Consider the following 52,302-nt stretch of genomic DNA (forward strand, 5'->3'; position numbering starts at 1 on the left):
AAACCTAACCTCTTTCTTGGTTAATGCTGCAGTTTACACACCAGTGCCATTGCTGGTGAAACGGTACAGTTTGGACACACTTGCATATACCATATGCATGTAATATTTGTTCTAAGTTCCATGTTCCATCAGACAACCCTTTTTGTTATTCTTGTAATATAAGCAAAAAGCAGTGATAATTGCAGTATCTGAAAAAAGGTAATTTAAAGAACATCACTACTGCCTGATGCATTATAAGAGAAACCAAGAAGAAATACACATACACAATTGTTTATTCAAAGTCATTTTATATATACATCAAGCAATGATTGTTTTTTGTTTAATAGAGTGCATTGTGAGTATTGTGAAACATGGATAAATGATTAAAACAAAACATATCTGTCTATCAAACTGACATGCATGTTTATTAATGTATTTTTGTTGGTTTAAAAAAAAAAAAAATCTTTTTTTTTTCTTCTAATGAATTTGTGTGATACACTGTTGCCTAGTTGAGAAAAAAAAAGTTTGTTACATTCTATTACGTAATCCCCAAAACTATGATATTTTCCCACCACATGCAGTGCCTTCATGAACAATTAATAAATATGTATATTACACATTGCCTAATAACATCTTCACACCAAGTTTTCAAATAGTTAGTGTATGATTTAAAAGTATAAAAAATAAATAAATATAATTAGACCTATTAAATTGTTATAATATTGTGTCTGTAGCGATATGACTGCTTTACATACATTGTCACAGACAGTAATTTTTTTATTTATGTAATTTTTTTTACATGGACCCTGTTGGGTTTTTTTTTTTTTTTGGTATTTCAGTTTTTTAGTTAGGTGAATACATGCCAGAAACATAATATAGAAAAATAAAAAATACTAAATGGATTAATTGTCCCATGTCCTTCACTTCCTTCTTCTTAGTAAATGTGTTCAGCTGATATCAGGCTCTTTTAAATGCAGAAACGTGTGAGAAAGAGAGCAATATCCAACCTTATGATAATACATGCAGACCGACATGCAAAGATACAAACCTACCTCTGCACTTTACAGAACTGCAGATGAATGATTGTGAGAGAGGACTGTTAGTTTACGTTTTGTCCATATGAAATGAAATTTCATTGGGACTATATCAATGCTCGATTACATTTTCTTTTATCAAACCACACTTTCATTTAAAAATATTCAAATGTAATAATATTATTATATAGTATGCATAGTAGTAAGGTTTCCCTTTCAATTCTACAGTAATTTTAGTTCATTATTAGTAAAATGTGACAATTTTAGAACATATAATTTGTGTAACAGTGATGTTAAATGCACAGCACATTTTCTGCTTTGGAATGCAGTCATAAATGAAATTGGATCAATATGACAGAAGCTCAGGGGTCAGTTCTCTGTGTTCTCCTTGACCTGACTGATAAACGCAGATGAAAACAACCTTGATGACTTGATGGCATTTTTGTGTAATTGGATGAATGCCTTGACAAGATGGCGAGTGATGTACACTGCTGCTTAAAGTAACCTTTTACCTCACGGACATACCGCTGATTTCTTCTTTCAAGTCTTTGTCTCTCAAACAAATAAACGCATCGGTTTAAGATTAAATCAAGATTGTGGTGCAGTGTTTGTTCTTTTACTCTAACATAGCAGAGCTTGCTAAATTGTCATATATAAATGTGCTTGAAAGGGCAAGCACAGGCCCATCCACTTAGAATTTCTAGTAAAAATACATTTTAATTTCAATAATTAATGATAAAAATATCCTAACACAAAAATAACCATGGGAGCTGGCATGGTTCTAAATAAAATCTTACTTTTTTTTTTTATTTTCTTCAAAACAATACTTTTAAAACAAAACCAAAGGTGTGTATCCAGGAATTGTTTAAAATTTGATCGTATTCCTTTTCCTGTATATACTGTAATATATTGCAGTTTTATGTTTTGAAGTTGTCCGGGATTCATTTTAGACTTTCTCGTTATACAGTACTTACATCTGACTCTGTATGAATAATTGCGTCACGGATCTGAGTTCAGTTCAGTTCAGTTCAGCTGATTTCATGATGTGGAATGAGTGACATGGCATGTACAACTGACAGCAGGGCGCTACCTTCTGGACTTAACCACCTTTATCAGAGTTCAGAAACCCATTTCTACACAGTGCTGATAAATTCTTAACACCTACAACAAAAGAGGACAAGAGAAAGGGACTGGACAAAAACAAATGAACGTATACATTTGTTTTTTTCAGTTAAGTGAAAGCTAGTCAAAGATATTTATGGTGGTCTTGCCTGACAAAACTTTTTGTGTGTGTGTGTAGAGCCTGCGCACAATCATGAAGATCTTTGTAATGTTTATTGCAGATTTCACTGGTTCTGGTTTTAATGAAAATTGGAGGGTGCTCTGAAATCAGAAAATGTTATGTTTTAAATCAGTTAATATATTTTAATGATGAATTCATTAAGTTGTCATGCCAGCATCCAGCAAGGATCTGGTGAAAAATGCATTCTGGAATAATGTGTCTCAGGCAACGCTCACAGCTGAGAACACTTTGCAGATAATCTGGGTCAAGAAATCAAGCATGTAATAAATAAAATGATAATCTGATAATCCGACTAGAATACAGATCATAAAACAATGAAAAACACAAACTTCCATCTCCATTTCTTGCCAGTCACAGGATCTCCAAAAGCACAAGTGTCATCAACACGTATCAACTGGCTGTTCAAGGGCAAGTAACTCCTCTGACTCGAGACCTGCTACCCAAGAGGCAGATCCGTTGAGGAGCTGAAGGCCAAGCTGGAGAGATGTTTGATGTAGATGTGTCCTCAAACCAAGGAGCTGAAGCAGTAACTTGACCAGCACTTTTTGGAGTTTCAGATGAGCATGTCTCCATTAGCCCAAAGCTTTCCGAGTAAGCTGGCCCAGAGAAGTCAAGAGCTTCAGAAGCATCTGGCTCCCTATTTAGAGGAGCTGAGTAAACTGGATCCATACGTTCAGGACCCGAAGGCCCAGTTAACAGCTCTTCTCTCAGGGGTGCTTCTGTTACCACTGGTTGTTCCACCTAGTATATTTCTTTGTTGCTCATGAATGTTTTTCAAGAAATTGCTAAATAAAATAGCACAAACACACATTTGATATCCACAATTTTTGTCACATTTTTAATGCAGTGGTCAATACGCAATATTTGAATTGCTGAAAAGAACTTGATTTTCAACTTATATTTCTTTGTTGCTTAAGAATGTTTTTTTTTTATGCTAAGTATATTGCAAACACTGTTTAATATCTACAATTATTATTATAATTTTTTTAGCTTATCTCTAATTCCTAATGATGTTGTCATATGCTAGATTTGATTGCAGATATGTGTGTGAGTCTTCTGAACTTTTCTTCAATTCTGGTATTACTTAAAGCTGGAATACACTTCACGACTCTTAAAATTGGAACAGAGGTGTAAAAACAAACTTTGTAAATGTTATAGAGAAAAACTAGGCATCATACACAACAAATTTACATATAAACGTTCGCCTTTTTGCTAAAAGACACATGATAAATGAAAACAAATAAGTCTGTTGCCATCATATAGTTTCTGTGAACTCTTGTCAGCTCCGACTGCCCAAAATCTGTAGACTGGCTCTGATTTTCCATATATATGCATTGTCATATATATATTTCAACTGAGGCCTATTTAACAGATACACTTTTTGTTTTTTTACAAAACAGCCTATTTATTATGTGTGGTACAGCCAAAATGGGTTTTTCATTTTTCTCTTACACAAAGCCTTCATGCAAAAAATGATTCTCTCTTATGTGAGATGATAGCAGTTTGTTGACGTATCTCACCCTGTTTTAGTTTAGAACACAATGGCATTTTCCTGAAATTGATTAGTATCTTTAAAACAGATGTACTTAAAAATCAAGAAACATGGATACATATGTCAAAAGTGTTCTGACTGAACATAAAGTTACAGCTCCATATTAAGCATTACAGTGCTCCTTCCAAATGGGGTGAATGTAAAGTACAGTGATAAAATGCTAACTAGCGTAGAGATAAATCATAAGCTTTGATCCTTTAATCATGAAAGCCAGATGCTTTTTAGTAGCATAAGTCTTTTTACATAATAATGAAATATAAAAAATGTTTGACATAAACCTCCCTGTCTCACTTTTTATGATTCGATTTTGGTATTAACATAATTCAATTGTGTTCAATAAAAATATGTCTTGATATCCAAATACAACATTGGGTCTGTGCTTTTACTATACCTCTGACTAAACCAACGAGCCACATTCATTTTCAACAAACCAGTTTTTAAATTATAACCCATCTTGTCCTTTTTGGAACCTTGATCGTGCAACGTGGAATCAATGAAAGACTGCTACAATCAACTATCTGAAGAGAAGAACTTTGGACACAGGCTTCCAATTCACCTGTGGTCACATTATGGCTATCAACATGACTGTGATCCAAGTCATATAAATACCAGCTGCTTCCAAACTCCCGTTACAGAACACATTGGAAAATCTGTCTGGTGTACTGTCCAAAAACAATCATGAAGTTTGTGGCTGTAATCCTTGCTCTTGCTATTATTTCAGGTAAGAGATCTTCACAAATTCAAAAGATTTTGCCACAGAGGCTGAATGTCTGATTCTTATTAAAACTTGTGACCATGACAGTACAGATGATATGTCTACAATAACACTCTACATTACCAAATATTTGACCTTTTATAGAGTATTTGTTCTCCATTCTGACTTGCAGGCTGCCAGGGGCGCTTCCTGCTTCAGGATGACCCAAAAAGCCGCTGGGAAAAGGCAGTGGATCAGTTCTGGAACCATGTGTCAAAGGTTGAGGAGATGAGGGACAACATCAAAGCCACCCAGCTCAGCAGAGAATTAGAGTGAGTAAATGCTACAAAACACTGCAGCAAAGCAAATATTTGAAAAACTGAATCTGTAAAGATGCACAAAAGACAAGACTGAGCAGAAATTGAAGTCCAGAGTCAAAAAAAGCTGCTTTATGATATTGAAATACATTTCTTTGCAGCACACTGATCAGTGACACCATGATGGAGCTGCAAATGTACAACGATGACCTGCACTCCAAACTGGGCCCTTATGCGCAGGATACTGCCAAGAGATTCAATGAAGATCTGCAGCTGCTGGCTAGTAAGCTCCGCACACACATGGAGGATGCTAGGGATCGTGTCAGTGAATACACAGCGGAGCTTCAAACCGTTGTGGAACAGAACGCTGACGAGGTCAAGAACAGGGTCAACACCTATGCCAAAAAACTAAGGAAACGTTTTAACAAGGACATCCAAGAGATCAACAAGTGAGTGACGGCAGTAATCTCAATTACATGACCTCTTTCCTATCTTTGCTCCATCTTTATAAAAGGCATACTAACATTTAAAAGTTTGGGGTAAGATTTAAAAGAAAGGTGGTGTGGGGTTACATGCAATACACTGATCTGAAGTGACAGTAAAGACATTTAAAAAGTTATAAAAGATTTGTATTTAAAATAAATGCTGTTCTCTTGAACCTTCTATTAATCAAAGGATGAAAAAAAAAAGCTTTTTAAAATTAATATTAAGAAGAAATGTTTCTTGAGCAAATTCCAATGAGTTCTTAAGGATCTTGTGACAAAAAAATATATATGATTAACGATTGCTGAAAATTCAGCTTTGCCTTCAGAGGAATAAATTAAATTTAATTAATAAATTACATTTCAAAATGCATGAAAACAGTTATTTTAAAATGTATTAATATTTTACAGTGTTACAATGTTACTAATTTATTGTATGTTTGATCAAGTAAATGGTGTGGCCATATATATATAAAGTTACAAGAAAAATCTTTATCTAATATTTATCAATTTTGAGCAATTTCTTTGTCTCTTCTCTGATCTAAAGGAAAATGACAAGCTACTTTGAAGAGGTTCGCTCTCGTGCTGCTCAGAGTATGGAGGATGTGAAGGATCGTCTCGAGCCTTACTTCACCTCAATGCATCAGCGTGCTGAAGAGAAGCTGACAACTCTGGCAGATCTATTAAGAAGCCAGGGTGAAGGAATTAAAGAGAAACTGGAATCACAAATGCAGGACCTCAAAGAAAAAGTTGAGAAGAGCACAGAGAATATGCGTAACACAATTCAGGAAAAGGCAGAGGAGATACAAAATTGGTTTGAGCCCTATGTGTCTCAGGTCCAGAAGCAACTGGAGACAGTCATGGAGGGTTTGTAATACCAGTGTATATGGATGAGGTCTCATATAAATTAGAGGATGAACTTTTTCATTAAACTTTGCTTACATAAATGAAGGTATTGGAAATGTAAAAGTGGAATATACCATTAGTACTAGTGTGAATTCAGGTAAAGTGGGCCACTTTTTGTAAAACGTGTAATTTAGATACCTAGATGTTTTTCTTTTTTTTTCTTTTCTTTATTTCGTTAACTTTATGGTCCAGCTATAATATTTTAATTTGAATACAGTTCATTATGTGTTATTTGCAAGCTATATACCAGTAAACATTTTGAGATCATGCACTCCAGAAATTTCTTTTCAGGTCAAGTGGACCATTCCTTATTTATCAAAAATGTAACAAATCAAAAATTATATAACCTATTGGTTGAGTAAAATAAGTCATGTGTAAGTTCTTGTCTCAATTCATGCGTGAAATTCCAAACAACTGAAAGAACATGTTGTGTTGACCTTAAATTTGATGGAATCTGAATATCAGAATATTCAGAAATCAGGGCATTACTCTACTCTATATATATATATACGAGTATCATTAAAAATAGCAACCATATGTAAAATAAAAACTGTTTGTCTATGTTCTCTAAACACTTTAAATGAACTTTAAAATTGTGTTCATAATTTAAGCTTTATATTCTGCAGCTACATTTTGCACCTCTCATCCTTTCTTCACTCCACAGATTTACCTTCATGTCTTGACTTTCTTTCTATTTTTTCCTGTCTTCCATCTCTGACTTGAATTTCCTGACTGCAGTCTCATCTCTGTTTTCTAAAAACGTGAACTATACATGTTAGATACAAAATAACCAGTAAATGTCAATTTATTTAATGAATCTGAGTATAATTGTTGAAGGTTAAAGGTGAGCCCACTTTATAAAAACACATTCAGCCAAAGTGGGCCTGCAATATTTAAACAAGAAATGTATATATTATTTAGCATTTTATTCTGTTAACTCAAACAAAGCATAACTATATAAGATAGTTCTCCTTTTATGTGTGGCCACACCCATAGTGCATCACTATTTTATTATTTAGAGAATATGTCCGTTTAATAAAGAATCATTGTTATGCTCTGAAAGTGTAAATCCATTGAGCTCAGTACTTCATTATTATTGTTCTTGAAAATACACTTTGCTTTGTTCAAAAATACTAATACAAATTGATACTTTGTAACGTTTTACAAACCAGCATATAGCATTTTCAATTTAAAATCTAATTTCTAACAATTGAACAATTTAGAACGTTTTTTACCTACATTTCTCCTTTTTTATTTTATCAGACATCCTTATTTGTCAGTGACCCATATAAGACATTACGATATATTTTGTGGGTGGTTTCAATAAATAGAACAATATTAAACCTTTATGCACTCACCGTACAACACAGTAATAAGATCCAGATAAGTGTCCCACATCACACATACCTCTCGGTCTTCCGGTCTATTACGGATGTTGTGTTTGGATACACCAGGACCCCACAACAGACCACCACGAGGAGCATAATCAGATGTATTAAATATGATAAATAATGAAACGACACTTATATTCACAGAGTAGCAACGCTCTGAGATTAATGGACACTCGTATAAGCTAATAATAAATGACCGTGCGCGAGCCAGGGATTAAGCGCGCAGCCCACATCGGTGAGTGCACGAGCCCACTGTTTTCTCCCAGAGGCTTGATGATATTTTTTTGTAGTTTTTTTTTAATTGCTCTACGCGAACTGCTTTATGGTGTTCATGGAGCAGATGACGACTTGGGCTGTACCAGGGAATCAATTTAATCGTGTTTCAAGTAAATTTGTGTGAATAATGTAACGTTTAGTTTGCGAATTAGCACACAGCTAAGGTTCAGGTTCGACCAACTAACAAACTCAGGCAAATAAAACCTTTGAATTACTATTTCAATACTATTTGTGCACTAGTAGTAACGTTAAACGCTTTTGAGGAAAATATTATTGTGGAGTGCACAAAAAACTCGGACTGATTCCTCCCCCTGCATTTTTTTGCAAGTAATTAAGTAACGTTAACGTTCATAAACATTCATCCTACCCCTGTGCTTTTAAAATCTGAAGCGAACAAAATAATCATTTAGGGAGTTGTTAGTCTGAGTTGATTTAGGTTAGAAAAAAATATGAGCATATACAAGATGAGCGTATACAAGTTGCAGTTAACAAGTCCATAATTACAAGAATCATAATTGTATATTATTATACAATATTAATTAATAATGAATTTATCTAATTTAACTTAATCTAAACTATTTTGCACTCTCACAGGCAATTCATAAGAGCATTTTAACTCAAATAAATCATTTGGGTACCATGGATGGCGAGTTACCACCATGGAATAAACATGGAAGTCATAACAGCAGGATTCCCTTTAATACTGCAGGGGAACATCAGCAGGTAGGTTACAGTAAGTCTATTTCTGTAAATTCTGATAAAGTACCTGGCTCCAAACCCAGTCAAAGGCAGGTGACATAGGAAATGTAAGGCTGAATACCAACAATATTAGGTTGCATCCAGTTCCTCACTTCTAAACTCAAATATCCCTTCTTTATTTTTAGGGGCATGACATGATAGGAGACAGCTTTGCTGCTGGAGAACAAATGACGTCACTGTCATCCTGTATGAGTGGTGCATTTAAGGCTTTTTGTTACCAGATTACCATGGAACTTCTTCAGCAATGTCAGCAAACTCTGATCAATTTTCCTATTCTCCTGATAATCATTGTCTCATCAAACATGGCATTGCAGTGGATAGTGATTTTTTGAAAGACCCTTTGGATGACGCATCAACTAGTGTCACACATGTGCTTCCTCTCAGGTGTGCCCAATATGTGAGACATGAAAAGGTTTGTAACTTCTGCACTCCATAAGCAAAATAAATGTTATTTCTCCATTGTCATTTAATATTTGTCTTTTCTCAGAACCAAGAATTGGACCAGGGAAATGGCAACTGGACATCAGTGATTAAAGATGCTTTAGAGACGAGTAATGGAATGGAAATGGAACAGACTTTATCCATGGATGAATGTGGCCCCCTAATGGACAATAATCCTATATATAAAGGACCTGAAACTGAGGCATATTTTAAATCACAGGACCATGTCAATCTTCAGATTGCAGGATCTAAACTAAATGAGAAGCAGGATGGGCTAGGAGTAAAAAAAGAACCAGATTCCTTTATTTCAGTGTTGTCAGAAGATATCAGTAAAAATAAAGATGTTCTGGAAATGGTAGGTGCTGATTTTAAAGATCTTTTGAATGTAGATTTTGTAAAACAGAATGTAAATTAAGCCACCAAAGAACAAATAATTAATTTATTGTCATATATTTCAATGTTTTCAGGGGAAACATGAGGAGGCAAGCATCTTAGATGTTGGATCGTCTCTGGGAAAAGAGGAACTTGGAATTAACGGAATTGGAGAACATGAGCCAGGATTTACCAGGAGTTCATACACTCCTTTTTCTTCATCAGAAAGTCTTAGAAAAAGTCAACCGTGTCCAGGTACGCCTTTGGACAACCAGTCTGTTGATCACACCCTCCGGGTAACAAGACATTGTGGGCTGTTGTGCAAAAATGTCAGTCCTAGAAAAACTGCCAGTACAAATACTGGCTTCAAACATGCAAAAATAAATGATGAAACTGTTCCTGAAAGTTACACTGTATATGGGCTTCATCATCCTGATCTTCAAAAGGGCAGTCTCCAAGCAGAGATTAAAGATGAAAAAACTTCAGTTAATTCTCAAGATTATTTCTCACTGCGTAATGTGCAAGACGAGAGGGTTAAGACAAGCAAACCGCATGTCTCTGTAAGTACAATAATAAAACAAAATGCTGCATATCTGCCCAACACTAAATACTTTGGAAGTAAACCAAAAACGCAAGTTAATGATCTTGTACCCACTCCTGCCTCAGTGGGCAGTCAAAACACAGCTGTGGTTAAATGTGAAAACGTAGAACTGTGGATCCCGACAGAAGAAGGGATCTCTGAGAGCATTGTATCTGTGCCAGGAAAAAATGAAACCAATGATTTTCAGGAGACATCTATTAGCACAAAACATGCTAAACTCAGTCTTAAGGTGAAAACCAAACTTGCCCCTGAAATTCAGAACTCCTCTTCAGGATCAGAGTCAGTTCTGAATCTACCTGTTTTACCCAACATGATTTACACTGATTATAAATGTAAAGACGCCCAGACTGAACTATCCAAAAGCGGTAAATTAAATGAGCTTTGTTTTCAAGAGAACAATTCAGAAAACATAACACTCACACTTCCCTCAACTTCTGCGTTTATTGAAAGAACTAAAAATGAATGTGATATTCACGTCCAACAGAAACAAACCCCAACAAGCGGTTCTTCTGCCTTCTAATGAAAATGTAAAAAACTCTGAAAGAAGTGAAAAGGTATTTCTCAACATTATTTCAGAATACAGTATTCATCCGTCTACTGAGAATGTTCAGGAAGCTCCACCTTCTCCAACATCAATGACTGACAGCTCCTCTCAGCATAACCTACAGAAAGCATCACAAAGGTATAAGAAAGCAAGAAAAAGAAAAAAAAACTGAGCTTGAAGCATTAAGTGGACCGATTGGATCAGAAATATTAGAGAGTGTTGACAAACTAGACATATCAAGATACGAGGATACGAAGATACGAACAAATCAAAATGTTTCATTGGCTGATAATGACAGCACTCCACCGAAAGAGGAGGACTTAATTACAAATGGTGATATAAATCCACCAGCACTTAGGAAAAAATGCAGAATGACAGCCACAGCAGAGACCCCACAAAAACCAGATCATAGCTGCCCTGAAGCCTCACAGGAAGAAGTACCATCAAACTCTAGGATCAACAGAAAGGCTATTTCTAGAAAGAAACTGAAGAAAAAAACAAGGTTAAAGGCAAAAAGCTCTGCTACCCTTAGTTTGTCTCAAAGCACAATCTTGTCCCCAGAGGAAAGTACAACATCACTTTTTCAGGTCAGTGACACAACTCCAGTGAAAGGAGTCAATAAACCAACAGAAACCCAACATGCCATCTCTAGTTTACAGTCCAGTCCAGAAAAATTACAAAAATCCAGAAAAAAAGGCTACAAAGCAAATGCTACAAAGCAAAGATGATCTGCATCAAGATGTTCCCACAACATTTTCAGAACTCGAGGAAGGAAAAAATAAGAATGCAACTACTCTGCAGAATAGACAGTCCTCACTAGAGGGTCAAACTGAATCTGTTTCAACCTCTGTGACTGAATCTTCAAACATTGTAAGCCCTCCAAACAGCCCAAATAAATCAAAGCAGAAGAAAAGAGCATATATCCACAAAGCAGCAAAAATGCCCAATGTGTGCCCACAAGAGCATATGGAAAACATGACGACTTCCAAAACAGAAATTGTGAAAACAAAAAGTCCTCTGAAAAAGGCAGCTAGAAATGATAACAATGCAACTACTCTTTTGGAAACTCATTCTTCTCCAGCCTCTGTCAGGCAAGCGGATTATGTTTCAAATGTAGGAAACAAAGTTGAGTCTCCTGTTATTCTCAACACACCAAGAAAGTCACAGAAAAAGAAATTGTCAGATATGTGTGTTTTGAATCCACTCTCAGAAACTGATGTCAGCATTGTACAACCAACTACAAAAAGATTAGGAACAAAAAAAACACTTGATAAAAAAGTTTCTCATAACACAGTCGGTGAGAACTGTGAATCTGTGAATCATGTGACTCTTTCCTCTGCTTATTCTGTGTATGCTACAGAAACTGACTGTTCAGGTATCAGCCAACAGAGCACTGAAAAGAAATCAAATAAGAGGAGAAAGACAGACATCAAGTTTATAGAGGTACAAACATCCACTGCTAGCCAACAGGACGATATCACTTTACCGCCCTCAGAAGATCTTTCATCTATTATGGTTTCAAATCCAGGAGAAACTTTAAAAGCCAAAGGAATTTCTAGAAACAAAACAAATAACAACCACCTAAATGGTAATTTAGTTGAAGAAGCATCTTTATTAGCAACTGTGACACAAGAAAGTTCTATTTTACCTGGAAAGATTGACTCTTCAAGACATTTTAGACTAAGCAGCACACTGAAAAAGCAAAGAAAAAAGACTGTAACGAAAACCAAAAATGAGGCAGAAATACTCAGTGTAAACCAGCATGAAGATCTGGATGCAGTACCATCACAATCTGGTGCAAGCATAGGAGCCACCAGTTCACAAATGATTTTAAAAGAAAAAAGTGGAACTGTGGAAAAGGCAATTAGACAGGCAATGAAGGATGACCACGCAGTTGCTCTTTTCGAAATGCAGGCTTCTACCCTCACTCTGCAACAAACAGATTGTTTTTCAACTTCAGTTCACAGCACAGCAAAAAAATTGAAGAAAATTTCTGACATTCAGCGTGGAGCAATACATACACCTGCAGTTGACCAAACAATGCAAAACGAAATCCATGCATTTGATTCTGCATCAGCCACAGAAATGAGTAATTCAGATGTTCTCGAACAAAAGATAACAAAAGTGAAGAGGAAAAGGCAGTCTAAAAAGGCCACTAAACACAAAAAACACATTACCCAAACAATCAACGATATTAGAAAACAGTCTTCTGTGCAGCAAGAAAATTCAGTTTCAAACAGAAGGGCAAATTCAAGGTCAGAAGACATGACAATGACATTTATGAAAAAGAGAACATCTGCACTGAATGACATAAATGATCAACCAGAGAACCATGTTGAACATTCTATGTTTCTATCACCACTTCTGCCTCCACCAATATCTCATAGTAACGATGCAATCCAAGACTCTTGCAAAAAGACAGACACTGTGAACAAAACAGCTGAAAGTCCTGTTGAAAACCAGGTTTCCATCACTACTGAAGACATTGCAAGCCCTCAGAGTTCAATTAAGAAGGCAAATAAAAAAACAAAGGAAACAATTGCTAGAGCCAAAAAAAGAGAACGAACAAAGCAATATCCTAGAGCTGGCTCATAGAGAGGACAAGATGTCCGATGTGCCATCTGTTGTGAGAGGGGTAGCCACTGAGAAGTTTGAAACCGACAGCTGTGACCAGCATTTGAAGGTTGCTAAGAAATCCAAAAAATCGATGGAAATTGCAGAAACACATGGGTTTGCTAGTGTTTCTTTGTCTCAAGAGAAAAACACTGGATCAGATGAGGCAGGTGTCATGGTCACTTTTACACAGGCTGAAGATTTATTTAAACTGTCTGATAGTCTGACTGTAGGATCACAGCAGCCTGAAAAAGATGGTGCTGTGGTTAATCAGAAAGACCTCAAAACCACAAAAAACTATAAGAAAAAGGGTAGAAAAGCTGGACGAAAAAAGAAGAAGGTGGCATGCCTGTTAACTAAATCCATTAAAGAATAGGAACATAAAGATATATGTTATGACAACAGAATTGTCTCTGATTTTTAAAGCAACACACAAATTCAAATTTCTGAAATTTTCCAGAAGATAACAGATTTTCCAGAAGAACCAGTACTAAAATCAAGAAAATCAACCCGCACACAAAAAATACACCTAGTTCCAGTTGTTAAGAATTTAACACAGGACAAGAGCACAGTCTCTTTAGACATCACTGAGTGTCAAACAACACTTGGAGAGACTCTTTCCGGTTCCATGCAAACTGCTGATTGTGAAGATCAATACACTGTTGAGAAAAAGCCACGAAGACGAGGAAGACCCCCTTCAAGTAAAAGCAAGAAACATAAATTATTTGTAGCACATTTAGAAGATAACACCTCTCCATCTGTCCATATCTCATATCTCACTCCATGTCAAGACAGCATAGAAAATACAGTCAAAGCAGCTGCAAGTCCAGTAAAGCAAAACATGGATAAAAATGTAATTGTTACCAAACAATTAGGGACTGATCCCCCGGAGTCCCTGGATCTCTTGTCAAACAGCATCACTACAGCTGGGCGCAAAAAAGGGAAGAACCTTAAAAGACCAATTAGAAACCCAAAGTTATCAAGCTTAAGAGTATGTAGCAGAACATCTCAAGACATCAGTCAAAGGTTTTCAAAAAGGAGACATAACTTCCCTCTCGCATAACTCCACAGAAGTTTTTAACGAAGAAGGGAAAAAATCTTTGCCTATGCCTGAGACAGTGAAGAAACAGAAACTCTGTGAAAAAACATCTATAAAAGATGGTAATGTGCCAGCTGATAGAAAGATTGAGAATAAGGCAACAATTAAAGTAATGAAAGGAAGAAAACGTGGTCGGAAGAGACCAGGCAAAGGTTTATTGACAAAGTTCAATATAACCAGTAAATGCTCTACTGAGGACCAAAATAATATAGTCACACCAGAGAAAAATGATAATGAGAAAACCAAGTTAGACAGTGTTGAAATTATACCATCAATAACTGCAAAGACCTGCAAGATAACAGCAAAAACAGATCTCCTATGCAGTTCTCAAACTGACCTGCCCTCCAGTTTAGTGAAAGAAGTCAAAGAAGTACAAAGTGGAAGAACAAAGTGCTGAGCCGAGTGGAAAAGATTCATTTGAAGTTTCCATGCAATCTTATACTGATATAGTCTCAATAGGAATTTGTAATTTAATGTCTAGTAATGCGGTCCAGGAGAATTCAGAAAAAAAAATTCTGGATACAAATATTAAACCAAACATTGAGCTGAAATGTACTGATGAAGCAGATCGATTAAGTGTGGAAACATCAGGGGAAAAAGTACTTGATAACTCAACTGAGTCAGAAAATGCACTTCAACCTTCTACTGAATGGAAAGTGGATGGTCTCACACAGAATAGTGAACACTGTGTTGTCATGCCGAACAGAGTGTCTAATAACAGGACAATAGGATCCAAGCCTGAAGAAATAGTGAAAAAACCTCTCACATGCAAATACTGTGGTGTTTCCTTTCGGCACATTACAACATACACCATTCATCGACGCATACATAGGGGTGACAAACCCTACAAATGCAAGATTTGTGGAAAAACGTTTGCTCAACTATCTAAACTAAAGTCCCACTGTAACGTACATAAACAGGATACTTATTTTCCTTGTCCTTGCTGTAGCCAAAGGTTTTTAAAGAAAGTTGATTTGCTATGTCATTTTAAAGTCCACATGCAGGAATCAAAAGCAAAAAGTGAACCAAATAAGCACGTAAAAAACAAGATAAATATTTCATCAAATCGGTCTTCAGAGACCCCAAACAATTATGGGTGCCTTGTATACAAGAAAAGCTTTGCAAACCATGTCAAATTGCAGAATCACATACAAACGCATGAAGTGGAGAAGTCTTTGACTTGTAAAGATTGTGGGAAGATATTTTGGAAACAGTCAAGCCTCATAGCTCATGAAAAAACTCACTGGCCTGTTAAACCATATGCTTGCTCGATTTGTGGTAAAGGCTTTAACCAACTAAAAGCCCTAAAAAAGCATTCTCAAGACCATGCGGGTGAGACACCTTTCTCCTGCTTTCACTGCGGTCTTGGTTTCAGTGCCCTGTCGGCACTTAGGATGCATCAAGCATCCAAAACATGCATTGCAAGGAGAGATTACTGGGCAAGCAATAACATTAAGGGCTTCATTGTAAGTCAAGGAGTTGATGGTCAAGTAAACACACCAGTATTCTTCAAGTGCCAAATATGCAAACAACTTTTCAGGAAGTGGTGCCAATACACTCTTCACCTTCAAACACACACCAGCTCTCCCCCATGCATTTGTTTTTCCTGTGGACAGTGTTATGAGAAGGATTCGGATATGAATGTTCATTGTGAGGTTTGTTGCCAGTCAAGTGGGGAGGAGAAGATTTGTAGTGCATCACTTACCGAAATCAAGCAAGGTGTTACCCAAACCTACCCTCTAAAGTGGACCTCATCTCAGAGTCTAAAAAGTACAGGATGTCAGATGGATTCCCAAATGACAACCAGTTCAGAACAGCTCCCGCAACTGCCTCAATTGGTGGATGTGGAACCTACACAAACAAGAGATGCAGATCTTTCAAAACTTCCTAAAACGTATTCTGCCCATTCACCCATTAAGCTCCCAAATGCCCAATCACGTGCTCTTCCTAATGTTAACTGTACATCCTCAAGTAGCTCTCTAGGATGCATTGAAATCACTCAGAGTCTTTGGAAATTTGAGTGTTCACATTGTGGTCAGCGATTCGAGAGGTACAGGACTTTCAGTGCTCATCTGCAAACACATGCTCCACATTGTGGACAGTTCTTTGAAAGGTTGAGTAAATTATGGCTACATCAGCCCCATCATCACCTTAAAAGCCATTGTTACTCCTGTATGCAGTGCAATCTGCAATTTCGTTTCTTTAGCTCTTTTAGAGAGCATATGATTGATCATGCAGGGCAGAGACCATATGCTTGTCCCCTCTGTCCCAAAACCTTCATTCAGGAGGCAAGCTTACATGCTCACCAATGTGAGTCTCATAAACTTTGTAAAAGTCTGAAATGTGATGTCTGTTCTAAGACTTTCAGTAGTTTAAGAAACCTTATCAAGCACAGTCTTCTGCATAATGGCGCTACCTCTAACGTTTGTCTTCTTTGCAATCTCTCATTCACAAATAATAGAGTCTTAAAGGAACACTTGAAAACACACACCACATACCATGGACTGGCCCTCCCTGGCATTCCATCAAAGCCACTTGATTTTCCTCACAAATGCAAAAGGTGTAAAGCTAGCTTTTCAACTGGAGAGTTGCTCTATGCTCATCAGATTCGTCATTCTAGAGAAGCAAAGACTCACATCCGTCCAGCAGTAATACCTGCCTCAAAATTGTTTGATACTTGTCTTAATGACACACCTTCCACTCACAGGAATCATATATCAAAACACAAACTTGATGGCATACCCAGTGATGACAGCCTGTATGTTTATTCCCATCCTGACAGACTCTATGTGCCCCCTAGTCGTAGAGTGCAGCTTCCGGTCATTAATTTGGACCCTGATGAACCAGAGGAGGAGGTCTCAGACTCTCAGAATCCTGGTCATGAGCTTCCAAACAGTGAAATCACTTCTCATCAGTCTGACAGCACACACCTACCTCAGGCCACTTTAGATCAGGAGACCACCAACCTAAATTCAAGTGAAAGCATAGAGATGATGGCAAATGGTCAACAGAATTACAGCCACAAGTATCAGAGAAGCTCTTCATTTGTGGAGACAGGTGTTGACATGGACGTAGAAACAACTCCTCAAGAAGATTTGAAGAGTTTTGAATGTGCAGACTGTACTGAAAAACTAACCAGTGTGTTAGGCCTTTATGAACATTACATTCTTCATGCAATGGGAGATGAATATGTGCAAGTAAACTGATAATTGATAATGCTTGAAGGTAAAATTTTCCCACATATTTTATGCTTTAAAAATAATGTTTTGAAACAAATATGTGTTGATGATGACACATCTGTTTTACAGTTCCATATTTTAAAGCAAATATTAGCAGAATGTTTACCGTAACTACATATTTTTTTTTTTACATCTTGAACAAAAGTGGGAAAATTAGCATTACTGTGACTCTTCCTTCAACCACTCCTAGATACTGTATACTGGGGTCATTTCACTATGCCTTTTCTCTGTACTGCCATTCATTATCTCCTTTTGTGCCTTCAGTGATAGTTTTGGTTCTGTAAATAGATATACATAATCCTGTATAACTCCACAACCACCTAATCCTTCCTTTGTAAGGAAAAAAACCTTATAGTTACATTTTCAACACCTTTTAAATTCAATTTTGTTAAATTGAGAGGTGTTTAAATGTAGATTAACCTTGAACATTCATATATGAATGTCTGGATGGGACAAAAATATACTGTATATTGTAAAAATTTGTAATCTTGAGAACATTAGAATATTTCTAGAAAATAATGGCTTTGAAAAGATCCAAAAGATTCTATGCTTTTAAGTGGATTGAGTTTTTTTTTTAAATTAAAACATACTACTTGTCGTGTCATTTTTCATTATATTGTCAAAGATCCTTCCTGACAGGCCAGGGTAAAACATGTTTCTAAGCAAAATAAAACTGCAAGGCTTCTGATCAGATGTTATGTTTTAATAGCAATAGGAAAAAGAGCAGAAACCATTCAAATTACATATTTTGCATGGGTTTATCAAATACTTAATCAGTTATGCATATAGCAAAAGGGGGGAAAGATCTATAAAAAGCAAGCTATGTGTGAATTTCTGAGGTACCACACAACATTGCTGTAATTTGGTAGTGAATGTCTCAGCAACTCCATATGCATTTAAAATTGCTTTTATAAAGACTTTTGATGGCCACTTTTTGAAGGAACTCACTTCCCATGTCTTCAATCACAATCGGTCACAGAACACCTGAATTTATTTCTTCTTCTCATCATCTTTTTTCCGCTCTTGTTTGTTACCACTCTGAGATGATATGGAGCCCATGGCATTGCGGATGGCCTCATTGTTGGGATCAACACCAGGTAGATTCTCCAGGACACTTTGGAGGAATTCTGGGTCCTGCATTACATCATAATCATCCTCTTCCTGTAGAATCAGTTAAAAAGTCCAAGAGAAAAGACATGTCATCAGGGAGTATAAGGTGTTCTGCCACAAGGAAAAGACATGAGGGTGTGTGTATATATATATATATATATATATATATATATATATATATATATATATATATATATATATATAGAAAAGAAAAAAACATTTCCTGCTCAGCAATTTGAAACGTACAGAATACAAACAAATTTTAAAGTGTTGAAGCCCAACAGACAATATTTTAAATTACCTTAGATTCCCCAGTGTCCATTGGAGCTCCTGTATCCATTGATTCTCCAAATTCTGACACAAAAGGGATAATGGTCAATATCGCATTCTGTGTCAAGTACAGAGCATATTCTAAGACTAAGAAGGTATGAGAGGGAGGTACAAACCTCCACCTGCCAGGGACATCTGCATGGCATAGGCTATCTGCTCCTCCTCTGACATGCTGCTGAAGTCCGGCACTGCTGCGACACCAATCTGAGGCTGAGAGGTAGACATCTTCAGAAGAGCTTCCTCTGATTCTGAAGGGAAGAAGAAAAGTTGCACAGAAAATCAGGGCTCTGTCTTGCAATGGGAATCAACTATAATGTTAAGAATCCAAATATGGAGATGAAGACTGAAAATCTAATTGAAAATCCAAAAAAAAGCAAGCATCAGTGCAATTTTACTACTTGAAAAATGAACAGGCTGCACGAAATGAATCAATAACTGAAAATGTTATTAAGAATTAGGACCATGTTGAAGTCACCATGAAAGGCTACAAAGGTGAAAGATGCTTGTTGCTGTCTGATGGTGTAGTACCAGCATCTACCAGCAGGGGCTTTGGTACATTTTGAAACCTGCAATCTGCCCAGTTCTAGCCCAGAGCCACTATGCCCACCACCCCTTACTATTTAAACATTTAAGCACATCCATCATTACCGTCAGCGGTTGAAGTGGGATTGCCAGCCTCAGCTGCTGATTGGGCAGCCACCCTACGAGCCTCCTCTTCCTGCCTCTGCCTTTGTTCCTCCATAGACACACGCAGAGCCTGTGGATCAAGAGCAACTTAAATAAATGTCTTCCCTTTCAATTTCATAAGAATTGATCAAGTGAGACTGAACTAAAAATGTAAAAAAAAGTTAAAGCATCACAGAGCTTCAGTGTTCACACTTTGAGGGAATTAACCTATAAATGTTTTACTCATAGGTTTTTCTGCATAATACACATATGTATAAGAAGTTTCACTTTTAAATAACAGATACATTTCACCTGTAATGCTATGGATTCATTCTTCAGTTCAGTTATACAAGAGTTTCATTTGTATCTTACCAGGGCCAGTTCTGGGTCCGCACTGGGATCCACTCCAAACTCAAAGTCACTTGCCCCCAGGCCCATCATGGAACCACCCTCACCAACCAGGATGGGAGAAGACAGCAGGGCATCAGCCAGGCTGGGCCCAGGGGGCACCGTGACCAGATGAGAACCTGTGCCCTCCTTTCCATTCAGAGTGTTCACAAATGCAGTTAGTTTCTCTGTGTTCACCTCCTGAACAGATTGATTGAAAGAGATCAAATGAAAAATCAAAACAAGAAAATCGGAAAGATTTTAAAGTGATCAAAAGAAAGGTGCCAGTTACCTCTTCTCCAAAATTTATTACATCAACATTGACCTTTTCTTTTTTCAATCGCTTCGCCAACTTCACCAGCTTAAAAGTATTTAGTGAAAAAAATTTGTATTACACAAAATATTCCCTTTGACCAACAATGAAAGATGAAAAGCATTTTGTCATTCATTAATAAACAACAAAAAACATACATCTTTTTCGTTGTCCTCTACTGGGCTTCCCACAAAAGCAATAATCCTCATCTTGTGGTTCTTGCCTTGTCTATGCTTAAGTGCCAACTAGATGCGGATATACACAAATTAAAATACTACTTTCACTCTTTTAAAAAGATAACTGCCCAAAACTTATTTAATTTTTGAGAGAACTATCACTATAAGCATCTATGAATACATACGTGTGCCACTCGTATGCTGGTGCAGAATGAGATTATTCCAAGTGGCTGAATCGCATGGAGTTTTGAGAGAATGCGGCCGGTGTCTGATGTTAAAGTGGTTAGGACTTCACAATTACTGAAGCGAACCAAAAGAATTGTTATTACATCAGGGTTCGTACAGATACTGTATAATGAATTTCCAGGACTTTTCAAGCACTATTTGGGGGATTTTCAAGGACTACAATCAGAGGTCTCACTTATCAAACATATACTTTATTTACTTTAAATTCTAAAAAAGGAAAATAGATGAATAAAAATTAAACAAGATGGTACAAATAAGGTACAGCACATTAAAGTATTCAATGACTGTGGCAACTCTAAGTATGAGAACATGAAAGTCATGTCATGTTCCCCGGCATTTATTCGTCTTACTCTTTACCATTTCGTAAATGTGCTCCAGGTAAGTGATGACAGAATGAGCGAGTTAACGTATAAGGCGGGTAGAATGAGGGGGATGGGCTGAGGCGTTAATTTTGAGCGTTAATTTTGTTTTATAGAAAAAAAATATACACTTCAAAATTGCTTTGTAAATTCATAAATATTGCCTTTAAATAATTCAAGCACTTATCAATTACCTCGTCATTAATATGACTGTTTTCAAGGGTTTTCCAGGACTTAAATTTAAAAAAGTCAAATTCAAGTACTTCAAGCACTTTAAGCACCTTGTACGAACCCTGTTACATGTAAACAGCACTACTGACAGATCATATATATATATATATATATATATATATATATATATATATATATATATATATATATTAAATAAAATACAGCACTGACACACTTACTTTGCCATTGTGATTAGGCCCACGTTGTTCTCTGGGTTACTACGGGTCTTTGTGTGACAGACAATGTTGACAGCATCCTGTTGAGCCTGTAATCTAGTGGGCAGGAAATCGCCATTCCTCATGTATTCACTGTTATCTACACTGTGAAAACATATGAAGACAATCAGCTATTTTCATCCAACTTATAACTTATAATACAAGTATGAGAGCATAAACTGATTACTGACATTTGCAAGCGATAAAAAAAAAATCAAAAACTGGCACTTGGTGGTCCTATTTTTATTTTACATAGCATCCAAAGTAAGTAAATTGGATCCCAGCAGTGAAGAATAATATCTGTGATCAAGCTAACATTAGACATCTTTTGAGAGCGTTATATCAACAATTCATCTCACTACACGCTAAACGGTCCGAGACACAACCAGTATCGCTTTATGACAATTCTAGAAGAATAAATAAGACGCTATCAGACGGAGTTCACTAATAAATTATCATAGTTTATGGGTCATACATGTGTTTTTGTGTTAGTGGTCTGTTTCTTTATTGCAGAGCAAATGTTAGGTGCTGAATAATGACTCAGGAGAATGTCATTCTAAATAGAAACCCACTATTGAATTCTCTTTTTCTTAACTAAGGGCTCAAAAGTGTGTCATAAGGAAAACCCTATGTATTTATAATAAGTCTGAGGAGTATTAACTATGTAATAAGAGCAATTGTATCTACAACAAAGCGTTTGTTTATTTCTTACCAGACCATAGTACTTTCGAGCACCATCTTGGAAGTCCGTTTCCCAAAGTCCGAGCGTCGCTGATTGGCTTACAGATGTAGAACAATGACGAGATTTGTAACAGCAAAGCTGATTGGCTGACAGTTCCGTGACGCTTCTGAAACAGGACACGGTGAAGAAATAAATTGCAGCGCCTCCTGAGTGAGAAATCAAGTCAGTTCAAGTCAGTTTAGTCGGCAGGAGACTGCGGTGTACCTTATTTAACAAATTACAAGGAGATTCAACAGGGTTTGTCAACTCTGCTTGTAGAAAATGAAGAGCAAAGAATCCGCATCAGGTGTGTTTTGCGTTAAATAATTTATGAATCCACTTTAATCTGCATCGCATAAAAACGTATTGACAGTGTCACTGCTTTATAATACATATAAGTACAATCATTGGGGTTTAAAACAAACAAAAATCTATTTGATTTTGACGCAATATTTACACTGAGGCTCGAAGAGGGCTATGGCCATAACATTTCCCAACCAGGAGCCTGTGGTGCCAATCACAACACACTGGCCCAGCCCTGCTAACCAATCACAGCACAGTTTGTATTTCAGAAGGCGGGCCTTCATTTGATAAAGGAACTATTCGAACCAGACTGAGGAGAGAGCTGTTGTATTGTAATAATGTAAAATATGTAAAAATGTGTTTTTCGAACCTAGGATGAGAGCCTGTTATAGTTCACACCCAAAACAAAATGAAGACTTTGTATAATAGAATAATAGGACCCCTTTAAGTGCAGATGTAAACCATGAAACACTGTGCCTTTAACATTATTATCATCTGTTAGTAAAACTTAACGCAGGAAGTTCTACTTTACAGTGTTTTTTATTTCATTCATTTGCATACAGCATGAAATGTTGCAACATTTTCCACTCCAAAAGTCTTAATATCCTCTAAAAGAGAGCAGAAATACATGAATGTCATCGTAAGAGTGTAGAATATTTTCCTAAAGATACCACATAAGACCATTCTCAGTTTGATAGACAACAAGAATGAAGGCAGCATTTTCAGAGTAAACCATAATTGCACAGGAATCCCCGATCATAAGTGTACAGTAAAAAAAAAAAAAAAAAATCACCTTCCCTAACAAATATACATGGCCACCGGGTATCACACACTTAGGATGTTGAGATAAAAAAATAAATTACATGCAAACATACAAATAAATATGACTTTTTACAGGAATGTTTCTTTTGTTTAGAAAAATCGTCACAGAAAAAGATCCAGCAACTTTCCCTTAGTCCAACCATTTGCATCTTCATACCAATATATCTGTATTCAGACAGACTAATTAGCATGAACATATGTAATAATAATAATAATAATAATAATAAAAAGATTTGGTTTAGGATTAAGTTTAGTCTGATTTCAATTCTCTTCACAAAACTAAAGACCTTAAGAGAAGTTGCTATTCTACCCAGTTTATGTAGACATACAAAAATACTGATGAATGTTCTGATACTATATAAAAAAAATTATTTTTATTTTACAGTAGTTAGTCTGCCAAATATGAAGTATTATTGTGTGCTAAAAAAACAACCATTTTTAAAAAGTGTCCCGCAAGCCAAAATATTGAATTTGGGCTTTTATATATGATATACAATCTTTCTTCCATTGTTACAAAAGTGATCTTTTTACCCTGTTTCTCCTTAAATTTTTTCTCGCATGTTTTTCCTAACAATGTAAAGCAAAGAAAACTGGCCAAAGCATTTTCTTGGAAAGCTCCAAATATAGATTTAAAAATAATTGTATTTTAACACTCAAACATGACCGACTGATTTTGTTTTTGCCACTCACAGGCACAATGCACAGTAAAAAGCTTCCTGTTTATGACAAGACTAAATAACTAGTGATTAAGGCACATTTAAATATCCAATACAAGATCACAGTACTGCAATTAAATCGATTCATAAAACGATTTACAGATTATAATCAATTCAGATTTGAAAAAGTGTCTTATGTGATTGTCCAGGCAATCTGAACTGGCTTGACTTATTCTACATTTGTTGTTGTTAATAATCAAGCCATATTCCTAAAATGTCTTAAAAATAGACAATAAAAACAAAAAATCAACCAGACTTCTTTTCTTCCCTTAAAAATAACATGACCCCTGCAGATTGGTCTCCTTGGCAACTTAAAAAAAAAAGGTGCATGGTCAAATGAAGTCCACTAGAAAACTCACCAAGGTACTCAAAAGACCTGTTTGTTCCCCAGAAGCGGTCACATGATGCAAAGTTCTCATCACTCCTGCTGTGAACAATCTCGGGTTCAAAAAGTTTTTGTAAATATGGCACTGTTTGATAACAGTAATATCACACCGTTGAGGTACTACAGTGGCATCTTTCTTTTGGTTCCATTTCATAGCAGCAATATTGGACGCCATTCTGTTGACATCCCAAAAAAATAAAAATACATAAAAAGGTGGGGGGGTGACATCTTTGTCTTTACGTCTTCACTGTTTTATGAACGTGCTCTTCTCTCTTTTGTTATCCAGATTCTCTGGTTTCCAGTTCTCCAGGTGTTACAGCAAGACCATCATACTTTAATGTTTTCCTTTCCTTCTGTACTGATGACCTCAAAAGAGAACAAATTGTTGTCCTTGAGGGCTTTATTTTGTTCTGTTCATCCAGAGGCTTTCACTGCAACAGCAAGAGAAAGAATAAATGACGCTACTGTAGAACAGAGTTGAATGACTAAGACGAGTAAACCAGCAATGCTTCCTTTGTAAAAAGCAGCTCTCATTTCACTTTGCAAAGAACACATTGCAATCAATGATCTGTAAATGTGCTTGCACTCTGATGATAAAGAGAAACCTTAGTTTCACAATCTGTTATGTTGGCACGATAGAGCAGAATTTCTCAAATGATTTCAGATTTTATTTTAGATATCAAGTGGTGACTCAATAAGGTAGCCAAACGCTAACAAAAATGTCTTCAAAACAAATATTAAAATGTATTCATATTACCATGCCTAGCCTGAACAATATGTAAATGTATTAATATTACAGGCTGTAAAAGACTAAACAATTTTGCAACAATTTCACAATGGTAGCCCACTAGTTTGGAACCATCTAAAACACTTGCAGCCCAGGACAAAATGTCTCTTACTTCTGATGTTTTTGATCTCACTGAGTGAAACTGGCTTCCACATCCAAGATTTCCATGGATGATTGGGCAGCTATACTGCTATGACTGGGAATGAAATGAACTTGAATCAATAGACATGTCTGTATACATTTATTATGTGAGAAGAGAGTGAGAGTGCATCAGCGAATGATAGAATCAATGAATAGTATTATTAGTAGTTGACTAATCTTTGGACAAAGTCATCCAAATCTTTTGAACCATCACATACCTCTGAGCTGGAGTGTTTGAGTGCTGAGAGCTTTCAGCGAAGGCTGCTGACAGAGTCGTATCAGCTGAGCTACGTGTGATCTCATCTTCATTCAGCTGTTGTGGGAGCAGGTCTGGACGAGAAATCTGCACACCTGAGGAGAGAAAAATAAAGATTTAGTGGGGTTGATGGGGAAAGGGAAAAATTGAACTATAAAACTGCTTTCACCACTAGATGATAATCAATAACTTAATCTATGGATCTAAAATGTCAGTTGACTCAAATGCAAAAACCTCAGAGAGAACTGATGGTTTTATGAGAACAATGCTGACACTGTCCATGCATGTGCTGTAGGGGGCAGACATTTACAGCTTTTCTATCGGCACAAAAGTGTATCTGACTATTAAACTATACAAAGTTATCATGCAACCTCTGCTAGTATTGAAAACAAAGCATAGCATGAACAATGCTTTCCATACTCTCAAGGACAAGTTAAGCCATACAGTTGAGACCATCAAGTAGCTTGAATGCTAAAAGCCTAAGCTTTGCATAGAGGAAATGGTCATTCAAACAATTTCTTCTAAATGACAACAGATCAGAGAGTTTATACATCTACCAAAATAGCAAAGAATTACAGATGTACAATACATCAGTGTCACATTATTCAGCTCAATATTGGACATGTTCTATCAATATATCAATATCGGTTGCTATTCAACTTTAAAATGAAATGGAAAGGACCTTTTATTCCATGTTTGGACATATCGGAGTGTAAAAAAAAAAATAGGGTAAGGCATATTATGATGTTTTGAGATAGAAAGATATATTTTTTTTTTGTTTTTCCTGTTCATTAATTTTTTGATACCAAAACTCATTTGGATAATTTAAAATGATCCAGTTTTCAGTGTTTGAATTTTTGAGGTTTTATTTTGAATCTACTCAGAAAACACTATAGAATTTTTTCAACTCTGAACCAAGGAAACACAACAAAGAAGATTTCCTTGAGCAATATCAACCAGACTAGAAACATAGCTAATGATTGACATTTAAGACATTTAGAAGACATTCTTATCATGAGAGAATGATACTGGAAACCACAAGCATTTGAAGCCTCATTTTACTGCTATCTTGTCCGTCTATCCTTCCCATTTCCTCCTATCTCTCAATGTTTTCTCATACCTCTGTCTCCTTGAGTGTCTGGGCTGAGGGACACAGCTGCACTGCTGTACAGCTGTGTTGTAGTCTGTTGTGGCTGCGTTTGTTCTGCTGCTACAGGAAGGGCTTGTTGTGATTGTCCAGATACTGCAATGTTTGACTTCTTCCCACCAGACGCAGTTCCTCCTCGACTTTTCTTTGTGGTTGGCATTTTCACTAACGGAAGAAATGAACTAGACTTTAATGCATTAGCCCTTTAATGCATCCATTGCAGATATTTCAATGTGACTATCAAACTTACAAGGAGGTTTTTTGAAGACTGTATTGCACATAAATTTCTGGAAACGATCTGCGTAAAAACTCGGCCGATGAACAGATACAGTGTCCTGCAGAAGAAAACATCAAAAGAACAAAATAAATACACAGAATACATCTGTAAAATTAGTCTTCATTCATACAATGTTTGACGTGAAGTATGAGACATACCCCATCATGCAGGAAAGCTTTCCACGAGTGCTCCAACTTCTTTACAAGCCTACCATACACCGTTATTAGCAAATTATAGGAATGTGTTATGGAGAAAATGCAAAAATATGAAAATATAGTTTACCTATAAGACTGAAGGATATCAATGATGCCGATGAAAACCAGTAATCTTTCTCCTTTCGAATTAAATGCTGGAATTCCTCCCATGCTGCAAATAAAGAACAAATATTAACACATTAACAACTGTGTTGGCACAGGTAATAATTTCACAGTAATACTATTAAGAGAAAAATTGCAGTTCTAAATAAAGTATGGCACAATACTTTAATATTCACTGTAGAAAGGTTCTATAGCTTTACACATTTAGTCTCAAGATGCCAGCCAAAAGTGGATCACTAACCTTTCGTAGGGCTGTGGTGAAGTATTGCCCTTGGACTCCCCTTGAATAGACTCAATGGCTGTACAGTACAGGGGCTTCTGGCCTGGTGCCTTTTTCTGGGTATCAGGCACTGCAGCAGACGCCTCTTCACCGGCCCGGTCCAAGTTGTGGATACCCACCAGCAGACTATAGTCCATGATTTTAAAACTTTGTAGTACCTAAACAGGAATACAGAGAGGCACATGTAGCAGATGCAAACTGCAGAGTGATTCAATCAAACAGTTATTTTAAAGGAATGGATTAAGCTACCATGAATATGCATTTATTGAATATGTATTTACAACCAAGCATCTCAAGTGCAGAAAATATAGCTGGCAAAGATGTATCCTAAGCTATACTAAGTCCAGTGCTGGGATACCACTGTTCTGATTATTTTCTATGTCTCTCTTATTTAACGCACCTGATTCAGAACCAAGAGCATCAGATAAAAGAGACATTCAAAATTTGCAGAACAGTGGTAACCCAGGAGTGGAATTGAAAACCACTGACTTAGACAATTAAACTTTTGTTGCACCATTTTGTTGCAACATTCTTCCTTACATTTCTTTCCTTTTGCAATGTCAACTTCTGTCTCCAACACACACTCACTCACTCACTCACTCACTCACTCACACACTCACTCACACTCACACACTCACACACACACACACACACGCTCTCTCTCACCCGACAGTCTCTCTGAATGGTCTTGCAGAGGGCGCTGTAGTGGTCACTCTCCAGTAATATGCCCTCAGGCATGTCCTGCATGAAATCTAGGTCTTTGCACGTGGGCAAATCCTTGGCTTTCTCTTTCGGCGAAGCACGTCGCTTGCACGTTGAGCCCTTCAGGTCAAATTTAAGGTGCATGGGTACAGCGCATGGCAGCAGGTTGTTCATCACTACAATTCGGATGTTCTTCCCCTCAGCCTGAACACAGTAGAGGCCGTAGAACTTGGGAAGCAGCGTACGCATGTTCTGGTTCAGATTCTAGAAGATGTAACGTCAAATATATGGAGGAAATAACATATCATATAATAATGAAATAATGATCAAATAATAATAAAATGAACAAGATATGTTGAGATAAATAATACAGACATAAACGCTTACCATGAAGTAACCTGGCAGGAGTGTTTGCAAGAATTCTGCCTCTTTGTGTTGTACCGTCTTGATGATAAACTCATCATCACTAGAAACGTAGAAGAGAGACCCGCTCGCTCCAGGATTAGACAACTCAATAAGGGGTTCATTGCAAAGAGAGTACTGCAGAAAACACACACACACACACAGCATTTACTATAGGACTGGAGTGTTGCAGGTGTCTGTTTAACTAAATGCAATGTCACTGAGAAGCACTTTTGTTCAAGTCATAAAAGGAAGGCATAAGGCAAAAAATGAATCTGGACGGAACAAACCAAAAACAGAGATGCAATATGAACATAAATCAATTAATTTCCATAACTTTTCATGGCTTTTCCAGTTATTACTTTGATTCAGAATTGTGTGACAATTAATAATTTGAACCACTTTGTAAACCTCTTTGATAAATTCACTGAAAAAGAGCTATCGCAAGTAAGTTTAAATCTACAGTACTCAAGCTCTATTCAACAGCAATTTCTAGTTGATTAAAAATATTTTAGACCAGTCACAAAAATTAATATTCACAAAGAATCCCATGACTTTGCCAGGACTACAAACAATTATAAAGCTCCCTGATATTTCCAGGAATCTGTGGTAATGCGGTTTAGTGAACAAACAGGATAGTACCAGATAGTCATCGGGTCGGATCCCAAACATCTCTCTGAAGTAGCGGAAAGCAATGGGAGCATAAGTTTTAAACTTGAAGTCACCATGGTGATGACCTGGAGTTGAGTTACTGCCTTGACTGTGAGTGAGAAAAAAACAAAACAAAACACACTTTTAAGTACACAAAGCGACCACTTATGAAAAAGGTTCTTTGTGGTTAGTTCCTCACAGACACACACAAAAACCTACCTGGGAAAGAAGATGCTTTCTACCACTTCAAAGTCCTGCATGAGCACGTCTCTCTCTGGCTTCTGGCTCAAGCTTCCCACACTGTGTGTGATGCCCAGCTGAATGGCACCTTTCAGAGCAGATGATGTTGTCTGAAGAAGGGTTCCAGTGGAGGGCACATGATGAGCAGAATAACAACATGATGTGCCAATCAGAAAAATACCAAGAAAAGTAGTTCTTCTGGAACTATGCTGGGCTAATTTTAACAGTAAATATAACACTGATACAGGCATCTTGTTTGAAGGCCTACAAAAGACATGCGATTTAATAAGGGAGAAGCAATAACTCGAGACCTGCTAATCTTATCTGTATGCACCTGCCCATACCATTTAATGGGCTTTATCTCCTTCATGGTGCCACACAAAGAACAGATAACACAACAATAATCTAAGAGTTGGAAGCAGATCCGACAGATTCAGGAATGTGCGTCATGACACTGAGATTTGAAGCTGCACTGCCGATAAGTTTGATCTACTCCCATCTCTAGCAAATTTCTATTTTTAAATATTTACAGTGTTAGCAGTACACAAAATGAGGATATAAAATCTGAATATAAACAGCTCGCACCTTTTTATATGTGGTTTCCCCAGTGGGGTCAATTCCTCGGTGGCCCATGGTTTTTTTGTTTGTCTGGGATGAACCAGAGACGCTAAGAAGCTGAAATAGATATGATTTCTCAGTAAACATATCAGGCAAGTATTTAAGCCATCCATAATGCATTTATGACAAAGGAACTTTTTCAGCAAATTTGAATCAATTATACACTGATGCATAATACATATAAGCATCACTGATTTCACTAGGGGATTTTTCTGTACAATGCTGAGAGACATGAAGTCTTAATATAAAAAAAAAAAAAAAGTGTTGATAATTGTGATTTTTTTCAAATTCAAATGGAACAAATGGAAAAAGAAGGGGGCAGAGAGTCCCATTCACATTATAGACAAAGGTGAGACATCTGCAAGAACGGTTTAGAAAAAAAAAAGCTCCAGTATGGAGTCATATATAAAATGGCCAATTCATAACAACCACAAAAAGTGGATGAGATAAAAAGTGAATGTGAAAGTATTATTAAAGCAGAAGTGACAATAATAACCTCTGAAGAAGCCATCTTTCGATTTCCCGGAGTACCTATGGAGAACAAAAAACAAAAAGATAAATGTTTCAACCAAATGTTAGAAATTCATGCAAATTAAATGTGGAAAAAGCCATTAGGATTTATGGTGCCTTGTGATTTATTTATGGCTTGTAGCTAGCTTTATTACAATGAAGTAAAAGATTAAAAACACCACAACAATCCATATGACTCCACTCCATCAATGAATGTCTTTGTATAATATAACAATGCTTCCTCTAGTGTAAATGTTTATCCCCTGTCCTCTCACATCAATATCCAAGTTAAAAATGTCTGGATGGATTAGTTTATTACAAACGTGCAGCTTTTAATTTCACAAGACATTAATTAATGGACTGGACTCATGTTGTCGATTATTGTGATGTTTTTATCGGCTGTTTGAATTCTGTTGGCACAAATTCATTAGAGAGGATCCACTGGTGAGCAAGTTACATCTTTGATTGCTTAAGGGTGTGTACATTTTCAGCATTTTTTCATGTTTGGGTGAACTAATCCTTTATTGTTTTCACATATTCCCTATGCACTGGTATCTTTCCAGTGCACACTTGAAACAAAACCTGACATTTAAGTGAGCGTAACTTCAAAAAAACTATACCACAAATAAAATGCAAAATAAATGCAAATGCTAATACAAAAGAAAGCACTTCACACTGAGTTGAGATATGTCATTGACCTCAACTTTGATTGTACGCTTAAATAATGCACAGACATCTGGGTTTCAATTCATTTGTTCTTCCAAGACACCACTGTAACCCAATCACACAGACAAACAAAGTGTTTAAAGGCTATATATATTCAGAATAATAAAGACAAGCACAAGCCAGGCAGTCACAGGCCTACTACAGTCTACAACACTGACATTCAAATCAAGATTAAATGAAAACACAGGCACACGTGCTTACATGCACATACCTTTCTGCTGGAATAACCTCCAAAATAAAGACATCTGAAGAGTGACAACAGTGATTAAAAAAGAAAAGAAAAAAAGAAACTAACTCTACTATCACTAATATACGGAAGCCTGTTTTTGCATTGAAATTAAAAAATAAATAGGTAATTGTGACTCTCATAATTCAGATTTTGTTTTTTGCAATTGAAAGTTTATATTTCACAATTATTACTTTTCTGTTTATATCTTCCCATTCTGAGCTTATGTCTCTGTGAGTTTTTTCCTTTAGAATTGTGAGAAGATTTTTTTTTTTTTATCACAATATTTGTAATTTTTTTTATATCCCATGGCAGAAACAGGCTCCCATACTAATGACATACTTAAAGTAAAAACCTTTATTTGGTCCACTTTTATATGTTATCTTGTTAGAAAGCAATCATCACTTGTCTGATCATTATAATTATGTTACACCCAGCATCACTACCCACTCCTACCCTGCGAATTTCGTGCCCCGGCCACATTGCTTAAAACAAATCGATAGAGTTAAATATTGCGCTGCGTTAGGATGGTTTGTGGAAAAGCTTGTGGGCAATTCCTGTTTATATCTTGAAGCAGAGGTTCCAACTCAAGTCCAAACACCCCTGGTCACGAGCTTTGGGCTCTGCTCTCACAGAGCATATTTATTTATACAGCATATTTTATTTTAGATCAACTAGAAAGAATTTTTTTTAATTTACACGGTTTTATTTTAAAATGTAAGTCAATAACAATTGGCTGAAGCAGAGCCAATGGTAAAAAATTTTTTAAAAAAATTGCGCAAGGAGACCTCGCCTCATTTTGGAGGTTCTGCCCACTTTTGGAGTTTATGCCACATTTTGGAGATCTCCTGTCTGCAGTTATAACAACTTGCCCCAGAAAGTCCCTGGTCGTGAGGTAGTACTTTTTCAATGGTCCGGAACTTTTGGGGGCAGGACCTTCAGGACTTGATTAGTTGAGTTCACGCAGCATTGTATTTCAATCACCATTTATTTGCATTATATATATATATATATATATATATATATATATATATATATATATATATATCCAAAAACCACTAGAACAGTGTTATATAATTTGCTGATGTGTGTACTTTATCCCAAATGTTTCAAAGAATGTTTAAATCCAGAGAAATAAGCAATTTTAACTAGTGACATGAACAGTGTCCATAGTGTCATTGTGTCGCCTGCCAATGACATCACATCCCCTCGACTTCTGTTTTTTTTTTTTTTTTATAAAACATGGAAACACCAAAGATGCTATAATATGTTGTGCGTTTTAATAGACCGGTGACGACCACACAGAGTAATATTATAACATAACTTTCAAATGTATCTCGTATGATAAAACAGCACTGCTGTTTAATATAATATTTTGTTTCATTGTAATAAATTCAAGTTCACTGAACTACATTTCTGTGGCTGTTAATATGTTTAAATGAAAATGAAAGGCTGCAGTGGTGTTTGAAATCATATTATATCTTATTGTAAATACAGAGAGGAAAACTGCAGAAAAGGCTGACTTGATCAAATACGCTGCTGTTTGCAGAATTACCGGTGTAGCAGGCGATTCTGTTCCCCTCGGAATGTCTGTTTCCCCTCAGGTTGCCAGGTCCGTGTAATAAACCCAACCAAACAGTTAATCACACATTTTCCCACAGTAGCCTAAATTCCGCGGATTTGGCAACATTCCCGCATGCAAATACACCAAACACACCTGGATGTAAGGAAAGCAAACAGGGACAAATTTCTTGCTACACTGCAGCATAGTAAAATGATTCTCACACTCCCGTTTATGTTCTTTTTTTATTATTATTATTCATCTTGCAGTTGTTCCGTTATTTTTGCCTTATGTTTTTATATTTCAAGTTGAAAAACCTCTCGTCTTAAATTTATTTTCAAGTTTAGGATTTAGGACGGTATTTTGAACTATTTGACTTGCCGTACATCCAGTCATGCTTCTTGCGCACGCTAGTTCTGATCGTACGTATAGTAACTCGGTAACTACGCAAGAATTGTAGTATGTTTGCGTAAAGGGGAGCAGACATTCCGAGGGGAACAGAATCGACTGCTACACCTGACTTGAGTCGTCACACTCCCGAGTCGAATTTGCGAAGTCCAGCCTACCGAGGATGCAAGTCAGAAACTTCCGTATTTGTTATTGAGAAACTGATACCTACGTTGCCTAATCTCGGCACTTTAGACCGCGATGGAAACGCAGACAGCAACAGGTCTGGGGTGAAAAGTTCCTTGGACAACTTGTTCCAGGTAGTTTCGTTGGAAGAGCGGCTTATGAGTAACGTTATAATGAATAGCTCCCTACCAGCAAACCTCAAAATCTCCACTAAGTGAGCAATAAAATAAATCGCTCTGTGTACTATTGTGACTGTTTCCACATGGTCCCAATAAAGCAGCTATTTATCTATTCATTCATTTCTTACTGTAAAACACAAGATTGCTTTGCATGATATTATTTTTTTTGTAGCCAGAGAACAATAACTTTATTCACCTTATACTAACGTGTCATAAACACCAAGAGGAAATGAAAAGATCTCTTACTGGAGCTTGCTCCATCCGTGGAAACTGCTGCCGGCGTAGCCATTTTCTGACGGAAGTTTCATATGGTCCTGCTTGTTTTCACTTGTGGTTTATGCCCCACAGCCCTGGAAAACGGACAAGTCCAAATAAAGTATGTTTTATGAAACTAACTGATGGACAATTGCAAAAGTTATTTACCTTAGTGTGGCAATATTCTCCATTGACTTGTAACGTTACTAAGTTACAGGAGCGGGGTAATTAGTTTCACACTACTTTAACATGTCGTACTTTTACTTTCTCAAAACAACTGCTTACGTTAAATATAAAAAATGTTTAGCTTGCCTGCTTGCATACCATTGGGTTAATGCTAGAGACACACTATAACAAGTAAAAGCGCTTACCTCAACTTATTAACTTCGCTTTTTCATCGAAGTTCAAAAACAGTGTCATTAAACCTCTGTTTACGCTCACAGAAGGACTCGACGCCTCGTGCGAAACTTTGAAGTACGCAAAATTGTATTACTTTACAGGTCCATCCGAAGTAAACAATCAACTGAAACGCACGGAAGCGTCCTCGTTCCTCAAACCTCCCAAACAAACGGAAGTGACGTTGTTGCGCAACACTGTCCTGCTGGGCGCGGTGGTCGTTGAGCTCAAACCAGGACATTAGAATAATGGTTTATTTCTTGGACAAACTGGATTTCTACTCGACCGATACAGAATAGTCCAAATTTATCTAATGAATGTTTCGTTAAATCGTTTTATTTTTTTCCTTCGGCTCAATGAAGACATCGTTCATTCAGAAACTTAAACCGGAGGAGTTAGTTTGAAGCGATTAATCACAAGGGACCTGTAACACAAACACTTTTTATTATTTTCTTATATTTCATGAAACAGTGACAACAGCTAGCATGTTATAAAAGACATGAATGGTCAATAAATAACTGAACATAATTATGCACAAATAATATTAGGATAAATTAACATTAAATTGTTGGCATATTTATATAGAATCAGTTGTGCCTCAGCCAGTCTGATTTTAGAGCCAAAACTAGGAACTAGAACTGATCTTTGTTATTTTATCGAAAATCTACATGTTGAATCATATAAAAGTGTCTTGTGATGCAGCTTCTAATGATTTTAAGTAAACCTAAACAATGGCACATCCAGCATCAATCTTAGGTAACTGAGCTGAAAATACATCTGCGTGCCAACAATGTGACATGAGATTTTGTTATGAACCCCTGTTATAAGATGCTCGTTGAGAAAGGGGTCCACAACATAAAAGGAGACGTGAGGCCAACAGCAATTTAACCATTTATTATTGGACTAGTAAATGATTACTCAATCTCACATTCACCTCAACTCTCTACATGTAACAATAACAATTAAACTATACCAAAGTCAAAGAATATACTTAACAGACACTGACAAATAGATCAAACCAAATAAACATCAAATAGAACACAGCTTTCTTCGGAGGCTGGCTGGACATCATGAAGCACACAAAATTCACCGCTGCATGGAATTCACTGCTGCATCCTTCATTCTGGTTCACCCTTCTCTTATATACTCTAGTTGAGCCATCAGAGAAACAGGACACAGGTGTGCAGGGGCGGAGCCTAACACTCAGAAGAGAAAAGACTAATTAGATCACAAACAAACACAGATACAACACTAAGAAGGCATATGGCCGTAATACTTAGTTGCAACTGTTATTTTCTCAAAGGAAAAATCTAATGTTCCTAGATAGCACACATATCTATAAGATGTCTGTTAAAGATCGCTTCATATGGAAAGCATCCGCTGTGTGCAAACATCTTATAGATGTCTGTAAGATATCAGTTTTACATACATACTAAATCATAAACATCTTAAAGATGTCTGTTTGTGATCTTGATCCTTGGATCGGACTCTGCAAGGTGCGTCAGTATAGTATAACAAATCTACCCAGATATTTGGATCTTTGAGAACATATCGGTGCACAGAAATCAATGGAAACAAGAAAAGAAGCCGAGATGGAAGAAATAAAGGCTTCCTTAAAGTTTATAGCAGATGAGATCAGCAAAGTTGCTTCTCAACAACAAAGCATCCTGGCCCTCATGGAGGAGATGCGTAACATAAGAGAAATGGTAAATCTGAGACACATAAAGATTGACAAACTTGTACAATGGATTGACGCATTGCAACAACAAACTTGAGACAAAGCATCGCACCTATGCTAGAGCAGCAGCTGGAGCAAATGAAGGCTAGGATGCCCCCTCAGAAGAATTGCAGACACTGGAAAAACAGGATTTGTTGTACCTATACTGATCTGGATGAGATATCTCTAGCTATGCAATCTCAAACAAGTATTGCTAAGGGAAGCCATGCATAGTTGTACAATTCGTTTCACAAAAGAACAAGATTGCGTTACTGCAGCAGACCAGAAAATTAAAAGGTACTGGAGTCTACTTAAACGAGCATTTAACAACAACAACAAAAACAAATGCTGAAATAGCAAAATGGAGCCGAATACTCAGGAAGCATGACAAAATACAAGGAACATGAACAAGGAATTGGAAGGTGTACATCTGACCAGATGGAGAAGATCAAAACAGGCCAATCATAATAAGAAAACTGCAAGAATTGGACAGCTACAAGTGATGGTCCACTTCAGCAGGTATGTGGAATCCAAAGCTGAAATGTTTGGGCAAAATTGGAGAGCGACAGATAAATGTGTACATGGTGGCACAAGGATCTAATGTAAACACTGTTACTCCTTACACAAAAGATAAGAAATTGGGGAATATAACAATATGTCTGACCAGGATGAACTTAAGAGGTATGATTTTAATAATGAAATTGATCCAGATATGCATTATTATAGCAATCTTAATATAAAATGTAATTATAACACAGAACAAGAATTCAGCAAGAGTGTGGAAATGTATGGTGCTCTGTCTGTCATACATTTCAATAGCAGAAGTCTATGCAAAAATTACTCTGCTATCAAAGAATTTCTTAGGTCCTTTAAAAATTTACTGTACTAGCTGTATCAGAGACTTGGCTTGATGATGACAAAGTGGGTGACGTGGGTCTTGAGGGATATGATATGAATTGTAGGAACAACAAAAAGGGCGCGAGTAGTTGCTTTGTATATAGATCAATCATTAAGAAGTAAGATTGTAAAAATGTTTCATACGGCATAGACAATGTTCTGGACTGTGTAACAGTGGAAATTGAAGTATAACGTTTCAGAAACATAATTATTAGCTGTGTACAGACCACCAGGAACAAGTTTATCAATATTTAATGAAAAAAATGCAGAATTGCTTAACAACATGAGTACTGACAAAGTACAAATTGTGTGTGGAGACTTCAACATTGATATACTTAATCAACGTGTTCTCACAAGTACTTCTGAGTTTATAAATATAATGTATAGCAATCATTTTATGTCCACTCATTGACAAGCCAAGTAGAATTACAACAGGAACACTAATAGATCATATTTTTACCAATAGATTTGAGGAAAAAGTTGTTGGGGGCTTATTTAATAGGAATGTTAGTGATCATTTGCCAGTGTTTGCAATATTTCCACATTTTTACACAAGTAAACAAGTCTCAGACGATTAATAAATTCATAAGAAGCTGCATGGCAAAAAATACTGAAGATGTCAAAAAAGAGCTTAGTAACCAAAACTGGTGCAATGTTTACGCAGAAAGTGATGCAAATGTGGCATATGATACTTTCCTGTATAAATTTACTGAGCTGTATAATATCAACTGTCCCATGAAGAAGATTCAAAACCAAGGAAATAAATCAGCAAAAAAGCCATGGATAACTAAAGACATTGAAAATGCATGCAAAAAAAAAAAGAACACGCTGTATGCAACATTTGTACAAAACAGGACTGAGTTGGAAGAAAAATACAAAAAATAAATCTAAAAATAAATTGGTAAGTATTATTAAAAATAGTAAAAAGCAATATTTTTACACCCTCTTAGAACAACAAAAGCAAAATATGCAAGGAACTTGGAAAGAACTAAACAAAATGATAAAAAAAATAATAATAATAACAAACGAGAGTGTCTAAGTTATTTAAAAAATGACAATGAAGTCCTTATTAGAAATCCAGAGGAGATAGCAAACGAATTCAATCACTATTTTGTTAATGTTGGTTTCAATCTGACAAAAGGCATTACTGACTCAAAAAGTAAAAACATCAAGAGTTGTGAATATATCAGTAGGAACATTTCCTCCATGTATGTGTCTGACATTACCAAAATGAAAAACTGGAGATTGTGAATGGTTTTAAAAATAAAAGGTTAAGATAGTTTCATAAGAGACTTGATAATTTCATAGAAAATGCATGATATTGAGAGACAATCAATATGGATTCAGGAGCAGTCATTCGACTTCAATGGCAGTTATTAAATTATTTGATTGTATTGCATCTGCATTAGACAAAAAGTATTTTACTTTGGGCGTTTTTGTCGACCTCATAAAAGCCTTCGATACCATAGATCATAATTTGTTAATGAATAAACTAGAACAGTATGGTCTTAGGTGCTTATATGGTTAGAAAGTTATCTTGACAATAGATACCAGTATGTACATTTTAATGATCATCAATCAGAAATTTGTGAATTAACTTGTGGGGTGCCCCAGGGTTCTTTGATTGGTCCTAAGTTGTTTATTTTATATATTAATGACATCTGTAAGGTATCTGATTTGTTAAAATGTGTTTTATTTGCAGATGACACAACACTGTATGTATCTGGGGATAATCTTCATCATCTAATTACTGATGTAGCCAGAGAACTATCCAGAATCAGGCAATAGTTTGACCGAAATAATCTTTTAACCTACCGGTAAGTAAAACTAAATATATTATATTCAGTAATCGACAAATTAAAACCAACATGAGCTTAAATATTGATGATGTTGTACTAGAAAGGGTGAATGAAAAAACATTTCTTGGAATAATATTAGAAATTGGAAACCACACATTGCTCATGTTCAAAACTGTCCAAAACAATAGCTATATTACATAAAACCAAGTATTTTTAAATACACCCTCTCTGTATATTCTGTATCGTTCTCTTATTGTTCCATTCATTTCTAACTGTGTTGAAATATGGGGCATGCCTGCACCACAAACACAAAACCTATTTCTATTTGACAAAAAAAAAAAAGCCATAAGGATAGTCAATTGTTCACCGTATAATGAACCGACAAAGTCAATATTCTGCAAATTTAAACAAATAACATTTTCCGATCTAGGCAGTCTGAATACCGGTGTCTTTATGTTCAAAGTCAATAGGAAATTATTGCCTGAAAATATACTATGAAAACAGGGAAAAGAAATATAACCTAAGAGGAGAGAACGTTTAAAAAACAAATGGTCAGAACAAACTTTTAAATGAACTCCATTTCGGTAAAAGGGGTCGACTTGTGGAATGGTCTCACAGATGACCTTAAGAGGAGCAATGCCATTTATTATTTTAAAGCCAGTTTAAAATACACATTTTTGACAAATACATGGATGCCAAAGAAAAATTGTCTAAGATAAGTTTATGTACCTATAATTGTTGTGCAAAAATTGAAACAACACAAGCAACAAACAAACATTATATATGTATGTATATGAGTATATATAGGCTACAGTATGTATATGTTTATGCATGTATATTGTTTATGCTTAATTTCTGATGGGTAGATGTTGTTTTGTAAATAGGGTAGCCGTAATAAGCCTCTTTCTTTGTATTGTAGTTGCTGTACATAAATTTTGTCCTAAGTTTTGTAACCGAATAAACCTTCATTCATTCATTCATTTCACATCTGATGGGAAACGTCTTATAGAAGTATTGCAGATAAGCAGACCCCCTAAAAAATACATCTTGCCGATGTAAAAATGTCAAATAGACATCTAAACAATTCTTTAAATCCTTTTGCCACTTTGGAAATAAACTGACACTTTACTCTGAACTTCAAATGCTATGAGCACATTTTATTTTGAAAAAAAAAATTATAGCATGAAATAATACAAGTGAAAATAAATGTATTGATAGACAGCGATATATTCCAGTTCTTATAGTACACTGAGAATGTTTAATTTACATGGAAAGCATGCTACATTATGCTTGTGATTCACATTTGATTAACTGACACAGGTTGTGTGCTGCTAAATGAAATTCAAAACATATGGCAGTAAGACCTTTAACAGGTGTTGGGGTCCCAGGAGAAAATCCTGTCAGGTGGGGCATTGTAACCACACATGGGTTGGTAGGAAGGGTTAGGAGCCTGCCTGTCAAAGCAGCTCAACCGTTCATCTCCCTTCTTCTCACAGCACTCATGGACCATGGTCTTGATGGAGTATTCCTCAATACAGAAATGGGACAAGGAGTTTTTCCACTGCAAACACAAACAAAAGACATCATTATATTTCTGTTCAGCAGTGCTACAGTAAAATAACTTCTGTTTGGGCATGTTTCTCAATCTGTGTACGCACCGCCTGTTCCGCGCAGCAAAGGATCTGTCCATTTCCATGGGACAAACCTCCATAGCAGCACTGCTCAAACCAGGACTCCAGCCTGTTGACTGCCTTCACAGCCCGACGAGCGTAAGCGTGACTAGAGGGAGGGAAATAGCTGGCAGGATATCTGGGACGACCATTGCCATAAAGACAGATCGCATTGATATTGGTTGACGAAGGTCTGGCTGGAGGAAAGCATGATTTCAGCATTACATCAGGGTCGATGCTCTGTCCCCCTAAATGGAATAAATACATGAAAAAAAAAAAACATATTATACCAAAATATTACTACAAGAAGGTTAGAGAATAAAACACAAACATGCAATGTGCGAGCACCACAATAGACATTATTAGAGAAATACATCCATTTATGTTTACATTTATTCATTTAAAAGATGATCCAAAATTAATAGACAATAAAAAGCATAAAGGTTTGTAAATAAAGCACATACCTTCAAATGAAATTAGATGAAGAATCAAAGTAGTCAGAAGTGTGCTTTTCCAAATCATGACTGCCTGTTTCTCGAAGTTAAAGAAGTCCTTCTTTCTGTTTGCAAACTGGCTCTCTTTTCTTCAGTCTTGATGGGAGCTTTAAAATACTGCAAGGCCGTGTCTGTATTTAAAGGGATGGAAGGGGAATGAGAGGAGGGGTCAAAGCTGGTGGGTCAAGTAGAACTTGAAGATTGGAGATAAGGGCCTAATGTTATCTGTCTTTATTTTATATAAACTCCCCCATGATACTAATTCAAATGTCAAAACAGAAGATAGTCAAAACAGGAATGGCTATGTCAACAAAGTTTACTAAAGTTACATTGAACGGAATAAACAGTGATATCAATGTCATGCCAGACATTTTCTCAGAAATGTTGATTGCTTCATTGTACAAAGGGGTGCCTATTGCAAATATAAAAAGGAAATGTGTCCGAGATTTGAATAGCATCGCAAGCAATGCTGAACACGTTTCCTTGGTTAGATTTGAACCAGATTAGATCTGATAATATGGTAAAAGTAATGCTGTTATGCACTTCTCTGACATTTTGCCAGGATTCATCATGATTCCCAAATGGGTGAGGTGTTTAGGGAGGATATGAGGCTGACAAAGTGAAGCGTAGTTTAAAGATGTGTGCGGTTAAGCGGTGCACAGCACAGAAAGGTATCATATCAGCTGTGAGAAACCTATTATTCTGACCACTTTGTTCATAGCAATTTGTGGCCAAGAAATACGTAAACAGATTATGATTCACAGCACACAAATTGTGCTTATCTTCAACCCGATTCCAAAACATTGTGCTTATTCACACATTTTTATCTAATTAAAATGGCTTGCTCAAGCGAGAGAGAGAAATACTCCCTTGGCATCTTGTAAACCAGCCAGTTGTGCTGAAAATAGGGTGATGTGTTATGCTTGAGCAACTGCATTGAGAAAAGCATAAAATATCTTCACATCCCACTGTTGGTAGGTAAACAAAGGAAGACAAATCTCAGTGTCAGCATGGAGTTTTGAGAAATTCTTTGAAGTGTATGGTATCAAAACCACTAAACTTCCTCCACTGCAGACTTACCAGCTGCCCACCAGTTTGTGAAATCCCATGTGGTTATTTCCCAATGATGCAATTGTGAACAAACTATCTATGAAAGAAATACCCAATAATCTGTTTCTTTCTTTCTTTTTTTCTTTTTCTTTACATTTCAGATATTTGACTATACTATATAGTGGACACTATTTAAATTGGTATATAGAAGCAATTTTAGTTTTTATAAACTGATTTGAAATAAATAAAACTTTTTTAAATTATATATAGTAATTGTATTACAGTTTATCAGTAATATACTGTATATTTGGTCTTTCAAAATTCAACACTAGAAGTAATTTTAATTAATATAAATTCATTTTAAATAAATGCAACATTTTATAATTATACATAGTAATTGCATTAGAGTTAAACATTAATATATATTTGTTCTTATTAAAAAATACAAATTCAAGCCCCGATGCAACAAAAGTCAGTACACCTTTCATAACTGAGATTCAAATCTTAATTTTTTTTTTTTATCTTGTCAGCATATCTTGGTGGTATATCAACAGGCATTCATGCTGCCATCTATAAATGTAAGCAACCCCATCGCACTCCCACCTCTGTGCTTCACTGTCATGAATATTCATTCTACAAAAAAAAAAAATCTTCTTCCTCCATTTACTTTATACATTTACTTGAGATGCAATATGACTGAAAAACACTTCAATATGCAGTGAGTTTATGACTTGCTGGATCCCTTTTGCAAACATGAATTTATCTTGCTCTCAACTAAAGAAAGTGCTCAGTTATTAACTGACACAGGTTTTGTGTTGCTAAATCAATTAAAAATTCTCAGTTGTCATATGGGATTCAGAAATAATCACATCATTAACAGTTGCTGGGGTCCAATGGTCAGGTGGTAGCATGGGGCAGTGTAACCAGACAGGGTTGGTAGGAAGGGTTAGGAGCATGTTTCTCAAAGCAGAACCCCCGTTCTTCTCCCGTCTTCTCACATCTTCTCACTGCAGTCATGGACCAAAGTTATGGTGACAAATTCCTAAATAGGACAGGGAAGTTTCCCACCAAAAAACACAACGAAAACAGAGATCAGAGGAATAGAGTGCTGGTTATTCACTTCCCCACCAACAATTCATGCCGGACCTGAGACTCGAACCCTCAGCCTTCGGGTTACAAGTTCGACTGTCTAACAATTAGGCCACAACGGCCTCACTTTTATTCAAAATTTAAGCAAATAAGAAAAAATACATTAATACATTTATCAAACATCTTAAAAGTAAAATTAACAGAAAAAGAAATGTATAGTGTTACAAAAGATTTCTAATTCAAATAAATGCTGTTCTTTCGAACTTTCTATTCATTAAAGAATTCTGAAAAAAATGTATCATGATTTTCCACAAGAATATTAGGCAACATAAACATCAAACTGAGCATCAATAATATATTATTATAACCAAGTAACAATTCAGCATAGCATAGCATATTAAAATGATTTCTGAAGGATCATGTGACACTGAAGACTGGAGTAATGATGCTGAAAATACAGCTTTGACATTAAAAGGGAAAAAAACTAAATTTTTAAATATATTAAAATAGAAACTGTTTTTTAAAATTGTAATAATATTTCACAATTTGTTTCTGTTGTTTTTGATTAAATACATTCAGCCTTAGTGACCAAAAGAGACTTTAAAAGCAGACTCTAAAAGCATTTAAAACATCTAAATCATCTCAATCTTTCCAAATCTTAAATTTCACTAATGCTTCTCTTTGAAACCAGTTGTTTGAGTATATGGTAAATTTTGTCATGTTTTTGTTGGTGATTGTCTGGTGTATGGTAGGCTACATCTTACACAAGTACGCATAATATAATCAGATTTCACTTTCTCAGCATAATTATTATAAGATTCTTCAATAAGTTACAATAATTACATCACACAACGAACTGTATGTTCAAGTGTGTGTACAAAGTGTTGAGTTACTATGTAGATGATATGTGGTTGTCCTAGTCAGCACTAGATCAAAAACATTGTTAAGATATACTGATAACAGAAATTTACCATATCAGCTCTAGGAAACTTTTTTTTTTTTTTTCTTGTATAAAACCCAACAAAATCCATTAACAGATCAGGGTTATCTTCAGTGATACATGCATATTCCAAAACATAGTGCTTGCTCATAAATGATATATATATATATATATATATATTTTTTTAATGCTGCATACTGGGAAAATATAGATTTAAAAAAGTCTGGTCACATAATTCATGGTCTGCTTGTGCATCAAAGAAATAAATATATCTATATTGACAGGTTGTTTTTTCCCCAGCCAAGGTTAATAAGAATATAAGATGTTCACTTGCTTAAGTCTTACATGTTTTGAAAATATTTAATTAAACTGTATTATTTATAGTATTGAAATATCATTCTTATTTTATTGAGTGGAAAAACTACAGAACATGCATGCATTTTTAAACTAGACTTTGTAGGTTCTTGAATAGATGGATGGATGGATTGATTGGTGGGTTAGGGTAACTTGCTTTGGTTGGTGTGATTCATGTGCCCTCTAGTGGTGCAATATTGTGCTGGTAATTTTTAGGTTAGGTTGCAACCAGACAATAAGAGCATTCACTTTCGTATTTGTAATCTGTGGCTTGTGATAGTCATAAATTCATTTCTGTGTTGCATAGCTTGGTTTAATTAAGATGTGCTAGGCTATAACATTAAATAATACTTAATGTTATACATTGCCAGAACGAATTTACCAGTATTTTCTTAAAAGGTCCTGTTCACACATTATTTTAGCTGCTGTTGGTGCAGCTGTGGCCTAATGGTTAGAGAATTGGACTGGTAACCCAAAGGTCGCAGATTTGAGTCTAAGTGCCATGGCTGTCGTGCCCTTGAGCAAGGCACTGAACCCCCAATTGCTCCCTGGGTGCTGGAACAAATAGTTGCCCACTGCTGTGTGTGTGTAACTTGGATGGTTTAAATGCAGAGCACCAATTCCAAGTATGGGTTACCATATTTGTCAAATGTCAAGACTTTCATTGGAATATTTAGCGTGGAAGACCAGAACAAGTGACATCAGATGCCTGTTTTCCACTCCCGCTTGTGTACACACAGCCACACTTGTTTTCACTATGTAAATATTTGCCACTGCAGTTTGAGGAAGAACAAGAGTTTTCACAGCAGCTTGCATTCATCAGTTCAAAAGACTTAGATAGTACAAAAAGGCTGGGAATAAACTGTTCTAGGGAGCAAAATTCAATCATAGGACATGATGAATCTCCGTTAGACCCTCCAAAATTAAAAATAATATTATTAATAATAATGATCACATAGCAATAAAAAGTAAAAGATAAAAACAGCAGGCCATGGTTATGGTAAGACGTCTTTCCTGATGGCAGTAATAATTGTTTCATGATGCCTGCGACTAGATAGGGAAGGATAATTTGTAGTTTGGGGATTTTGGGGGGGATTTTTTGCCTGGAAGGTTTCATTCAATGTTATATATGATTATTACTAGTCCGTTGGTGCATGTAATATGTTTGTAAGTCTCTCTGTGTGTGTAAACAGGGGGTATGAGGACAGGTTTTTATTACCTTTATATGCCTTTTTTATGTAATGTATGTTGATAACAGTTATGCTTGAGTGGTATTGATGGCACTTATTGGATGATCTTTGATGTGGATTTATTTATTGGTATTCAATTGATACTGATGGATACTTACATCTCTGAGATTTTTTTGTGTATTGAATTTGTGCATGTTAGGTGGTCACATTAACTAATTTTAAATTACTTGGCAAATGTCACGACTTTCACTTTTTCTTTCACTTTCTTAGTGTCTCAAAGGTAATAGACCTTTGAGATGTTGTGCTGAATATAAGCATGCTTGTTGATGTCTACATTTGTCCTATAGATTATTGTGGACTGTCACAAACCTCAAACTCATTTCAAGATAAAGTGTACTTGTTATGCTTTAACTTGCTGCTCACCATCTTGGTTTTTAATATAAATATGATTGTATAAAAAATAAATAGGCTAGTTAAATTAGTATTGACAAATGTTGTGTGGTTGAGTGTCTTTTTGTCTATTGATGACCATAAATTATTTTGTATTATATACATACATACATGCCTACATACATACATATACCAACAATTCTAACCCCATACATATATATGTATGTATGTATATGTATTTTAATTGGGATATAATTTAGCCTATCAATGGAATAAGAACGTAAAAAAAATAAAAAGATCAGTAGAACAACAGAAACAACACTTCTTGTTTAACTGGTCAGACTGTTCATCTGTGAATGGCTGAGAAGGAAAAGTAACGATTACGGAAGTAGACTATGAGAGCATTTAGGTCTTTTGCTGTTATGCTTCTTCTGCGATACTGTGTTCAGTGAGTGGCAGTTTTAATATTTATCCACTCCGAACCAACCCTTATTTGTGATAGCAAAGATACTCTCGGCTCCTGGCAGAGGTGAGTTTCATTATTGTAGCATAGTCATCTGAATGTAATAGCCTATGCTCTTTTATATTTCGGGCTGAAATTTGTAATACCCCTCTGCTATGTTGATGTATTTGTCAACAATAGCGTGCACAGACGGGCAAGGAAAGGAAATCGTTTAGGAGACTCCCTCATTAAAAATGGGTTTGGATTGAAAGGGCACTTGAATAAGACCTAAAGGACAGCGATTAAATTTCTATAGCCTATAATATACATATATTTTATCTTACAATGGTATGTTATAGCCTAATAAAAAAGATCGGTTTCTTAAGAATTCGACATTCGCAATTCCAAAACCCCATTCCGTAATTTGTGTAAAATATAGGCCTAACATTAAAAATAATTTATTTGATGGATTGTAATTACATGATAACTGAAAATAATAGAAAAACAACAGCAAAAAATATTTCTAAATATTAATTCTTAATCGTATTTAGTTCTTGCCAGAAGTAGTCTTTCAAATGACTTCGTGACCAAATACATGAGAAATATATTTTCACTCACTGAACACTAAATGAGCGCTTCAGAGTTTCGCTCTCCATCAAGCGATGTGTACTTTTTCAGTTCATCTCAATGGACGCACAGCGCACCTGTATGTGACGCTCTGTGAACTCTGTGTGAAGGCGCTTTGCTGATAGCGCTGTTTCCTCACACATGCAAAGACAGAGAGCGAGAGTCTTACCACGCTGAATCGACGCGCTACATGTAAACTATATTCTTTGTTGTATTTTCCTGGCAAAATAATTGAGTTAATTTAGAATTATTCAGCTTTTTAGAACAAGCAGGAGATATGCCGGTTTCTCCAGTAGTGGGCGGAGCTAACATGCAAATTTGCATACTTTATTTGCTCTGTTTAATTCTGTTAAACCTTACTACCTATATGCAATAAACGTGGTTTACAGTGAACTTATAACAGCTAAGGGGCATTGTTAGGCACGACGCGAAGCAAACCGTGGCTTCTTGGGGCTTATTGCTTATAATGCTTACAAGAATAGGCTACATCCTAAAATATAATTAAAAGTATTTTTAGCATTAAGCTACAATAGAAAATGTATGTAATTATTAATGTATTTGCTTACCCACTTTAAACCATCATCGAGTGCTTGTAATAACTTCCAATCGTGATCTATAGTTGATTTTGATTAATAAGCAGACACATGCACTCTTTTTATGTTTAATAACGCTATACTGCTAATATTTGTCATAAACATCCTTTATTGCTGTAAAAATAACATGAGTTGCATACAAAACACATACAGAAAATATATCATCATAATCATGTCTATTTACTTTCATATTTAATGTGTAGAAAAGAGTGAACCCACTTTGACTCTTACCTGGGATAGCTACTCTTCTTCTGTGATTGTTTACACTGGTTTTCGAAACAGCACCACCACTTTTTGTGCTACAGCAGCTGATCCTGTCACGTAATTTTACATTTTTGCTAGTTTCTTGGCTAAAATCTTATTGGACTTCCTGAAAGTAAACTGAAAAGATTTTCGCACACTTTTTCGTGCTCAGTGTGGAAAGGCCTTTAGACTTCTGTTCTGAAGACCTGATTGGTATGTGTGATGTGTGGGGTGTGAGACTGGGCTTTTCAAACCATCAGTAAAACACATTCAGATCTTCAGTCGGTTGTTAATTCTCCACAGACTGTGGGGGTGCTATCATGTACTTGATCTTCCTCAGAGCAGTCTCTACTGACACTGGGTTGTTGGCTGAAAATCTGGTCTTTCAGCTTTTCAGAGTAGTTTTTTTTTTTGCCATTTTGATCTCCTTTGTTAGTGTCAGGATCATGGACTTTTAGTTTGTTTTGTTTCCCTCATGTTTTACTTGACCTAGTTTCTGTCATCCTTTGATTAGTTCATTTCGTTCACTTGTGTTAGTTAATTATCCTCATTTGGTCTGTGAATTTAAGTTCATCTGTTACTCCTTTAGTCTGTCCAGTATTGATGTTGTTTTACTGTGTTCCCGTTATGGATTATCTAATTCTTGGATTCTTTTAAACTCTTGTGTAGAAGGCCTTTGTGTGCCTTTCCTCTTCACGTTGGGTGATAGTTGGTCTATTTCTGGCCTGGTTATCCAAGATTTTATTCTCACCTCTGTAAGCATCCTTCTTGACATGACAAAGCTGCTTATGAGTTTCCCAATAAACCGTGTTTTATGATTATTGAATGATAGGAATTTCCTGGTAGAAATGCACATATCCTCACAGAAACTGATTTACGAAGTTACAGTCTCTATGAGCTCATCCAGATTGGTGGCAGCAGCTTTAAAAACACTCCAATCATTGCAGTTAAAGCAGGCTTGTAAATCCAGCTCTGCTTCATTACTGCATCTCTTTACAGTCCTTATTACAGGTTTAGCTGATTTCAGTTTCTGCCTTGTATGAGAGATGAACTAGACAGGGCCCCAAAGATGCCGTTGGGACAGAGGTATGACATGTTAGTTAACGAATGACTAAACAAAGAACAAAAAAAACAAAAAAAAAGCAAAAGAATGGGAGAGCTCCACACCTGTCTTCTGGAATGCAGCATAAAATCCAGTCTTTAATTTGATTGCAACTTTGTTTTGATTGCATGCAAAAGCAGAACAAAGGGTGCTGCAGATCATCACCTAGTAATGGGAGTTCTCGAACGAGTTAAGGCCACAGGCTGTAGGGTTAAAGAATGTGGTGTGTTTCATATTACAAAACGACAAAAGGTCTGTTTTTGGTTCCAATTGCAACTACAAAGCAATTATGTATGAACCATTACTGTGGGACGGCATGTTACAATAGCCCTCAGCACTGCAAACATATAGTAGTGGTAGGAATATAGGGTTAATATCGCTGCAAATGACACTAGTCTAGTTCAAATATCTCTGTGTGGTTGCAAATTTAGTTGCTCTCTGAACGAACTGTACATTTCCACCGAGCTAAGTTAAATCATTCTGGCGCAACAGAAAGAAATTCTAATTTATAATTTTTTTTTCAAACTATAATATGCCATTGTCAGCTATCGATAGAACAAACAGATAAAGCCACAAGCCACTGGGAGAGTCATTGTCGTAGGAGTTGATCAGATCATTGATAACACTGTACTATTGTGGAAAGCTATATCAGTAACAGAAAATTTGTGTATTTGATCAGCTTTTTTCTGATTTGAGAATGACATTTTGGAATGTAAAACAACAGGCCTATATTATGCAATTATTTAATTAGGGAAATATAAATAAGAAGCAAATAAATATTAATAATAATAATAAACAAACAGAGTATTTTGTCTCTGATTATGTGCTTTATCAGGTTTTAAATCTCCACAGACTTGTGGATTGACCTGAATGTCTATACTGAGAGTGAGCTGTGGTCTGTGACCTGTAGATGGCAGAACTGAGGTCCATTGATGCAATTTCCTTGAAGGTCTTGAAAGAATGTTCCTTGAAAATTCCTTAGTTGCTGTTCAAGGTATTAAAGCCCTGAAGACCAGAATAGCACAGGTGGCTTGCGTGCCAACCGTTCACTCCCACTTGTGTACACACAGCCACTGTTGTTTTCACTATGTAAATATTAGACTCTGCAGGCTTCATTGCAGTTCAAGGAAGGACAAAGGTTTTCACAGCCAGCTTACATTCATCAATTCAAGACTTCAAGAGTACAATAAGGCTGAGAAAGTAAAGTTCAATCAAGACCTGAACAACATAGGTAATCATGCACAGCAATTAAAAAAAGAGAAGCACTAAAAAAAACAGCAGACTGTTATGGATTCTTGATGGTGACATGCTAAGACAACATGATTAGCTTTTAATCGGCCACTAGCCTGTCACTGGAAACGGAAGTGAAACTTCTTGCTTAACTGGTCAGACCAGTCTTCTGTGAATGAATGAGAAGGAAATGTAACGGCTATTTTTATGCTGCTTCTGTGATATTTTGTTCAGTCCAAATATTTAATATTTATTCACTCCAAAGCAACCCTTGTATGTAACAGAGATAATCGTGTGCGTACGGCTTCTGGCAGAGGTGAGTTTTATTATTGAAACTTACTCATCTGAATGACATATTCATGCTCTTGTAACTATAGTGAAAAAAATTTGTAACAAGCCTCTGCTATGTTAAGGGAGTCTCTCTCAGGTGAAATCGCGTTTGGATCGGAGGGGCACTTCAAAAAGAAACATTACCATTAGACAGCAGGATGTTTTGCATTGCAACGTTGTAACCAGACGTGTATGGAAAGTCGCTACAGATGACAAAACAACATCTTACACTAGCTTTAAGTAGTTTACTAGTCTTAGCTGGGTTCCCTGCCTGGTGTTTGAGCCCTTTAAGACCAGATCGAGCGAAGAACAGTTAAACGAGGCTGTGGATGGTCTAAAACAGGGGTCTCCTGCAGAGTTCAGCTCCAACTTGCCTCAACACACCTGCTGAGAAGTTTCTAGTATGCCTCGTAAGAGCTTGATTAGCTGGTTCAGGAGTGTCTAATGGAGATGGAGCTACATTCCACAGGAAAACTAGATAACAGAACCGAGTTTGGTCACATCTGGTCTAAACCATTTAAGACCAGCAAAAAAAATGCTTAGGGTGGTTTACTTTAGGCAGGTTTTTTATTTATTTTTATTTTCTCAACTGGAATGTAAAAGAAATATAGGCTATACGGTATGAAAAGAGCCTGTGACTGAGGCCATTTATAATAATTTAAATAATTAAACTGAATATATTAAAAAAGAAAATTGTGTCATTATGACTATAAATGAAATGTTGTTGTTTTTTTTGACTGCAAATTAATTGTTTTTCTGTTTGTATTTCCTTCTAGAGACCAAACACTTATTCATCATTTACGTATATATCTCTTTCTCAAAACAGATAAAGGACTATATTAAAAAACCTCACTGATATATATGCATATATTAAAAAAACACTTATTGGAATTTTGAGAATAAAACCAATTTATAAGCTGATTAAAAAAAAGTACTTTGGACATCATAGCCATGGAGAGGAAGTCATGCTCATCCATGCTTCTGTGTTTACTAGTACTTGTGATCATGGGCTTGGTTGGATATATTCACTTTAAAAAGGAATTGGTGAACACACTAACAAATAAAGTAGAGTTCTCAGAAGCAGGGGTGAGAGAAAAAGATCTGGATGTAGATAACTACGGTTTAGCGGTTGAACACACACAGAAGGAAATTGACAACGCAGACAAGGAGGTCAAGGAAATTCAGGATGAGGTCGGGAAACTGAACTCTGCCAAGGAGGAGAAGGACAAAGAAGTTAAAGCATGCCAGGATTCAGTGGTGGGTGGAAAAAAAAAACTGGTGCATTAAAAATTAGCAAAATTGCATGTTATTTATAAGAC

The 52,302-nt window shown here is 36.1% G+C and overlaps 6 protein-coding genes across 14 annotated transcripts in view; 3 read left to right on the top strand and 3 right to left on the bottom strand.

Moving 5' to 3' along the window:
* The window catches only part of LOC113062349 (mitochondrial import receptor subunit TOM40 homolog), a 5,298-nt gene extending 4,908 nt beyond the window's left edge, over positions 1-390 (top strand). Inside the window, exon 10 of the mRNA XM_026232151.1 lies at positions 1-390. This exon is cut by the window's left edge and continues 138 nt beyond it. Within this exon, the coding sequence (XP_026087936.1) occupies positions 1-2 (2 nt within the window). The 3' untranslated portion in view covers positions 3-390.
* Positions 391-4,434: 4,044 nt separating this feature from the next.
* On the top strand, positions 4,435-6,773 carry LOC113062350 (apolipoprotein Eb-like). The gene is made up of 4 exons (XM_026232152.1): positions 4,435-4,589; positions 4,756-4,894; positions 5,041-5,328; positions 5,909-6,773. The coding sequence occupies exons 1-4, from the start codon at positions 4,547-4,549 to the stop codon at positions 6,234-6,236; spliced, it is 798 nt and encodes a 265-aa protein (XP_026087937.1). The 5' UTR covers positions 4,435-4,546; the 3' UTR covers positions 6,237-6,773.
* Positions 6,774-7,466: 693 nt separating this feature from the next.
* On the top strand, positions 7,467-18,204 carry LOC113062346 (zinc finger protein 585A-like). 4 transcript variants are annotated; one of them, XM_026232140.1, is made up of 5 exons: positions 7,467-7,893; positions 8,529-8,657; positions 8,819-9,105; positions 9,181-9,489; positions 9,602-18,204. In XM_026232140.1, exon 5 carries the CDS (start codon positions 14,792-14,794, stop codon positions 17,567-17,569), a length of 2,778 nt encoding a protein of 925 aa, XP_026087925.1. In that variant the 5' UTR covers positions 7,467-7,893; positions 8,529-8,657; positions 8,819-9,105; positions 9,181-9,489; positions 9,602-14,791; the 3' UTR covers positions 17,570-18,204. The 4 variants fall into 2 exon arrangements, with proteins under 4 accessions (XP_026087925.1, XP_026087927.1, XP_026087928.1 ...); XM_026232141.1 differs by lacking the exon at positions 8,529-8,657.
* Positions 18,205-18,284: 80 nt separating this feature from the next.
* LOC113062348 (26S proteasome non-ATPase regulatory subunit 4-like) lies at positions 18,285-22,498 on the bottom strand. 3 transcript variants are annotated; one of them, XM_026232148.1, is made up of 10 exons: positions 22,348-22,498; positions 21,600-21,740; positions 20,770-20,884; positions 20,567-20,653; positions 20,388-20,456; positions 20,081-20,296; positions 19,691-19,799; positions 19,159-19,290; positions 19,014-19,066; positions 18,285-18,763 (listed from the first exon to the last, which is right to left on the bottom strand). In XM_026232148.1, the coding sequence occupies exons 1-10, from the start codon at positions 22,371-22,373 to the stop codon at positions 18,593-18,595; spliced, it is 1,119 nt and encodes a 372-aa protein (XP_026087933.1). In that variant the 5' UTR covers positions 22,374-22,498; the 3' UTR covers positions 18,285-18,592. The 3 variants fall into 3 exon arrangements, with proteins under 3 accessions (XP_026087933.1, XP_026087934.1, XP_026087935.1); XM_026232149.1 differs by lacking the exon at positions 20,567-20,653; XM_026232150.1 differs by lacking the exon at positions 21,600-21,740 and having other exon boundaries at positions 22,348-22,405.
* Positions 22,499-23,180: 682 nt separating this feature from the next.
* LOC113062347 (phosphatidylinositol 4-phosphate 5-kinase type-1 alpha-like) lies at positions 23,181-35,006 on the bottom strand. Of its 4 annotated transcripts, XM_026232145.1 has the most exons (18): positions 34,802-35,006; positions 34,599-34,636; positions 34,422-34,525; positions 31,848-31,881; positions 30,897-30,931; positions 30,368-30,457; positions 29,762-29,892; positions 29,534-29,651; positions 28,877-29,029; positions 28,454-28,753; positions 27,749-27,945; positions 27,473-27,556; positions 27,349-27,397; positions 27,164-27,248; positions 26,887-27,078; positions 25,729-25,861; positions 25,482-25,565; positions 23,181-25,013 (listed from the first exon to the last, which is right to left on the bottom strand). In XM_026232145.1, the coding sequence occupies exons 3-17, from the start codon at positions 34,434-34,436 to the stop codon at positions 25,499-25,501; spliced, it is 1,683 nt and encodes a 560-aa protein (XP_026087930.1). In that variant the 5' UTR covers positions 34,437-34,525; positions 34,599-34,636; positions 34,802-35,006; the 3' UTR covers positions 23,181-25,013; positions 25,482-25,498. The 4 variants fall into 4 exon arrangements, with proteins under 4 accessions (XP_026087930.1, XP_026087929.1, XP_026087932.1 ...); XM_026232144.1 differs by lacking the exon at positions 34,599-34,636; XM_026232147.1 differs by lacking the exon at positions 31,848-31,881.
* Positions 35,007-40,040: 5,034 nt separating this feature from the next.
* LOC113061992 (extracellular matrix protein 1-like) lies at positions 40,041-41,529 on the bottom strand. The gene is made up of 3 exons (XM_026231491.1): positions 41,374-41,529; positions 40,898-41,157; positions 40,041-40,800 (listed from the first exon to the last, which is right to left on the bottom strand). Exons 1-3 carry the CDS (start codon positions 41,429-41,431, stop codon positions 40,606-40,608), a joined length of 513 nt encoding a protein of 170 aa, XP_026087276.1. The 5' UTR covers positions 41,432-41,529; the 3' UTR covers positions 40,041-40,605.
* Positions 41,530-52,302: the final 10,773 nt, after the last annotated feature.

This window comes from Carassius auratus, chromosome 44, assembly GCF_003368295.1.
Source record: "Carassius auratus strain Wakin chromosome 44, ASM336829v1, whole genome shotgun sequence".
Classification (NCBI taxonomy): Eukaryota; Metazoa; Chordata; class Actinopteri; order Cypriniformes; family Cyprinidae; genus Carassius; species Carassius auratus.

Excerpts from the sequence above, each read along its gene's own strand:
- LOC113062348 (XM_026232148.1), bottom strand. The coding sequence starts at position 22,373 with ATGGTGCTCGAAAGTACTATGGTCTG. Across the intron at positions 19,800-20,080 it reads CGGACCCAGAACTGGCCCTG|GCTCTGCGTGTGTCTATGGA; the intron begins GTAAGATACAAA and ends CTTGATCCACAG. Across the intron at positions 19,291-19,690 it reads TCCCACTTCAACCGCTGACG|AATCAGAGGAAGCTCTTCTG; the intron begins GTAATGATGGAT and ends TCTTCCCTTCAG.
- LOC113062350 (XM_026232152.1), top strand. The coding sequence starts at position 4,547 with ATGAAGTTTGTGGCTGTAATCCTTGCTCTTGCTATTATTTCAG. Across the intron at positions 4,895-5,040 it reads CAGCTCAGCAGAGAATTAGA|CACACTGATCAGTGACACCA; the intron begins GTGAGTAAATGC and ends ATTTCTTTGCAG. Across the intron at positions 5,329-5,908 it reads GACATCCAAGAGATCAACAA|GAAAATGACAAGCTACTTTG; the intron begins GTGAGTGACGGC and ends TCTGATCTAAAG.
- LOC113062347 (XM_026232144.1), bottom strand. Across the intron at positions 29,652-29,761 it reads GAAAGCATCTTCTTTCCCAG|TCAAGGCAGTAACTCAACTC; the intron begins GTAGGTTTTTGT and ends TCTCACTCACAG. Across the intron at positions 27,398-27,472 it reads GATATCCTTCAGTCTTATAG|GCTTGTAAAGAAGTTGGAGC; the intron begins GTAAACTATATT and ends GGTGTATGGTAG.
- LOC113062346 (XM_026232140.1), top strand. The coding sequence starts at position 14,792 with ATGCAATCTTATACTGATATAGTCTCAATAGGAATTTGTAATTTAATG.
- LOC113061992 (XM_026231491.1), bottom strand. The coding sequence starts at position 41,431 with ATGATTTGGAAAAGCACACTTCTGACTACTTTGATTCTTCATCTAATT. Across the intron at positions 41,158-41,373 it reads TCATCTAATTTCATTTGAAG|GGGGACAGAGCATCGACCCT; the intron begins GTATGTGCTTTA and ends TATTCCATTTAG. Across the intron at positions 40,801-40,897 it reads TTTGCTGCGCGGAACAGGCG|TGGAAAAACTCCTTGTCCCA; the intron begins GTGCGTACACAG and ends TTGTGTTTGCAG.